At 46.3% G+C, this 71162-nt stretch overlaps 4 protein-coding genes, 2 long non-coding RNA genes and 1 pseudogene across 10 annotated transcripts; 3 read left to right on the forward strand and 4 right to left on the reverse strand.

Moving 5' to 3' along the window:
- The first annotated feature begins 501 nt into the window (after positions 1-501).
- LOC127298534 (uncharacterized) lies at positions 502-4999 on the forward strand (annotated as a pseudogene).
- Positions 5000-5369: 370 nt separating this feature from the next.
- LOC139831243 (uncharacterized) lies at positions 5370-6336 on the forward strand. The gene is made up of 2 exons (XR_011745917.1): positions 5370-5821; positions 5909-6336. It is a non-coding gene; the product is annotated as an uncharacterized lncRNA (long non-coding RNA).
- Positions 6337-6412: 76 nt separating this feature from the next.
- Positions 6413-7576, reverse strand: LOC127304474 (uncharacterized). Its single transcript, XM_051335148.2, has 2 exons — positions 7008-7576; positions 6413-6932 (listed from the first exon to the last, which is right to left on the reverse strand). The coding sequence occupies exons 1-2, from the start codon at positions 7224-7226 to the stop codon at positions 6552-6554; spliced, it is 600 nt and encodes a 199-aa protein (XP_051191108.1). The 5' UTR covers positions 7227-7576; the 3' UTR covers positions 6413-6551.
- A 10832-nt stretch (positions 7577-18408) lies between these two features.
- LOC139831466 (uncharacterized) lies at positions 18409-19975 on the reverse strand. The gene is made up of 3 exons (XM_071820745.1): positions 19328-19975; positions 18615-19201; positions 18409-18460 (listed from the first exon to the last, which is right to left on the reverse strand). The coding sequence occupies exons 1-3, from the start codon at positions 19973-19975 to the stop codon at positions 18409-18411; spliced, it is 1287 nt and encodes a 428-aa protein (XP_071676846.1).
- A 13409-nt stretch (positions 19976-33384) lies between these two features.
- On the reverse strand, positions 33385-34237 carry LOC127298533 (uncharacterized). The gene has a single exon (XM_051328382.2). It carries the CDS (start codon positions 34126-34128, stop codon positions 33580-33582), a length of 549 nt encoding a protein of 182 aa, XP_051184342.1. The 5' UTR covers positions 34129-34237; the 3' UTR covers positions 33385-33579.
- Positions 34238-34721: 484 nt separating this feature from the next.
- On the forward strand, positions 34722-40025 carry LOC127298532 (probable serine/threonine protein kinase IRE). 2 transcript variants are annotated; one of them, XM_051328381.2, is made up of 15 exons: positions 34722-36157; positions 36248-36370; positions 36513-36685; positions 36844-37084; positions 37435-37527; positions 37596-37736; positions 37878-37970; positions 38142-38346; positions 38460-38545; positions 38934-39022; positions 39186-39237; positions 39317-39373; positions 39460-39636; positions 39747-39824; positions 39912-40025. In XM_051328381.2, exons 1-15 carry the CDS (start codon positions 34784-34786, stop codon positions 39990-39992), a joined length of 3063 nt encoding a protein of 1020 aa, XP_051184341.1. In that variant the 5' UTR covers positions 34722-34783; the 3' UTR covers positions 39993-40025. The 2 variants fall into 2 exon arrangements, 1 of the variants encoding a protein (XP_051184341.1); XR_007849820.2 differs by lacking the exons at positions 39747-39824; positions 39912-40025 and having other exon boundaries at positions 39312-39373; positions 39460-39478.
- Positions 40026-49934: 9909 nt separating this feature from the next.
- LOC127298531 (uncharacterized) lies at positions 49935-53694 on the reverse strand. 4 transcript variants are annotated; one of them, XR_007849818.2, is made up of 7 exons: positions 53199-53692; positions 52885-53054; positions 52289-52588; positions 52103-52201; positions 51953-52008; positions 51767-51865; positions 49937-51403 (listed from the first exon to the last, which is right to left on the reverse strand). It is a non-coding gene; the product is annotated as an uncharacterized lncRNA (long non-coding RNA). The 4 variants fall into 4 exon arrangements; XR_007849819.1 differs by having other exon boundaries at positions 49938-50878; positions 53199-53694; XR_011744744.1 differs by having other exon boundaries at positions 49935-51865; positions 53143-53694.
- Between the last annotated feature and the right edge of the window lie 17468 nt (positions 53695-71162).

The following is a 71162-nucleotide window of genomic DNA, read 5'->3' on the forward strand; positions in this document are numbered from 1 at the left end:
CCCGAAGCGGGAATTTCGGGCACGGCGAGCCCGAGTCGGGCAGGACGACCCCGAATCGAGGCAATATTAAATGCGTCGCGCGCGCTGCTGCCTCGCCCGAGCGCTCTGGCCTTCTTCTTCCTCCTTCAGCCTCAGTTCATCTGCTTTCTCTCTCGTTTGCTCTTTGGCCAGCAGCGTTTTCTCTCATTGCTGAGCAATTTGTCCAGCCATTTGCTGTAGTTTGACCACCAAAAGCTGTAGAATCATCTGATCTATACATGGGTTAGATTTTGAAGCATTTTGGTGGAGGTGTTGTTGGTGGTGGTGGTGGTGGAGGAGCTGGTGGTGGTGGTGGTGGAGGAGCTGCTGGTGGTGGTGGAGGAGCTGCTGCTGGTGGACGAGCTGAGCTGCTGACGGAGGTGTTTGGCACGCTTCAAGGGTAAACCCTAATTCCTTATATTAGATGGTGTAATCATGCATGTTGCGTTCGTTAGCTTCGCAGATTAGTTACTGAAATATGTACCGGTAGAAAGTATATATTTTAGAGTGTAGGTGCTAGATTTTTTTGACGAGTCTGTAATTTGTATAGGTGAGCAGATATGTCAGATAGAGTAAAATTCGTTGTTTACTTCGGTCATGGCACGGTCCGAACAACTCCGATGGGAGCTGATCTGAGCGAGTTTCAGTGTGAGGATTTGCATCTGACAAACCCAAAAACATGGCGAGTTAGTCAGTTGAAGGAGTGGTTGACCGTGAATTTCGGGCTTAATCCCGAAGCATACACTGTTGGTGTGCATGCTTTGTGGAGCAGCTCCAGTACCCAGATTTTCTGGCGGTTGAAGCCGATTGAGCGGACCTCTCAGTGGGTGCACTGGTTGGAAGCGTGCGAGCGCAGGGGAACTCACCCCATCGCCTTAATGCTTCCCGAGGCGAAGGTGGTGAATTTCCAAGAAGGCGAGGGTGCGTTCCATCCAGGCCAGAGCAGTCAAAGTTCTGATGCTGGCGGCAGCAGTTTCCAATCCGGGCAGAGTAGCCATGCAGCAGGTGGTCATGACGATACTGTTGAGCTTGAAAGCGTGGACGAAGAAGAAGAACAGATGCAGAACATGATGGACGAGGAAGACGAGGATGGAGTGGACAATGAGGTTGACTCAGATGAATCCGGTGGATCCGATACTTCAGATGATAACGAAGAGGCGGATCCGATCCCCTCTTCTTGGAACCATGATTTGTCGGAGGCAATGATAGTCGATGATCGGCACGATTCTGCCTGGGAGTACAGCATGAACACCATCTCAGTTGGTGCTAGATATGCTGACAAGAGACATCTGCAGGAAGCAATCACTCAGTGGGCAATGAACACGCAAAGGGTATTCAGAACCACCGTTTCAAGTCAGAAATTCTTGACAGTGGTCTGCAGCGATGCTAGATGTCCATCAAGGGTGCATGGGTACTGTCCGAAGTATGACACAACATGGGTGGTGAGCGACTTCGTGCCGCACACATGTGTCCTTACGAGTATGTTGAAGGATCACCGAAACCTTACATCCACTCTTATTGCTCGCCTGTTCTACAAGGAGATTGTAGAGAATACAGCAATGGGGGTTAAAGCCATCCAGAATAGAGTTCACCTTCAATATAAGTATGTAATTGAATATGGCAAGGCATGGAGGGCTAAACAGACGGCACTGGAGAACAGATTCGGGACCTTCTATGATGCTTATGACGGTGTCGTCCGTCTCCTGCACACATTGAAGGACCGGAATCCGGGCACCCATGTGGACATACAAGACTTTGTGATACCAGAGTTCCCTAATGTCAGGGTTCTGCAGAGGGTGTTTTTCGCATTCAGCATATGCATCGAGGCTTTCATGCACTGTCGTCCGGTGATGTGTGTAGATGGAACTTTTCTAACTGGGAGGTACAAGGGACAGATTCTGACAGCAATTGGAGTGGATGGCAACAATCGATGTGTGCCTCTCGCATTTGCATTTGTTGAGAGCGAGAACACTGCTAGCTGGTTATGGTTCTTCAGGCAGTTAAAAAAATCGATAGTGAAAGATCGCGAAAATGTGTGCGTGCTACATGACAGGCATGCAGGTATACTTGCGGCTATCAAGACTCTGGTAGAAGCCGGACCTGATGAAGAGACGCCATGGCAGGATATGCAGAGTAGGTGGTGCATGCGCCACCTGGGGGCCAATTTCTTCTCGCAGTTTAGGAGCAAGGGTCTTATGAATCTGTTCAAGAAAGTTGTGCAAGCAGAAGCAAGCATGCAAGTACACTTTTCTCCGCGGCAAGCTGGATGTGTTGACGAAGGACCATGTGCGGCACTGGTTAGCCGCCGGAGCGGCAGTAGTAGCAGCTCATGCAGCAGCTGTGGCACAGGTACACAAAGGTTCCAAAGAGGGCCCCGAGCCCATCCTATTGGGCTATGTGACCTGCCTGGATTTGACCCACCCAATACTAGAAGGAGGCCTGGACGACGGATTAAAAATTTTGCAGAGTGGATAGAGCACGAGCCATTAGAAAGGTGGTCTTTGCTGCATGACACACATGGAGCAAGGTATGGTGTGATGACTACCAACCTAGCTGAGTCATACAACTTCGTGCTTAGGGGAAATAGGGCATTGCCGCTGACAGCCCTTGTGGAGGGTATTTTATATGGCACTATGAATTATTTCAAAGAGAGACGGGAGTTGGCTTTGAACCATATGCTTGAAAATCCAAACACTCCTTACTGTAAGGCCATTATGGAATATATGGATGTCAAGATGGAGAAGGGTATGTCACACACTGTTCTGGCCATCGGTAATCAGGAAAGGAGGTTTGAGGTGCGCTTACCAACCGACAAGTTTGGTTGTGTGAATGCGGTGAGAACACATGAGGTCAGAATTGGAAATGAAGAATGGCCATCGTGTGACTGCACATGCAACAAACCGAGGTTGCTTCACCTTCCATGCTCCCATGTGCTGGCAGCTACCAGACAACTAGGGCTGGACTCAATCTCTTTCGTCTCTCCATATTACGCGAAAGAGGCTGTGCTGCACACCTGGACCGGCGAGATGGTCGGATACAGAGTTGTGGGAAATTTTACTACGGTGATACCAAATGAAAGACGGTACATCCCTGACCCAAGATCATTGCGGACGAACAGAGGTCGACGGGAGACAAGGCGCATTAGAAATGATATGGATGAAGCAGAAGCGGGTGGTCCAACTAGGCAATGTTTTCTGTGCAACCAATTTGGACACAGGGACCCCCTATGTCCCACTTTCTACCCAGCAGCTGCAGCGGCGGCGGCTAACCGTGGGCGAGGCAACCGAGGAAGGCGTGGGAGGGGAAGAAATAGAGGGAGATAGTAATATTTGTAATACTTATGAAGTATGCTTTAATTTGTAATATTTATGAACTATGCTTTAATTTGTAATATTTATGAACTATGCTACAATTTGTAATATTTATGAACTATGCTATAATTTGTAATATTTGTGAACTATGTTATAATTTGTAATATTTATGAACTATGCAGCAATTTGTGATATCTTTATGCAGATATGGCGGCTCGATCGTTGCTCGATCCACTTATTGATCAGAAACATCGTGCATCGCACTTCGAGGCTGACCCGCAGAGCATGGAGCCACTGCAGACCCGTACTCCAAAGAAGAACTGGATGATACACCCTCAGTGGGAAGACAGGTAGGTGTTTTAGCTTTAATTTGAAATTTACCTTCGAATTGGACCTTGCTTTACCTTTTTCATCATTTGTTTTGCAGGTTGAAGTGGGCTGGACTACTACCTTTCGCTCGATTAGTGGAGGCCCGAGAGAACGTTTCGCGTCTGAACTACGATGCTGCTTTGATCACCTGCTTAGTGGATCGATGGAGGCCCGAGACTCACACCTTCCACTTTCGCTGGGGTGAGATGGCTCCTACTCTACAGGACGTGTCTATGTTGCTGGGCCTTCCGTTGGCTGGTGAGCCCATCGGCCCATTGGAGGAACCCGTGGGATGGATGCACAGCATGGATGCACGTTTCGTTGGTGTTCGCCAGGGCGTTGGGCCTATCTCTTTTGAGGCTCACGGCCCTCGTCAGGCGTGGCTACACGAGTTCCAGGTTCGTAACAGTTTCATTTATTTTATCAAGCCTTAATTACCGTGTAATATGTAGTCCTAACATTGAATATTTCTTGACAGATCGAGCAGTTCGGATACCCCGATGTACCGATGACTGCGGCCCAGATCACTCGCAGCTTGGAGGCGTACCTCATGTGGCTACTCGGGAAGACGATGTTCACGGACAATCACGGGAATACGATCAGTGCGCGGTACATCCCTATAGCTCAGGAGATAGCAGAGGCCACCGAAGCAGAGCACATCATTCAGAGGAGCTGGGGTTCTGCGGTCTTAGCCGCTACGTACCGAGGTATGTGTAAGGGTTGCCAGCTAACCTCGCATGGTTCTGGCATCGTTGGTTGTCCACTCCTGTTGCAGCTCTGGTCATGGGCGAGGTTTCCCATCGGCCGTCCTGAGATTAGAGATGGATCTTGGCCGCCAGACGAGTTGTACGACGCAGAGCGCATCGACATGCCGACGTTTGGTTCTCTATGGACATCGCGGAAGGTATTCGCAATATTTACTCCTTCTTTATATTTTTATATAAGATGTAACACTAACTTAGTTGTGTTATGTTATGCAGAGACATTTTGGGCATAATCAGCTAAGGAATTGCTACCCAGCATTCACAGAGCAGTTTGACCTACTACTAGAGAGCGATGTCACCTGGGAGCCATACAGTGAGGACCACCGCGACGAGGCATACCCAGGCGGTATATCGAACATGTGTACCAGAGATTGGGCCTACTGGATGACGAAGGCGAAGATCATCTTCGATATCTTCGTGGAGGAGATGTCGCAGCAGAGGGTCATGAGACAGTTTGGACAGCGTCAGCTGATCGAGCCACCACCTCCCACAGTTCCTCTACCACCACGCGTCTACGCGTGAGTACAATTTAAATTTATCCAAAGTTAGTACATCATGTTGGACAATCATACTTTTATCCTAAGACATGTTCGTCTTCATTTTTCAGGTACAACAGGAAAGGAGCGAATAAGACTGCTGCTGGATGGTTGCAACTCCTCGCTCCATACATCACCGGTTGGGCCAATGCGCCGGCAGTTTCATGGGCCACCATGGGGCCATTTGATCTTCAGGAATTTGAGCACTACTTGCGGGCATACATGCCTAGGACACGACTTCGGCTGAGCCAGGCGTGTGACCCAGTTCAGAGGGATCCCTCGACAATGTGGGACACCTACCCTCGTCACTCCACTTCAGGCACTCGGCATCACGCGATGAAGTCAAATATTTTTTCTACATTTGGCCAACACATAACTAATTTGAGCTCACAATTGTAGGCCGTGTTGACGGCGGAGCTGCAAGATGACGCCGCCCAGTATGCACGCTCGCTCTCCTCCGGCCCACTTCTTGGACGGTATGAGCACCACGCCTCCTTTGCACAGCGTCTTCAGGACAAACTACGTCGTATCTACGCGACTATCACATGCACGCGATCTTCGGATGTTGCCGAGTACCGAGCAGCACAGCGGCCACCTCGTCCCTCTTTGCAGGTGCATCAGCCGCGGCACGCCCCGCGCCCACGTATGGAGGTACCGCCGAGCCCGAGGCCACCATCTCCTAACCAGGCTGGAGGTTCTGGGTGGCAAAACCAGCAGCAGCAGGAGCCTACTTACGAGTATTGGCAGCGTGCCGGTTTCGGCATGGAGCAGCAATTTCCCATGCCTAACTTCGGGTGGCGTCCCCGTATGGATGAGCCAGAGGGTACGCAATTCATCACTATCCATATTAATTGTGCACCATGTGTGAATTTCCTCATGATCGACTAACGGTTTTTTTATCTAATCAAAGGTGAGGGACATATGTCGACGGGGTCCGGATCACGATCCTTCTGGTCCAGTGCTCACGATCAGGACGAAACACAGCAGAGCTATCAAGACTGGATTTCAAGTCAACAGCAAACTCCACCTCCAGATCCCACGCAGTACAGTCAGCACGAGCAGGGGTACATGCTTCCTCCCCGACATCGCCAGCCACCTGTTCGTATGTACTCGCCGTCACCTTTTCAGGCTCGACCGCCACCGAGGCGAGGTGGAGGGAGGGGCCGTGATCAGTGAGATGAGTACTATTTGTATGCACCATGTATGAGTACTATTTGTATGCACCATGTATGACTACTATTTGTATGCACCATGTATGACTACTATTTGTATGCGCCATGTATGACTACTATTTGTGTTCAACAAACATTTCAAATTCAACAAACATTTCAAATTCAACATGAACTGATAATTAAGATACAACTTACCACTACAAAAAACTGAGCGGGAAAAATTAGGCGGGAAACAATAATACTAAAACAGAAATGAAGATACATTGCAGCTGAAATAGAAATAGGATTTATCACTACAACGGAATTTAAGATACAACGACACTACAACGGAATTTAAGATACAACTGAAATTAAGATACATAGCCAATACGACACATCACACTACTTTCCCTGCGTCCACCGTGGCCATTTTCCAGACTTGTCGCCGCGTTCTTCTGCCGCTTGCGCTTCAGCAGCTCTTTCCCTTAGTCTCTTCCTTTCCGCTTCACGAGCCTCCCTGCGAACCTCTTCGTCTGCAAACCTACGTGCAGCCTCATCATCCATCCTCTTCTGATTCACCTCTCGGTTACGAGCTTGTTCCGCCCTTAGTTTCTGTATCTGCCTCTCTCGCTCTGCTTTCTCATTAGCACGAACCTTTTCCCAACGCTCCTCCTCAAAGAACGTTGCCCACGCACGGCGCTGTTTCTCCTCAACCTCCTCGCGCGCCCAATCCGGCTGCTCCGTGTCTATCCAGTGAAACCATTTGCATAGGGGCGGGGGAGACTACAACACAAACAGTTAGATTAAATCAAATTCACAAACAAATTTAAGCCAACATACAATTATGTCGAAACATACCGGCGGCCTGGTGGACGACGAAGCTGAACTACGGGGTGGATCATGCTCATAGCTCGCACACATGAAAAATTTCATGCCGAACCAGTCGGAGAAATCCTCCACCTGCTTAACCTTAGCAACACGGCCGCACCAACAACGCTCCGCAGTCACACCCGGGGGTAAACTTGCAGCCTTCGCCTTCACCGGCCTAAACTCCTGGTCAGAGCACGGCACACTCATGATGGCTAAGAGTGAGCAAACGGGATAAAATTGAGATACAACAACTTGTGCAATCCAGAGTAGCGATGCCTGCTTTTATAGGCAAAAATTCGACAGTGTGGCGGGAAAATTTAGCGGGAGATAGTGGCGGGAGATGATGGCGGGAAAGAGTGGCGGGAAGAAGTGGCGGGAAGGGTGGCGGCAAAGGCGGGAGGGAAACACGGCGGTGCGAACGCGAAAAGGCGGGAAAATTTCGTGCTGGGCAGAAAATCGGGTTCAATAAACCCGATTTATTGAAGTCGGGTTCAAATTGCCCGATTATTAGATATCGGGTTCATCTTGCCCGATTTTCAGAATTCGGGTTCAACTACCCCGATTTATGCTTTTTTTATTTTTTTTTTCCATCACGGCGCAGAAGGCGCAGAACAATCCTAATTTCGGGTTCCCCAACCCCGATTTGGTAATTTCGGGTTCCTCAAACCCGATTTTGCAAATTCGGGTTCCCCCACCCGGACGGTGTATTATTTCTGAAATTAGCTGAAAACGAATATTTTTTCTGGAATTAATATTAAAAAGTGTATTATTTAAAAAAAATTCGCAAGGAGTATGTATGGCAGGAGATGATAGAAACCTTGTCTAGATCTTTAAAGTTGCATTAGGAGGGTTTATATGATTGGGAACCTCAGAACTTAATTAAGGAAGTGGTTGGAAATTTATGTCCTAATGAATCCTTGGTTGGCACATGTAAATAGCTTTAGAAACCAATCATTAGAGTGTGGTTGCTCGTACTTATGGCTGCACCTATTTTAGACTCCATGATATAACAATAAAACTTGACAAAATATTTATCATGTTCTCCTAGATATCTTTATGCCATGAAGTCTATGTCATCTTTGGGAACGCTAATTATATCATATAATAACACACCAAAGCTTGTCCTCTTGCCGAAGAGAGGATTGAGATTTCTCAGAAAAGAGCATTTAATTTGCTTGCAACTTAATTTACTAGCACTTACTTTACTAGTCATTTACTTTCACGCAAATTATAAACTAGAAAGTACAAATCCTTGCATGTTTTACTGTTTTCTTTGTTGAATTTGATAACCGATACCTTCAGCTCCACGTGGGTTCGATAACCTTTTATATTTGGATGGCACTACAATTGATCCCCTATACTTGTGGGTTATCGGTATCCCTCAAAAAAGTTGCAAAACACGATGCCCGAATATGCTAGTAGGAGTCAGATGGTGCACTATATGCTTTACCAAGACAGAATCTCCTGAAAGAAGGAGTTGACTGGAATGCTTAGGACATGCATGATGCATCAGGAAGAAGGTGAAGAGGACGTGTTCCCCAGGACGATGATGGGTTCCATGTTCATCATTGGACACGCGCCAAGACACTATTGAGGAGTGAGGTAGTGGCCCTTCATTCTCCAAACCGGTTAGGACCGTAGGCGCCACTACTGACCCTTGACACTTTTTTCTCCATGAAGGAGAAGGAGAAGCATTGGAGGCAAAGAAGAAGAGGAAAGAGAGGAAGGTCGATGGACGAAGAAGAAGCTAGTTCCCAATCACTCGGAAGTTAGGCAATTAAATAAAAGGTGTTGTGGGCTTGTTGGAGTTTGAGAACCATCGCACCACGCCATGCCCCACGTGCATCTGCTTGATGGGATGTGGGCATTAAAACCACCCACTACACGCATAAGACCTGCTGTTTCTGAGGCATCTTCGTCATCACGGCTTTGGTAATCGCATCGATCAAGGTGATCACGCAAACATACGATTAAACTTATAGATGCGCCAGTTTAAGTGGGCAGAATCCTGACAGAACTATCATGCGATGGGACAGTGCCTCTCTAGATTCCTGGCAACGCTTCGCTAGCAAGTCATCCGAAGACTTGGCCATCCAAGTGGACAACCGTGAGACTAGTTTTTTCTACCTTTTTGGGTACCAAATGATGCCACGATGTCATGCCTCGCATTCCGCCCCCTACAGGCTAGGAGAAGCCGGTTAGGAAAGTGCAACACATCACCACGTCCCTAGCCACCGGCTAAGGAGTAGTAGGCACATGATGCACCAGACGAAGACCCTGTGACCACTTGAACTTTTCACGCGCGCCTCTGACGGGGTCATGGGTAACCGGATACCTAGAGATGGGTAAACAGTAGCCTGCCAGCGAAAGAAGAGCTTATACTTAGACACCAGAGTACCAAGCCAGTGCCCGCAAGACGCACCAGCAGATCAGTCCAGAATAGCCGGCTAGTTAAATCGCTAGGCTGAAGGGGCAAGATGTGATGTACCATATAGAAGTTAGCAATCGTGACGTGAGGCACAACTAGCTGATGGGACCAAACAACCCACCGCTCGGGCACGTCCCTAGTCAGCCTAGAGAGGCATGACTCCTCTCTAGCACACATCCTTGCCCTTCGGCCGACGTATGTTTCCTTGAGGGTCCGGAAGTCCACGATGACCTCAGCTACAATAGAGCGGTTTCCGACGGCCCGACGATAAGAAGACACAGTAGAGGCCAAGGACTTCAACACCTCCATGTCAGCTCAACTACGACGGTTATCTCTCGGCGAAGCCCCAATGGCCATGGCCGAGGGTATAAAAGGAGCATCCCACGGAGGAAGAAGCATGCCCATTTTGAATCCCGATACACAAACAAACACTCAAGACTTTCCACCAACCAAAAGTGAGAAGACTTCAACGGTAAGCTCACTGGAGTCGTACTAGTTGTTAGGTAGTTCATCCTTAGAATCTAGAGCATATCCAACAGTTTCATTTCACCCGTAGCTGTATCATAGTTGGAATAGACTCAACACACCAATTAGACTTCCAACCATCATCCACCGTATCTTCCCGCTAGATTGCCCGCCAACATCCCCTTTTGTAATATCTAAGCACCTCACATGCTCCATATAATATATCCGGCACATGATGCAGGGATATTACCAAATCATCAACCGGGGTCTGAACATGTATAAATCTTGCGTGCATTGATTTTGTTAGCATATTGGTTCGTGGTCACATGCCCTTACACCTAAAAAACATCTTTTTGGGAATCAAAACCCCAACACAATACTAAGCTTGTTTGATAGGATGAAGGACCAATTCATGACAAGGCACTACACCAAGAACAAAGTTGTTGCGATTTTAATGGTCCTAATTTCCCCAAGATACAAAATAAGCTTGACATGCATATTGAGTGGTCAAATAATTGCTTTGTAGATGGAACAGGGGATGATTCATTCAAACTAGGTGCACGGTTTTCTTCTACTCCTACTGATTACATTGTTGACCTGAAGGTATTAGCATGTACTTGCAAAAGGTGGGAACAAATTGGGAATCCATATCCACATGAAATCTTGCATGAGGCATGATAACCTAGATACCAAGAAGTATGTGGATAAATGCTACTATGTTGAAATGTACAAGCTAGCATGTCAAAAATATTGTCTATTAGTGCAAAGACAAGTAAGAATGGGAGAAAATTAATGGACCAACTATCTTGCCATCTCATTATGTGAAGCATGTTGGGAGGTCAACCAAATCCAGAACGAAAGCTCCACGTGAAGTACATGCAAGATAAGAAGGAAGGAGGATGTCTCGGCATGGGGTAATAATACACTGCATATACCATGGTGAACTAGATCATAACATATATGTAGGAGGTTGCAGATGGTTGAGGGCAGGCCTAATACCACCAAATGTATAGATATTCATACGCCATCTACAATATATGAAAGGGAAATTCTACCCCATCTACATAGGTAAACCAACACACACCCATTGATATGTTGCTCATATTTACATAGAATTTTAGAAGTTAACAAAGCTTGCTAATATTCACAAGAGCAACAGTCACATGGGAGGACAATCACGGGCCCAACAGAACACCTTGATATTTAAACAATGGTTGAATAGGTTTTTGTCTTAACTAAATATACTATAGTACTAACGTAATGTTTCTTAATTTAATGTTGTAAATTTTAGTCTTGCAAAGACATGTGCCTATAGTAAATTAAGCATGGCTAATCCCATAGTCAGACTTCATCATCGCTACCCAAATCAGGATGGGTGAACTAGGTCCAATCCAAAATACAACCAGGCAAGGAGAACTAGCTCAGAAGCTAGTGGCGTTGCAGAAGGAGAAGAAATAGGCAATTGAAGATCGGAAGATAGTTGTGTTGGAAGCTAAGTATGTTGCATAAGTGAACAGAGCTAAGGAGGTTGCAAAGAAAAAGCTTGAGCAGGAAAAGAGAAAGACAGAGATATCACAAGAAACGGAAAGGGAGGCTTCTGAAAAGATGCTGATATGATGTGGAAATGAGAAATCTTGCCAGCAGTGAGATTACAAAGATAATTGCAGAGACAAAGAAGAGAATTGCTGACAAAAGGGCGAAAGAACCCGAAGAAAATAAGAAGTACGAGTAAATGCTAGCAGCATAAGAGAGAGTTGCAAAATGAGAAAGATACTTAGAAGATCTAAGAATCACAAAGGAGATTGCACACTTGAATCAAGGTGAATTTCAAGTTAGAGTGCAACAAATACGTGTGGCAAGAAAATTTTAATATGTTTGATGGATTTATGTGAACATGTTGTAGCTAAGTAAATGGTACTTTGTAATATCACTGTCGCACCACTACTTTGGCACTATTTGATCTCTAAAATCCTTAAACTATGCTTTGGTTGAGTGCAAAACTATGCCAGCTGCTAGTGCTCGCAGGCAATGCATTTTACCTCATTTATTTGGTTCATCATAGATAAGTACTTTGGTTATGTGACAGTTATTTTTCATTTTATCTTATTTTATCCTAGATGTGTGCAAAACACTACAAAAAAGCCCCCTTACCAGGCGGATTTTTTTGACAACACAAGTTGTGGTTGCCTATAAAATTATTTTGGCCGGTGGATGAGCATTCCTGGCGGTCAACTAGGCCGGTCGACAATTTTACACCGTGGTCTGGTCGATATCTGCACAAATTTGTGCCGTGGTACGTGCCATAGAAGAGCCGCACTCTTTTATGCCGCACTAGGGGAAGGAGGCATTAATTATTGCGTTGTGCATTGTAACCGCCGTTACTTGTGGGTCCGATGCTTGAGAATGCTCAACAACACCCCGCTGAATGTGTATGTTGGTCTCACTCACTAATGTGGCCCACCTGAACTGGGATTGGTTTTATACTACACAACAACTACCAAATTGCAGAGGAGCCTCGAGGCACCCAACGGCGAGACAGAGGAGAGGCCGACGATGACACGAAGATGCAACGTTAGCGAACGGGAGGCGGATTTGTAAGTTACTCATTTTCATGTATATCCCATTTGGGTTTTTTTTTTCTATGAATCTATTTTGGTACTTCGATCTCATGAAGAAAATTTTATGATTTTCTAGATCAGCTCGACATGTACCGAGTGGATCTATGATCCACATTGAAACATATTGCTTCACATTATGGACACAAGAGAAATGTTTCTATGATTGATTCCCTTGTAGACTCATCACATTCCAAGGCAAGGACACATGTCATATATTCTAAGGCTTCAACTATGAACCCTTGCGGTGCCATTTAAGAATTTGGAGGGATAAAACGCACTCGAGGTAACTACAACATGCTTTCCTTGTATTGTGGCAGAGAGCCCTCGACGAAGAAGGGAGTGATTTGTCCAACAAGGAGGATATGGTGGAGGAAGAAAGAAGTGAAGCCAAACAAGAAATTGCCCCTTCCATGATAGGGATTCATGATGTTTGCCAGAGTGTGTCCCAATCTCAAGAGCCGGTTAGGGTCAAACCAGATGGTCTATTTGTTGGTATTATTGACTAGTAACGAGTTTGTTTAGCGAGTAATATAAGTAGTATGTTAGTCACAACCATGTGAGGAGAGTATGTCTACTTGTCATCGACAAAATTGACCACTCCTTATATGGCCCATAAAACAAACCGTTAGCCCCACTAATCACTCCCATTTCGGGCCCTTTGTGACAACATGGCCGACACTAGTTATGTAGCCCATAAAACAAACTCTAGCCCCCACATGACACTCTCGTTTTTTATACAACACTTACCACTCGCATGCCACTGTATTTCGATCATCTCTCAGATCCCCACTTTCTCCACCATGAACCGTAGATCCCCACTCCCCCTTCTAGCAGCACTGCGCACTTATCGTTTCACGCGAAGGAGATGGTGACAGAGTCGGGGACGTCCACTAGCGATCCAGAGAGGAAGGTTTTGTTTTTCATTCCATCAAAATATCGTTTTATGTCTTATCTCTCTCTAATTGACGTCTGTATGGTTTCAGATCCAGCCCGACTTTGTTAGGCTCGCGGAGGATGAGGTGAAGATTCATGCCGACGTCATCACATGCTTCTTGATTGTTGTGTAGATCCACGCTGGCAACATCAGCCACTCGTTGATTTCTATGAAGATCCACACCGACATTAGATTTAAGTGATTGAATTATGGAATAGGGAGGAGCTCAAGATATTAGATTTAGGTGTTTTTGTTTTTCTCGTCTTTTTAGATTAGATATAGGGCTCTAAACAGAGGGTGCTCAAGATCCATGATTAGATATACAAACGAAAAGAAATGGAGTAAAAGGATTAGATTCCTTGGATAAGTGGTTAGAGTATGTAATACATATAATTATCTATCTTAATGACATGGAAATTAACATTTAAAAGATATAGATGATATGATATTGTTAGCGTAAACTGCGATTAACTTTTCTTCCGTCGATATGTGCGTGAAACATGGCAAAACTAATGCACCACAACTTTACATGCCCGCTAAATAACCCATCGTATGTTAATGGACCGAGACGTTTCATATTCGGTGCCGCACACGAGAACTTGTGGCGTATCCCGATGTGGCGAGAGAAAAAGGCGTTGGGTCTACAATTCCCCTGACACAGTTATCCCTGGTGGCCTTTTTTTTTCGTGCTAGTGCGAGCGCGAGGATTACGGGTGGGCCTCCGCGTTTAAATCCACAGCGGCTCGTGTGCCACGTTGTAGTAAGAATGTTGAAAATGATCTATCCAGTCCTGATGAGTGCTTTGGTTATCTCATTTCTTTGGTACATCTTGGGGGTAACCACTTTGGTTCAGTGACATTTTCCAACACATTTGTTTGATGAATGTTGCGACTAGTCACTTCCATCAATGTAGTACATTTGATGTTCTAGGATCTATGTCCCTAGAATTTTTCATCTGATGCTTCCCATTTTTTTTAGAACATTTATGGGTGTTCACTAGCATTTTCAAAACCATTGTACCCCGGATCATAGATAAGCAAAGTAACCGCTACAACATCATAGATCAGTTGCAAGATCCTAGATAACCAAAGCATAATATCACTTGGAAGAACCTACAACCTAACATAGATCACTTGCAACATCCTAGATAACCAAAGCATTCTAGAAGTGCATCATACCTAACCCAAACATTCACTTGCAACATCATAGATAATAAACACATCATATAGATAACCACAAGTTGTAGCAGTAAAATATTACATAGATAATCTAGAACCAACATGTCATTCTTACAAAGATAACCTAACATTTGTTAGCACATAGATAACCTAGACCAACTATTGCTTATTGCTTATTTCTTAACGACTAGCAACACACATACCTAACATAGAACAACAACTACAAGCTTCACAAGAAGAACAGTTTCTTTCATCAGCAATTCACATTGCTCACCAATACTTCATCTTGTCTAGGAGTAGTGGCTTCGAGTTTCAACTTTAGTTGAAACCTCCTAACCTCTGCCATCAAATGGTTGTACTGCTTGTTCTCTTCTAAGATAGTTGTTCTCCAGTAGATAAATCACATATTTCAGCTCCGAGTGCCACAAATTGCAACCTTGTTGCATAATTCAAACAAAAAATTAGTTAAAATAGCCAACAAAGGTCAATGCGGCTTTCACATAATCTCACAAATTCCTCATGAAAACAAACACACTGGCAGGGAATCGAAGACGTACCACATGCCTGTCACACTTGAAGAACACATAGCCACTGTGCTGAAGAGTGCGGGAGGTGTAGCGCTTGACGACGAACACTGTAGTGAGGTGGCAACAGGGGAGATCTGGCGGCAACGGGCCAACTCCAATGACAGTGTGCAACTACCTAGGGTTTTAGAGGAGTGGGGGAGGGAAAATTTGGGCTATGGTTTCATGAGCATGGAGACGAGCTCTAGTAACTGCCAATGGAGTCCATTGACTAATGTATGCCACATCACCGAATACTGCGTGATATGTTTATCAGTGACCTTCAATGGGATAGTTGTGCGCTTGTTGGCCTTAAATCGCGTATAGAGATGCACAATGAGCATGTTGCGCAACATGCTAAAGTCGTCCTTTGACCATTGTTGTATTGCATTCTATACCTATTAGTAAGGTTTCTCTCCAAAATTTTCATCCATTTTTTATCATCCTTATTTTTGAATCGGAATTACAAGTATTGCCACCGCTGTAATGAATACACGATTGGCCAGCTTGCTCCGTCCCCTAGTGGGTCAAGCTCGTTGCCACCCGGCCCAGCCGATAGTTAGCGTGCGAAGCGAGGACTCATCTACGCACGAGATATCTTGCATAGGGAGAAGATACGGAGTACTACTATAAAGCTAGGGGTTGGCAAAACCTAGGCTGCCAAACCGATCTTGTGCCGTCTCCAAAGATCATGATCTAAAACACGCCTTCCGGCCGTGGCACGATTGCTCTTATGCTGAACCAAGGGCCGCTGGCCATCCACGAACAGCTGGAGGGGCGACGATTGGAGATCGCCAATCATGTTGTTCTCGCCCGCATTAATTAAGCTTCCTGATCACCGTCCCCGACTTCCTCGGTTCCTTCCCAAGGTCCCCACCTCCTTGGCATCCTCCTCGACGACCCACCGATGTTACCATAGTTTCAGGCGTCCCTCCATCTATCCGGCTTCGTACATTGCCCCTCCAGGTACCTCTTCGCTCGCCATCTTTTTTCTCTTTTTGTTTGTGTTGGTAAAGGAAACCAACCGATACGATCAGATTTTGGCCTTCATACGTCACCTCCCGTGTTCGTTCGTCCGCCAATCTGTTCGTGTTCCTAAAGGAAACCGATTGGTGCAGATCGTATCCATCTGGAAAGAAGTCCAAATGACCCCCCCTAAGTTTCAGAATCCGGACTCTAACCCCCCTAACTTTAAGGTGGAGCAAATTACCCCCCTAACTACACAAAATCGGGCAAATTACCCCCCCAGAAGCTAATTAGTTGTTTTCTCTCTAGTTTTGGACACGTGGACCGTGGTTTTGGTCCACGTCGGACCCTGGTCGAGCCGAACCAGGTCGAGGCGCACTCCACCTCGTCCTCGAGCCGGACCAGACGCTTCACCAAATCCCGTCGCCAGAGCCATCGTTGACCCGTGTCGTCCCCAAATCCCATCTCCATTCTCCACCTCGTCCACAAATCCCCCGCCAGCCTCCACCTCGTCCCCAAGCTAGTCCGGCCGCGAGCGTCCTCCCTCGTCCCCAAATCCGACCGCCAACCTCCTCCTCTTCCCCAAATCCGACCGCATGGAGGTTGAGGAGGGATCTCAGGTCCTGGGCAGGTGGTACATCATGCCGGCGAGGAAAGAAGCGGCGGAAATCGAGGAAGCGGCGGTGGCATTACTGGATCTTGCGGGGGTGGAGAAGCAGCAGCTATTTGCGCCTCGATCCCCGCTGGATATCCAGCGTCTAGGTGTGGAGTGCAGGCGCAGGGGAACCGAGCTAGTGACTAGGTGGGATTCCGATTTGAAGGTTCGTTGTCTGATGGAAATGCAGGCTTCTACCATGGCCTATTTGAGGGATGGTGCGGCAAAGGTGACGCATTGCTGTGAGTCTATGTGTTCCCCTGATCACCTATCTGATATGATTGAGATGACCAAGATGGCTGGAGTGGCTGGGGTGGGAGTGAAGTTCCTTTCAAAGGTGGAAGTGGCGCAGATGTTGCTGAAATCGTTGCAGTACCCAGCTGCAATGCTTGGGGTACCGAAGGCATGGTCTCCAGCAGTCCAAGATCAAGTGCCTGGATGCAAGGACAAGTAAATGGCAAGGAAAAGTAGTTTCCAGTGATAAGCTTTTGGTGATGGTTGGAGTCAGTAGGAGTAGTGCAGTTGGTAGCTATGTGTTAGGAAAGTACTATCCAATGATCAGCTTTTGGAGATGGTTGGAGTAGATTAGCAGATGAGCACCAGTAGTGTAGTTAGTAGCAATGCTCATCTCTCTTTTGTAAATGAACCAAATTTCTACTCTGTAATCAGACAAGCAATGTAATGTTGTCATCTTTTGGTGTGAATATATGTCACAGCTATGTCGAAATCGATGTGTGAAGGATAAATTTGGTCATACCTCATTTGATATATTATTACATCACAATTGATTCGACTTGCCTCAGGTTTCTATTCCAATGGTGATGGCGCTGATTGTTGAAGATAAAGACAACATAAGATCAGGTACTCTCTATTTTCCTTGGACTGTTTTGTTTAGCCGAGGGTTTGGTTGGTGGATTTTTTCTGAAACATGAGGGTTGCTGGATTTTGTCCGCCAATGTTTTTTTTAGCTGAATGTTGTTGGATTTTGACCAGTAATGTTTTTGCTTAGCTGAATACTGGGATGTGCACCGATGTGGCAAGAAGAATGATGTGGGCTCATGTGCTTGTCAATACCCTTCCCAACACAAAATATTATTTCCATATTCCTACAGTCCAAAAATGCGTCCAAGCTCGCAAACATGTGAGGGAGTCTACAGCAGCAGAGGTGCAGTCTACTGCGTCGCAGCCGCCAACTAAACATTGGCAAGCACCAAAGGAAGTTTCATCAAGGTAAATTTTGATGCTGCATACTGCTAGGAGGCAGACGCTTGAGGGAGCATGGGCTTTTATCGCATCAAAGGGAAGAAAGTTTTATTGCAGTTGATATATGCAGACTGCAGCAGCTGATATATAGTGCATGAAACCTGTACCGTTACGATGAAGTGCATATTACTTTCACTGGATGTTACCACACTACTGTTATCTATTCTCAGTTAAACAGATTTTTTTACTTTTGTGAACTCCTAGGGGAAAGCCATAATGCTTGGCGGAGACGATGCGAGCCGTTCTGCTACCCTGGAAGCACTACATGCATATCCTGGTGAGAATATGTTATCTCTTGTGCATATCCTAGGGTTTGGAGCTACTGACCAACTCTCTTTCCCCTCCACTGGTTGTAGTACTTGGCTATACACCTGGTCATACAAATCAATCTTGTAGCAAGGTGCAATAAAGTCATCCAATTCTTTGCCCACTGTGTAAATAGCACTAATAGCATGGCAACATGGCAAACTAGAGAGCTCCCAATATCTGCAGCTGCATGTAAATCTATCCAAGTTCACAGTGAACCTTCTGTGTTCCCCTTCTTGAACCTCGAACCCTTCATCTCCATTGTACAATACTGTGCAAATGTTGGATCGTTTCACATTTAACTTGAGTTTCTTGAAAATATTGGGGCATATTGTACCATGCCAACCCTGTGACTTTGCCTTATTCCCTGGTATTCTAGCCATCACCTTGCTCCTCATGATTTCCATTGATGAAATTACTGGAAATTTTTTTGCTCGCATAATAGCATTGTTAAATGACTCACACAGATTATTTTCAACCGAATCACAGTAGTAACCTAGCCTAAAATTGGCTCTACACCAATGTGCAGGAGCAGTCTTCATCATGTCCTTTGCACCATCCGGTCTTTTCTGTGCTAGTTTGGCCCTATTGTAGTTGAACTGAATTGTGTCACTTGATTTGGCACAAGCCCAAAACAGTTTCTGGAAAATCTTGTCTCTATGCTGCTTTCTCCAATTTGCATATATATGTCTTTCACACATTCTGTGTTCTGCATTTGGGATAATCTCACTGACTGCCTTGATAAGGCCCTTCTGCTGATCAGATATCACAACACAACCATCACCTTGGTTATTGATCTGTATGTCCTTTTGAAGAAGAGACAAAAACCAGTACCAACTGTCATGGTTTTCCCCTTCGACTGTAGCCCATGCAATTGGGTACATTTGGTTGTTAGGATCTCTTCCAATTGCACATAGGATCTAACCACTAACTGCACTTTTCAGAAAATATCCATCGAGGCCAACAACTCTTCTACACCCAGCAAGAAAACCTCGCTTGCAACCTTCCAAGCAAACATACATTCGTTCAAAGACCGGCCTATCAGTTACATCTGGATTTAAAGTTACAGCCACTGTGCTTCCAGGATTGGTTCTGACCAATTCCAAGTGGTAGTCATACACTCTAGCATATTCTCCATTTGTTCCATCTACAATCCTCTCCATAACTATCTTCTTTGCTCTTTTGCATTTTGATTCACTAACATCAACCAAAAAATCTTTTACTACTGCCTCCTGCATCTTCTCAATCCTCCAACCCGGATTATCCTTAATCTCCCTAAAATATTTCTCTGCTATCACCGTACTACTAACCAACTTATTGTTCCTCCTTGGGACACAATGGTGCACATTGTGGTACCTGAACCATTCTGACCTGCTAGGTACTAGGGAGCCGTATATGCTCCATGGGCAACCAATCCAACTGCATTTCGCCAACACTCTTGTCCTCTCATCCTTGGGAAATATTAAGTGCTTGAAATGTTTCAGTCCATAGTTGACTAATGCTTGTTTGAATTGTCTACTATCATGAAAAGCCTGACCAACCTCGAATTCTTTCACATCTGCACTGTCATCATACACCATGTGTTTTGTCTTTCTTGTTTTAACATTTCCATCACTATCTTATTCAAATGAAAGTTCATCCTCACTGTCAAAGCAATCACTTTCTTCCTCTTCTGCAATATTCTCGGGAATAATGAATTCTTCTGGTACTATGGTTGCTTTCAGATGTTCCTCCCCAAGCTTTTTTTTTCTCACTCTCTCCTTCAGTTCCTGTGCATGTTTTATGTAACACATGGCCTCTTCATCATACGCAATACTATCTCCACTGCCTGCTTCATGAACGTCATCATAGTCACTATTTGAGCTGTCTTGACCATATTCACCTTCAGTGGTAGTACTATCTTGAACTCATTTCCCTTTGTCATGCAATGCTGCCCTCACAACTGTCAATTTCCTTGCTACATTTGGCTGCACTTGGAGTTGCTGCCCATTTTGCTGCTCATGGTGGTAATTTTCTTGCTGATCACTTGCATCTTGATGTTCAATTAGCTGCCCTTCTTGCTGGTCATGCTCAAACTGCTGCTCCTGCTGAAATTCCTGTTCAATTACTTGTTCTTGTTGCTGGTCTTGCTGAAATTCCTGTGCTTCTTGCTCCTCAATTGCATCTTCTTCTTCTGAGCTATCAAACATGGATTTCTCAGGCATTTTTGCAAATATTTCTGTTGCGGTCAGAAACCCACCGGCGAGCAACGACGGGCAACACAGGAGAGCCGGGAGCAACTTAGGGCTGCGGCTGGCCCTGGTCCCTCCGAGCGGCGGCCCGCAAAGACTCCGGCACGCACGTCCGATGCTGGTGCAAGGGCGTGCCACCTGACCTATACCTGGTCAGGAAGGTGATGGAGATGCCTCGCTTAGTTTCCTGCATGGCATACACGTAAACATTAAATACGAGCCTCGATCGGCTCTCAGGTTGTCCTATGAATCGGCTCAAGGAGCCGATCCACCCATGATTCGCACGAGGTGTACGAATATATGGTGGTCCTGCTTGATCAAGATAAAGCTAAAACGATCTACGACGATTTAGGGTTTTCACCGCATAACCGGAACGTCCTACTCACGATTGGGCCTCGCGGCCGCGCACGGTGATCGTAAGCCGATCCTAGACAGGGCCTAAAAACCAACACGAGGTTGATCCTCCAACCCTTTGTAAGGCCTAACTATGCAGATATTAAACTAATCCTTGAAGAACAAGGAGCAACCATAACGGATCGGATCTACTAAATAATGATCAAGCGGGGTGCCGCCCCTACACCTAAGATAGGTGTAATGGCGGCTAGATGTCTAAGGGTTGCACTACGACAGCATATGATACGAAGAACAATGCTAACCCTAACACATCTAAGATAACTACGTTGCTCGCCATCAAAAAGGCTTCAGTACGAGCAACGCATGAACAACGAATAAACTTGTATTGCCTAGATCGCAAGATGCGATCTAGGCAGCATGATGCTTACCCGGAAGAAACCCTCGAGACAAGGGAGTTGGCGATGCGCCTAGATTGATTTGTGGTGAACGTGATTGTTGTTTCTTTCATAAACCCTAGATACATATTTATAGTCCGTAGACTTTCTAACATGGGAATAATCCCCACCGTGCACGAGACAAACTCTAACCGACACGTATCCTACTATATTACAGATACAAGGGCAAACTAGCCCAAACTTTGCATAACAGGCCGATTCACGTATTTCTTCCATGTATATTCTTCAAGTCCATCTTGATCGCGGCCCACCTCTGACTCGGTCAAATTCTGGTGATAACACATGCCCCCCTGGTTTTGGAATTGATAATTCCAAAATCACTCTGCTTTTCTTCGTCGGGTCATGTCGTGGCAGAGCAGAACCGTCGCAGTATCCTTCATCATGATGCCTTGCCTTCTCAACTTCTCCGCGTGACCTGGCAGTTTTTTTTTTAGGCACCACTTCCTCGGAAACTGCTGTGGCATTGAATTTCCACTATATCCCCTTTTATTTAACCGCTCCAAACAGTTTACTTCCGCATCCCCTTCGCATTAGCACTCCAAAAGCCCTCCTGCGCCACCATGTCTTCTTCCTCCTCTGCTTCATCGGATCTTTCCACCCAGTCCTCCTCTTCCCGCGAGCCGACGCCGGAGCCGAACCCGGAGGAGGTCCACGCGGCCAACATCCGCCGCGCCATCGAAGCCGGGGAGGAGTCTAGCCACGACTTCTCCGTCTGGTCTGAGGACGACAAGTCCTCGACCGACGGGGAAAGTGACCTCCGCTTCCTCGCCGACGGGGAAATGGAGGAGGAGAGCCATGACGATCACTTCTCCTATGATGACTTCACCTCCCCCGAGGAGGAGGAGGAGGAGAAGGAGGAGGAGGAGGATGACACCTCCTCCGACGAGCCGCCGGCCAAGCGCTTCTGCCCCTGGCCGGGGAACCTCAGCGACTTCGACAGCGATGACGACGACGCTGACGAGGAGGACGAGGACAATGAAGGCCCGGTCGGCGGCCACTGGAGCAGCGACGACGAGCCCGCCGGGAGTAGCGCCGACAGCGGCGACGACGGCGACGACGAGGGTAGCGACGGCCCATAGATAGGACCATTAGCATAGGATCAGTAGTAGTAGACGGGGCAATGTATCCCCTAGTACTTCCTTTTGAGAGCAATCAGCTCTTTATGTAAGAAATCTTGCTTATCAATGAAGAATTTCCCCAATTTGATTTTGCCGATTTCCCTTGAGCCAATTTAGCCGATTTCCCCTCATACTGATTTTGCCGATTTGTCCCCTTAGCCAATGCTTAATGAGCCGATAGCAACGCATCGGTCCTTTGCAATCCATCCTCCAATTCTTCAACTGATGACCTTGAGATCTGGTGGATAATGTGGAGTCTTCAAGAGAGCCTTTAAATTCTTCCAACCAGGCCCAATGATCTTCTTCTGCAAGAACTCACCATTTTTGAAGGAGGTTGCAATGAAGGATCAGCCGATGACGCCTCAATTGGCTTCTAAAAAACAGAGCATCTACCAGGCCAGCTGCCCCCCGAGCCTCAGTCATGGCGAGAATATTGGTGAGGATGCACAGATCAGACTAAGGGCCTTGAACCCAGGTAACTCTGAGACAGCCACCATGCCGAACCAGTCGCTCTTGACCCCATCGATTGCTTCTTCCTCCGTTGAAAGCCGATATTGTAGACGAAACACTAACGGCTTAACGAGCAAATGGCCGCCTTGCACGCCAAAACTGACTTCTGACAGTACTGTTGCAATCGGCTCATTGCAGCTGAGGAAGCTCTCATTGTTTGCCTCCTCGAGGAAGCAGAGGGCCTCACAGATGAACTGGACTTGGTCGAAATCCGTGTCTTGAACCCGCAGCCGGTAGATCTTGTGTAATTGTACTAGAGTCGATGGCTGCGCATCGGCTTCGTTCCTTAGTTCTAAAGTCGATGTCCTTGCATCGGCTGTATATCATGAATTTTTTTTTTTACTGGCCGATTTTTCTATCGGCCCCCAACATTTCACTGCACACATGCTCACCTGCACATGTTCATCTGATTAGGTGCCCCCCGAGCCGAATCTGTCAGGGAACTGCAGATATCGGCTCTGTAATTAACCAAGGCACATGTATTTGCACGTCGGCTCCGGTAGGACCAATGTTGATTTTTCCTAACTCATCAGCCGACGCAAAACCTCTGCCCAATAGAGCGATGTTGAACACAAGCAGAACATGTGGTGAGGATAATTTTGACCGATTGCTGGAATCGGCCTCCATATTGATCGAAGCGCTCAATGAAGGTTTTGTAATGTTCCTTCATAGATCTTTGGGGCCGATCCCAAGGACCGGCCTCGCCACATTTGCTCATCGGTTTGTTCTTGCTACAGGGTCAGGCCAGTGGATAAGACCAGCCTAACCCTGCCCTTCGTCACGTCGATGCGCTCGCAGTCGTCCAAATTGATACCTGAGAGTGGCTCTTGGCCTGCTGTTTCCCAAGCGTTCATGCCAGCCGTTGAAATCTCAGCTGAGTCATCGGCCTGGACGACCTCTACCTCATCTCCATCCCACTGTATTACGCATTGGTGCATCGTGGAGGGAATGCAACAGTTGGCGTGGATCCAATCTCTTCCTAGCAGAACAGCATAGGTGCTCTTGCTATCGACGATGAAGAACGTCGTAGGGATAGTTTTCCTTCCTACGGTCAGATCCACATTCAGAACACCTTGTGCGTCAGACGCTTGGCCGTTGAAATCGCTCAATGTCACGTTGGTCTTGATCAGATCTGAGCTAGAGCGTCCCAACCGACGTAGCATAGAGTATGGCATAATGTTGACTGCCGCTCCGGTGTCCACCAGCATCTTATTGACAGGCCTCCCATCGATATAACCTCGCAAGTACAGGGCCTTCAGATGTCTGTAGCTTCTTTCTCGTGGCTTCTCAAAGATAACCGGCCGTGGGCCGCAGTCAAGTTGTGCCACAGGTGCCTCGTCTAATCCTGGAGCACTGAACTCCGAAGGAAGGATGAACACCATGTTTGTGCCAGCCGATGTTTCATCATCGGCTTTCCTTTGCTTGGGGCGCCACTCCATTTTTCGTGGTCGACCCTCTTCATCCAGGGTTCGCTGGACCTTCGCGGCCAGATCAGGCCACGCTTTCCTTAGCGTGTGCAGGTATAACCTTTCGGCTTCCTCCAAGCCGCGCAGTCGCTGAACCCTACGCTTTTGGGAACGGCTGAGTCCATCAGGGCACCACCTTGGCCGGTGGTACCTGTCTTCTTCTTCTTCATCGTCTTCCAAATCCTCAAGATCTTCCACCCGAGGGGACTCAGCGTGCTTGTTCCGAAGTGGGAGAGGCCCTAGACGTTTGAAAACGGACACGTTACCTGCATCCTTCCTCTTTTGCTTACATTCTGGGCAGTTGCCGATTGTAGGCAATCGGCTCATTCCTGAATCCCAGCAGTGTCTGAAGAAGGGGCAGTCCCAGTGCCTATCCTCGTCGTCTTGCTCCCTCGATTTTTCCTTGGCACGGCGCTCGTACTCCTCCTCATCGCAATCATGCCGACGATGTCTCCTGGCGTCCCTAGCCAGACGGTCTCTATCATCATCGTCGCTGGATCATCGGCGTTGGCTATATTGACTCACGTACTTGTTGAGGAGGTGATCAGAGAGAGGTCGCTGATATCTTACATTCCTCACTTCTCCCTCTGTGATGTAGCGCTTGCCGTCGTGCCGGAGCCGATCACGTGGAGCGGCCTCCACTGTGTCCTTGCTACGAGAGCAGTTGCCCTCGTCTCCAACCTTGCCAGAGTGGTGTCCAGGTCCTACCATGTTGATGTTGAACGAGAATCCTGGCTGGCAACCTTCAGGGTAAGTGCACTCCACCATGTTAACGGCGGGGAAGGGGTGGGTGTCGACCTTCATGGCGTACTGGTTGAAAATCAGACGTCCTTGTTCTATCGCCATTTGGATCTGCTGACGCCACACCCTGCAGTCGTTGGTGGCATGGGAGAACGAGTTATGCCATTTGCAGTATGGCTTTCCGTTCAGCTCCTGTACCGTGGGGATTTTGAGGCCTTCGGGTAACTTCAACTGCTTCTCCTTGAGTAGGAGGTCGAAAATTTGCTCAGTTTTAGTCACGTCAAAATCAAACCCTCTGGGCGGACCTGGTGGCTTGACCCATTTGCAGGACACGGGGGTTGCCCCCCGAGTCCATTTAGCCACTGGTACTTCTTAATCTCCCGCAGAGCCTTCGTCTTCATCTGCCTCAAACAGGACTACCGCACGCTTGAATTTGTCCTGGTATAAGTCCGGGTGGCGCTGTTCATATGCTGACAGTTTCTGAACCATGTGCGCCAGTGAAGGGTAGTCTGCTTGGGAGGCCATGTCCTTGATTGGTGATGCAAGGCCCACCACTGCCAACTCGACTGCTTCCTTTTCAGTCACACGAGCCGAATAACATCGGTTCCTTAGATTTCTGAAGCGCTGGACGTATTCTATCACGGTTTCCCCACGCTTCTGACGTATTTGAGCTAGATCGGCAAGGCCAGACTCGGAAGCCTCTGAGTGATACTGCATGTGGAACTGTTCTTCCAACTGCTTCCAAGTCCGGATCGAGTCTGGTGGCAACGAAGTGTACCACCCGAAAGCCGATCCTGTGAGGGACTGTGCGAAGAACCTCACACGTAGCTCATCTGCTGCTGAGATCGTGCCCAGCTGTGCCAAATATCGGCTCACATGCTCGATGGAGCTGGAACCATCTGATCCATTGAACTTGGAGAAATCAGGGAGCCGATATTTGGGTGGTAGCGGGATCAACTCGTACTCATTGGGGTACGGCTTGGAATAGCCGATTGTCCTCCTTTTCGGTACCATGCCGAACTGGTCTCTCAGTATGGTACTGATTTGATCCGCGGTGCTGGCTGCAGGAGTCGAACTCTGAAGATTCGCCGGAGTGGCATACTTAGCCAGCCATGCTTGCTTTTCCAGCTCTGAGCCAACTGCAGGAGCTGAGCTCTGGAGGTTTGTCGGAGTGGCATATTTAGCTAGCCACGTCTGCTTCTCAAGATCTGTTGCTGAAGTTCCTCCTGCTTTTCCAGAAGTCCCTGCTGTTGCAGTCTGGTTTGTGAGTGCCCAGTTACTGCAGTCGGGCACGTATGTGCACGTGTATCCGTGAGGGATCTCCTTAGGCGCCTCGTACAAGAACTGGTGGTCGCTAGGGTCACCACCGATCTTGTAGACGACGAATGCCGGTGAATTCGGCACTTCTGGTGCTGCCAACGCGAATGGCAGCGGTGGACGGGACTGGAGTGGCATCTCTCCTTGGTACGTCACGAGAGCTGGTCCTGACGGAGAGTACTGGTGCCTCATGATCTCCTGGATCACCCGAAGAGCGACACGCTCTAGAGTGTTCACCAGGTTCTCAGAGTGGCGGTGCAGCGAGTGAGCCACCATGTAGTTAATCTCCTGACGTAGGGACCTGGTGCGTTCTTCTGACGGGGCGGACAGGTCTATTCCATCGAGCGCACCTTCAGGCGAGAACCCTTTCCACCTGATGCCATGTGAACGGGTTCTGTGAAAAGAGCCGATGAGGTCGGCTTCGAGGATCGCTTTGACCTCGTTATACTTCTTCTTGAGCTCCTCGGTCAGATCCTCGTACGTGACTGGAGTGCCATCCGCCATCTCAGATGTAGATGGCGATGTGGTTGATGTCGAAGATGGTCCCACCGGGCGTGCCAGAATGTGTTGCGGTCAGAAACCCACCGGCGAGCAACGACGGGCAACACAGGAGAGCCGGGAGCAACTTAGGGCTGCGGCTGGCCCTGGTCCCTCCGAGCGGCGGCCCGCAAAGACTCCGGCACGCACGTCCGATGCTGGTGCAAGGGCGTGCCACCTGACCTATACCTGGTCAGGAAGGTGATGGAGATGCCTCGCTTAGTTTCCTGCATGGCATACACGTAAACATTAAATACGAGCCTCGATCGGCTCTCAGGTTGTCCTGTGAATCGGCTCAAGGAGCCGATCCACCCATGATTCGCACGAGGTGTACGAATATATGGTGGTCCTGCTTGATCAAGATAAAGCTAAAACGATCTACGACGATTTAGGGTTTTCACCGCATAACCGGAACGTCCTACTCACGATTGGGCCTCGCGGCCGCGCACGGTGATCGTAAGCCGATCCTAGACAGGGCCTAAAAACCAACACGAGGTTGATCCCCGGAACATCCTGTCTAGGGCTAGCAACCGCACACCCTACGCGCCGCTGGATCCTCCAACCCTTTGTAAGGCCTAACTATGCAGATATTAAACTAATCCTTGAAGAACAAGGAGCAACCATAACGGATCGGATCTACTAAATAATGATCAAGCGGGGTGCCGCCCCTACACCTAAGATAGGTGTAAGGGCGGCTAGATGTCTAAGAGTTGCACTACGACAGCATATGATACGAAGAACAATGCTAACCCTAACACATCTAAGATAACTACATTGCTCGTCATCAAAAAGGCTTCAGTACGAGCAACGCATGAACAACGAATAAACTTGTACTGCCTAGATCGCAAGATGCGATCTAGGCAGCATGATGCTTACCCGGAAGAAACCCTCGAGACAAGGGAGTTGGCGATGCGCCTAGATTGATTTGTGGTGAACGTGATTGTTGTTTCTTTCATAAACCCTAGATACATATTTATAGTCCGTAGACTTTCTAACGTGGGAATAATCCCCACCGTGCACGAGACAAACTCTAACCGACACGTATCCTACTATATTACAGATACAAGGGCAAACTAGCCCAAACTTTGCATAACAGGCCGATTCACGTATTTCTTCCATGTATATTCTTCAAGTCCATCTTGATCGCGGCCCACCTCTGACTCGGTCAAATTCTGGTGATAACAATTTCAACAAAACCATCAGCTTCTCTTATCACATATCGAGCCATACTGTTGACAGATGTGTTGTCATCAATACTGCACATGAATCTCAAATTTTTCTTCTTCTCAATTAGCCTCCAAGATAGATTGACCTCCAACTCTTCAACTGTAATTATCATATGATCGCTCAAATGCCTCTTCAACTCTCTTAGTGACAGGCTTGAAACGGATACAGTTGAACAGCCTGTCCTTCCCCCTAAGTATTGCCACTCCTTGCCATCATGTTCCATTCTCTCACGATAATGGAATCGAACAGAAAGCGTCTCCATCCTACAAAAAGATCAAATTTTGACACTTTTACTGTCAAAATATCATATTTTATCATATTTTACTGTCAAAATATCATATTTTATATCATATTTTATCACTGCAAATGAATTTGCACATCTGCTAACAGTATTACTACTATGCAGCATCATAATCTGCCCTGAAAACGGAAAACTTGTCACTGATCCATAAACCTGAAATCAGAAAAGTTGGCATACTTGAAAGCCACGGGTAGAAAGAGGTGCACATGCAGAGAAGGGTTTGGGGATCACACCTGCTTGTCCTTGGCGCTGCACTGCAATCAGACGATCGTCCCCGTCGCCTCCGATCGTCCCCGTCGCCGCCGTCGAGAAGTAACCGTCGCCGGCGTCCAAGAGGTGCAGTCCACGCAGCTGCTGTCCAAAGCAGCCAGAGTGAGGGATGCAGCCGACAGAGGATAGGGTGGAGGAACAAGGTTGGGCGCTGACTTCACCTCCTTGCCGTCGACCTCGTGCTGGGCGGCGGCGGCGCAGACTCCGCAATCTTTGCGCGGGGCGTCGCTGCGTGAAGGTGCCGACCAGGTGCGTGAAGGCTCATCTATTTGCATCGATCGATCAGGTGCGGCTCAAGCTGGTGCGCCTCAACCTGGTTCGGCTCGACCAGGGTCCGATGTGGACCAAAACCACGGTCCACGTGTCCAAAACCAGAGACAAAACTGCTTATTAGCTTCTAGGGGGTAATTTCAGCGCCGGTCCTAAGATTTTGGGGGCCCTGGGCAAGACTAAAATTTGGGGCCTTAGTATAGACACCACGACAATAATAATGCATATATATGTAAAAGAAACATGTTGTCAATAACATCTAAATGCATCCAAACACAATAGCGTATGTAATAATTTATACATATTACCTTAAAATTTCTTAAAATTTTCTTGTAATATTTCTTGATGCGAAGTCACTAACGATGGGATCGATGTCGATATCATGCAGTAATTTCTTCTCGATGCATAATGTTGTCAAACTATTCAACCTCTGTTGAGTCATTGTTGACCTCAAATAGTTCTTCAACAATTTTAATTTTGAAAAACTCCTTTCAGCCGATGCGGTAGTCACCGACATAGTAAATAAGATGCGATAAGCAATAAAGATATTAGGGTAACAATCCACTTCTCCAATATGCTCAAAAAAATATCCATGGCCACTAGTAGAAATCTAGCCAAAGAATTTGACCTTTCGTACCGGTATCCTTAAGAACCGGTACTAAAGGTTGCATTATTACCGGTTTAACTGCACAGGTCGCCGGCAAACTTTAGTACCGGTTCGTTTAGGATCTATAGTACCGGTTCGTGTTACGAACCGGTATAAAAGGGTTTTGCGCCAAATTTGAGGTGGAGGTGGGGCCAGCGCTGCACCTTTAGTACCGATTCATATAAAGAACCGGTACTAAAGTCATCTCCAGACCTATTTCTTCACCCGAGCCACCCAAGCCAGCTGCATTTTTGCTTCTCCTCTCACATTTCCAAATATTTCCATCTGGCAAGGTAAATCTCATCATCTTTAATTCAGATATAAGATCATATACCTCAACATCACATGAACCACCTTCGAGAGAGAAAGTTTGTGCAAATCTCCCGCAACCCTCTTCAAGTTGACTATGAGTTAAAGATATATGTAAGCACAAAAAAAAAGATATATGTGTGTACCACTGCACTTCTATAGTCGGGAAATAAAATCGACGAGTCAACGAACTGACCACCAAAAATTCAGAATTAGAGAAAAAATACTTAAAAATAAAAGAGTAATTTTAGTGGGCAGTCACGAACTGTTAGTCTGTTACCAGTGGCGGGCCGTCCGCCGCCCGGCGATGGGTATCGGACGATCGCTGATCGGTGCGGATAGCAGGAAGAGCCGAAGAGGACAAGATTGATCACGAATTCAGGATCAGGGGCTGTACATGATCGATCAATCCCGGCCGAGACGAGAAGGAAAAACGGCTGCTCTAGTCGAGTCCTCTTGAAACCAGGATCTGCGTAGAATACGAAGGAAAGAGCGAATTACTTCCTAGATCCACCGATCGGTTTTTAGTCAGTTATTCATTAGTTCACGTCAAAGACTCAAATTCCAAGGGCCTTTCCTTTCAGCTGGCCTAGCAAGCGTGTATATATACATGTACATATACCTAGGGTGGGGCCCCCATATTTTTGGGGCCCTGGGCGGCCGCACACCCTACCCACCCACTAGGGCCGGCCCTGGGTAATTTGCCCGGTTTTGTGTAGTTAGGGGGTAATTTGCTCCACTTTAAAGTTAGGGGGTTTAGAGTCCGGATTCTGAAACTTAGGGGGTCATTTGGACTTCTTTCTATCCATATGTCCTGCAACAATAGGGGGGCAGCCCTGACGAGGCCTACGGCGGCAGCAGACAAGCTCACCCGGCCGACGACAATGGCCATTGGTAGCTTGGCCGAGATCGCCTGAGTCGGTGTGTCATCCGCACAGCTCCGAATTTCCGGCGCATCGCTCGCTCTGAACTTCCGGCTGGAGGCCTCGTACGGGCGGAGGCCAGAGTTCAGCTAGCGCATGCAGATGGTGTCACCTGCTACCGGCGGCGCTAGCTCCAGGCGATTTTCCAGCGGAAGCATGCTCCTTCCCATCCCAATATCCTTCCAGTGAAACGACAATATATGTTCAGGCAGGTCCTGCTTCACACATGCCAGCGTTAGAGCATGTCTAACAGGCCCCGTATTCTTATACCCCGTATAACGCTCGCATTTCGCCCCGTATCGAAAAATTGCTAACGGAAGAGCCATTCCGTCTAGCAGACCCCGTATTTCGCCCCGTATTTTCAAAAATTAAAACCCCGGAAAGTTCATCTTCATTGATCATACTACGGATCATACATACATTGCGATCATACCTACATCTACCCTACATCTATTCGTCAAGGATGACGAAGGGGATGAACGCGATGGAGGCCGCCTCCTCCTGCGCCTCCCGCGCCTCGAACTCCCGGACGGCGGCGATGGCCGCCGCCTCCTCCTCTGCCTCCGCCCGAGCCTTCTCGGCGGCATCCTTCTCGGATTCGGCCACCGCACGCCGGAAGGCCGCCTCCTCCTCTGCCGCCTCCGCTTCCTCCTCGCCGGCTCGCGGATCTCCTCCGCTTCCTCCGCCGCTGGTGCTGCCGATGCTCGCCGCCCATGCCGCCTTCGAGGCGCGGTCCCGCTCCCAGTCGGCGAGCCACTTCTCGAAGGCTCCGCCGCTCATCGGCTTGAGCGGCGGGTCTTGTCGGTACCACCGCCCACCCGCGGCGAACTCCCGGAGCGAATCCGGCACGTACAGCGCGCCGGCGTACCGGCACGCTGCACGGCGGCTCCCGGCGGCGGATATCTTGCACTGGCGGCGCCAGGCCTCCTCAACGGTGTCCGGCGAGCGGGATCGCTTCGATCCGCTCGCCGGCGAGGCGGTACTGCGGCGGCGGGCGTCCATGCCGGAGCTGGGGTGGAATGCGGCGCAGGGGAGTGAGGAATTGCTCGCCGGAGCTAACTAAGGATGCGGCGGCGCACGGCGGAGCTAGGGTTGCGAGTGAGGGGTTAACCCCTCACTCGGACCTGCGCCCAGTATAAGTAGGGGGCGACGGGGCCGATTTCCTGGGCCCCGTATTCCGCCGAGACGGGCAGGCCTGAATACGGGGTCTGCTAGACGACCCATATCGCGCCTGCCCCGTATCCCGCCGGAATTTACGCGGTGGGCGGATTATACGGGCCTGTTAGACATGCTCTTAGAGTCGATTAATTGACCTTTTGCATTGCGTTCTCTAGATTGGTGTTGACGGGTTCTAGCTAGCATAGCCATGAATGTTCACGATTGAAATATCTAAATTGGGAGTGATTGGCCTCACAGATGTTGCTTCCACTGAATCCAGGCGAGGGATCTAAACTTCTATTGACACCACTACGTACGGGCACAGGCGTGCATCTCCTTGGACCTTTTCCATTATATATGTTGCAGATAGTGTATTTCTTCTTCCTCCTACGAAAAATAATCATTTATTTTTCCTTCCTCCAACTATGTATCCACTCTTTCTTTTGAATTCTATGTACTCCTCATAATATGACAATAAGATCGTGGGGTTCAGAGGTGGGCCATGCGAAAAAAACTGGTAAAACTTCGGAAGGAAACATTAGCGGGAAATTAAATTAAATTTCAGTGCACAATCCACTAATAATTTCACAAAAAACAACAAAATTCCAAGTAGTACAAAATCAATTTAAAGAAGGTATAAACAGCAGGCTAGAGGGAAGTGAAAATGGGCAAATCTGAGTTCGGAATTTTGTACTAATTAGAATTTCATTGATTTCTTGTGAAATAATTAGACTGATTTTGTGCACTGAAATTACTAGAGTGATTCTATAAAATAATGAAAATGTGAAAAACTAACAAAAAAAACTAGCCAATGACAATTAGCAAAAGCATATTCTAAAAGATGCAATTTAGGGGACTGCAATTTATGAACAATGTTAGACATCTAAAAATTAACAAAAACATACTCTGGGAAGTTCTAATGGTAGTTGCGTTTCAGTAAAAATATATTCAATATAAGTTAATCCGCCGCAACGCGCGGGCATATTTCCTAGTCTTAGTTAATTTTCTTTGAAATTAGATTTGGACCAAATGAATAAAGAAAGCAATGGAGTGAGTCGATCAAAGTCAAACTGGATAAAGATGGATCGCGTGCAAGTATATATCTTGAGAGGCCATAATCTGAAGAAACGAATGCAATTGTGAAGGAGACATGGTGTTACTTTCCTAAGCAAGCATGGTTTCTTCTCATTCCACCCAATTTGACAAAATTTGGGAAAAGGGAAACACAAAGAGTTGCAATTAACGTTGCAAAATGAAAAGATTTGGTTCCTCTTGGCCCAAGAAAGGGAGGGAAGGAAGCTAAAGAAACCGATAACGACGAGAGCGGGCGGAGAGTGCGAGCGGCGAGCGATCACCACGCTTCCTCGCGCTGCGATGGGCTCCTCCAGAAGCCGGTGGCGTTGAAGCGCGCCCACACCTCCTTCTCCTCCTCGGCGAGCTCCACCTCCTTCTCCGCCGCCGCGGCCGCGGGCTTGGACGGCCAGTGGCACCACCCCTGCTCCTCCTCGGCCACCAGCGCCGCGTGCTTGGCGCGGACCGCGGCCACCGTCCTGGGCGACGCGTCCGCGGCGAGGATGAGGTCCTCCATCTCCTTCATCCGCCTGGCCCGGGCGGCGCGGCGCCGGCTGCGCTGGCTGCGGATGGTGCGTTGGCAGAGCGCGGCGGGCGCGCGCACGGCGGCGAGCACGACGAGCTCGACGACGGCGAACGGGATGCAGCAGCAGACGGCCGCGCACCCCGCCGCCGTCCCCGCCGCCGCCTCCCCGCACCGCGGCTGCCGCTCCCGCCGCCGCCGCGCGTCCACCATTGCGGGCGACCGCCTCAGCCGCCTCTCCTGGCCCGTCCTCGCGGGCGACGCCGCCAATGCCGCCACGCGGTTGCTGTGCACCCTGGCCGCCATGTGTACGTAAGTGTCGCGCGCGGCAGTCCGACCTCTTACGCTCACGCGGCCGCTGCCGGTACCTGCTCCGTCGGTATTGGCAGCAGGAGCCGAGCGGCCGCGGTGGGCGGTGGCGGGTTGGGAGATGGAGGCTGGAAGTTCGAGGAGGAGGTGGCCGTTGCTTCATGCGGCGAGCACGACGTATATAACCGGGTCTCGGGTCTCCATGGCGTCCGGGTTTCGCGGCGTGGGACCCGCTAAGCCGCTCGTGGCGAGGCTGGCCCACGCATAAACTCCCCGAAAAAACTCGTGTCCTAGTTTTCGCCACCACGAAACGGAAATGAGAGAGTCAGCTAGTCCGCACGCGCACGCGAGAGACGGGTTCGCCATTGCCGACCACGCCGCGATAGTTTAATGCGGGGAGGAGCACGTCGTGCGCGCGACCACGACGACGAGTTCTCCCGGATCGCAGAGGCCATTTGACCCATGGAGGTAAGGCTCCATTGGTTGATCGATCGATCGTGGGATTCAATCGATCGGCGTCTGCGGTGAGGGCGAGGTGATTGACGTAATGCGCGCCTGACGGTGGTGCTCGATCGCGTGCGTGCAGAAAGACAGCGGCGGCGGAGGCGGGGCGAGGAGGGTGACGTCGCTGAGCGCGGCGGGCGGGAGGGAGATGGACTCGCCGCGGTTCCGGGCGATCCTGCGGGCGACCAGCGGGCGGCGGAAGCCCCGACCGCCGGAGGTCAAGAGCTTCTCGCACGAGCTCAACCCGGGGAGCGGCGGGGCGGCGGGGCACCAGCCGCACCACCTCGCGGCGCGGAACAGGCCCCGCGGGGGCGACGAGTTCATCGGCGTCATCAAGACCAAGTTCATCCGGCTCAAGGAGGAGGTGGACGCCGAGCTGGGCGTCTTCGCGGGGGACCTCGTCGGCGTGCTCAACAGGAGTACGCCCGACGACAACGACGGCGGCCACGAGGAGGAGGACCAGCAGCACAAGGAGTGGCGCGTTACGCTCGAGGACCTGCTCGTCGTCGCGCAGAAGTGCGCGGAGATGAGCCCCGAGGAGTTCTGGGTCAAGTGCGAGGGCATCGTGCAGGCGCTCGACGACCGCCGCCAGGAGCTCGGCACCGCGGGCGGCGTCCTCAAGCAGGCACACACGCGCATCCTCTTCATCCTCACCAGATGCACGCGCCTCCTGCAGTTCCGGAAGGAGCTCAATGGCTACGCCGACTACGACAAGCACCAGCACATCCTCGGTCTGCACCAGCTTAGCGACCTGGGGCTCTACCCGTTACAGGCCGGCGACGGCGGCTCCACGGACCTAGGACGTAGAAGCACCTCCAGCCTCACCGAGCTCAAGGAGAGGCTCATAAGGAGGAGGATGCTGGAGCACAAGCACCTGACGCTCGACTTCGCCGGACGTCACTTCTTGGCAGAGCCCGTTGAGTCTCCGGGCAGTGGCAGCGGTGGCAAGATATCGTCTTGGAAGAAGCTGCCGTCGCCTGCCGAGAAGAACCGGCACAAGAACGCGGAGGACAAGGAGGACAAGGTCACGCCAACGAAGAAGGCGATAACCAGGAACAAGATCGACGTGGATGAGATTGTCGAGAGGATCGACGCCGCTAGCATTCACCCGGACGGCCTGGCTTCCCTTGGGGACTCGGCCGTCAAGGTCGAGATTTCACCCGAGTACCCAGGGGCCCAGCAAATAATCGTCGATGGGAAACCGAGGATGATATGCAGGATCTGCGATTTTGAGATCCCCATGGCGTGTGCCGAAGGCCATTTCATAGTATGCACGCTAGCTGATCGCTGTGATTCCAAGGGCTTGAGTACCGACAAGAGGCTGCAGAGGGTCGCCGAGGTCCTTGAGAGGGTCCTCTCTTGCTTTGAAGCAAAGACCCCGAATGACCCAGAAATTAATCATCCCGACAACGCAAGAGCTAGCACATCGAGTTTAACTGAAGAAGAATCTGATGGATCCATGGATCATGACAATGACTTGTCTCATCTGCTCACAGTGCCATCATCGGAATTGTTTTCACAAGTACTAGTTGCCTCTCTTATTTCAGACAACTTGAACTCTTCTGATTTGTTCGTAGTGGATTGTTAACATTTGCATCGATTTAAATGGCAGGGAGCACTGACAACGGCATCAGGAAGCTTGTCACAGTCACCATTATTGACACCAAGAACTAGCCACGCAGAATCACAGCTGACTAAAAACAAGGCGTTCGTCGAACTGGAGAATTTTCAGCAGGTTTGTTAATCCATTTTATATTTTTGTTCCAATTTTATTTGTTTGGTTAATCCATTCTTTCCATAGACATGATTTTCTTAGAGGCTACTATAAACTATGCTTCTTTGGTGGCCCAAAATTTTAATATACTACCTTTTGGCAGGTTGAAAGTTTACTGACTATCGCTAGAGGCATTGAGAGCATAAAAAGTTCAGAGTACAACTCACTGGAGGACTTGAGCTCTTACCTTGAAGACCTGAATGCTGTCATTGACACGAGAAAAGTGGATGCACTTGTTGTGGAGACGTTTGGAAGAAGGATAGCAAAGTTACTACAGTAAGTGCACTGCCTGTTTTCTGAACATCTTTGTGCTACGTAGCACTTCTATTTCATTTGCCATTAGCAGCAATGTACAAATTGCAGTTCTGTGACTCTAATTTAACATACCTGAAAAACATTGCTCTTACTGTCCTTTTGACATTGTGAGCTCTCAGGGAGAAATTTATGCAACTGTGTGGACAAATAGATGATATGAGCACTGATTCATTAGGTCCAATAGATGAAGATGGTCCTTTGGAGAATAGTGTAAACTCGAGAACAAGCCAGCTGAACGGAAAATTTAAGGATCGTACCTCAATTGAGGACTTCGAAATTATAAAGCCAATCAGCCGTGGTGCATTTGGGCGTGTATTTCTTGCAAAGAAAAGGGTAACAGGAGACCTCTTTGCCATCAAGGTAATGAGCAGTACACCAGCCTCCATATCATGATTCATTCACAATATCGTAGCTCCTTTACATTGAACACAAGAGAGATACAAAGTTTTTTCTTGGAAGAAGGGCTTCTATTTGTATTTCATTTCATAAAAAATCCAAACTCTTTGCAGCATCATTTATGTCGCTAATTAATTGTGAACCAATGATGAGATTAAGTGGATGGCTTGCTCAAAACAATTAGAGAACTCTTCAAAAGAAACCATGGACCATGTGTGTTGCTAGTTTTGTTTGCCTCAAAATGTACCCTGCTAGCCCCTGTAGTGATTTTGAACTATTACTCCTCGAGCTTGATGGTATCATCACGAATGCAGGTGCTGAAGAAAGCTGATATGATCCGCAAGAATGCAGTTGAAAGCATCTTGGCGGAGCGGGACATCTTAATATCAGTCCGTAACCCGTTTGTGGTACGCACGATGAATGTTTAGCATAGCGTAATACTGGACTTCACTTAACTTCCATCTGTAATGGACAGGTTCGATTTTTCTACTCCTTCACATGTAGGGAAAACCTTTATCTTGTTATGGAGTACTTGAACGGAGGAGACCTCTATTCCCTCTTGAGAGGCTTAGGTTGTTTGGATGAAGATATGGCAAGGGCATATATAGCAGAACTGGTAAGTTACAGAGGCCTTTTCTTTGTCCTGGGGCTGTCTACAGTATCATACAAACAAGGAAGCCAAAATCATGGATGATCTCTCATTAGATTTTATTATAATTTCAGATAATGACCAATAGCAATTTCATTCTACCTGCAGGTTCTTGCATTGGAGTATCTGCATTCTTTAAATGTGATTCACCGTGATTTGAAGCCCGACAACTTATTAATCTCTCGTGATGGCCATTTAAAGGTTAAATTTCACTACATTTATCATTTTTGTCCTTATGATTTATGTTGCCGTTTGTGTTTCGATTGTTTATAGTAGAACCATTAAATTATCCCTGTATAACAACAGCTCTACTTTCTAGGTTTAAGTTATGTGCTCATGCATTTGAATGATTTTTTTTCCTTTTTCACGCAGTTGACTGATTTTGGACTATCAAAGGTTGGTCTTATAAACAGCACAGATGATTTATCTGGTCCAGATGTCAGCAGTGCTCTAGCTGGTGATCATCAACCAACAGATGCAGAACAACGTGCACACAAGCGAGTGCAGAGACAAAAGCAGACAGCTGTGGGAACTCCCGACTATTTGGCCCCTGAGATACTGCTAGGGATGACCCATGGTATGCACGCTTTTTACGTGAAACTTGTTTTGACTTGAAAGAGTTGAATTGGTCACTTCTAAGAACCTTTTTGGAACAGTGCAAATATCTTGACGTTCTCGTTCTTCATGCAGGTCCAACTGCAGATTGGTGGTCAGTTGGTGTCATTCTCTTTGAGATTCTTGTAGGAATTCCTCCATTCAATGCTGAGCATCCGCAGGTAGTATTAATTCACAGGCTTTTCTCCTGTCTAATGTACTGGTCCTCATAACTTACCGTCTTTTCCTCCTAGTGCCACAAATTGTAGGTTATAAACATTTTTTTGTTCAGAACAGTTATGGAACTACATAATGATGATTAATTAATTAACTGAAAAGAGGGAACTAGTTGAAATGACTTGCTATTTATGCACTCTCGTGCATAACGAGGATCCTTTGCAGTCTTCATAGTCTTGCTATTTGTATATTGGGTAAACATAAAGCAAAGAAACAATGTTAAGACCATCAACAATATGGATACAGAGAATGTTTCTGAATGGACCTTCATGTTTTGATTATGTTTCTGAATGATTTTTAAGTGGCTATATTAACAATATTTGTTGCTTACAGATAATATTTGACAATATAATGAACCGGGAAATACCTTGGCCGCAAGTACCAGAAGAACTGAGCTTCGAAGCATACGATTTGATCAACAAGTATGTCACAAGAAATATTGTTTTGTGAAATCTCGCTGTCTATTGAATGTAGTTTTTTGTTTCATGCAACAATATTTTCTGTCTAATATGCAGTTATATGTGCAGAATACAATAGATCTCCTTGCTACAAATGTTAATTCAAATAATTTTATATTCATGCTAGGTTGCTAATTGAGAACCCGGTACAAAGATTAGGTGCAACGGGTGCTGGAGAGGTACCCTTTTCCTTATTTCCTTTTCGGAAACTACACCTCTTATGTATAGAAGACTAACTGAACTATGTTATTAGAGCAGGTAAAGGCCCATCCGTTCTTTAAAGGCATCAACTGGGATATGATTTCTAGACAACAGGTTAGGAGCTAAGCTATGCAGAGTCTGAAACATCAGGCAGCTAAAAGACTCCAGAAAATGTCACATAATCATGTTAATTTTTGTAGGCTGTGTTTATTCCTTGTACGGACGATGATTATGATACGAGTTATTTCGCCTGCCGTCATGCGTGGGGTGCTGCTGATGAGCAAGTCCATGCAGCCCCCAACGAGTATGATGACAGAAGTGAGACTAGTAGCATGAGTTGTGGCAGCAGTCCACGCAGTTGTGATTATGAAGAAGATGTATACCAGATAAATCCCTCTTTTATTTACTCTATTGAAATTAGAAGCAGTCCAAGTCATTTTGTAGCAGTCATCTCATATCTTAAGTTTCCTGCTGAAACTATTAACAGGGCGATGAATGCGGTAGCATGGAAGAATTTGGACCTCCACTATCGGTGAAATATTCTTTCAGCAACTTCTCATTCAAGGTAACCAACCATATATGAATTATCTGAATTTCCAACAATCTTTGAATCTTAACCCGATTAGTTAATATTTCATTCTGCTGCAACCAGAATATTTCCCAGCTAGCATCGATGAACTACGATCTAATAACGAAGCATAATGAGGATCCTTTGCAGTCTTCGAAATCTTGATAGTCACCATGACAGATCAGTTACTTCAACCAGTGACTAGTGCCTCACCGGTAAGCTGACATCTAAGTCTTTCTTGATCCGGAACGCACAAAAGTAAGGCTGCGTCGAGTAAAAAATGATGCATTTTCTTTGGTTTTATTCGGCATGAAGGAATCTAGCTGCATCAGTGACCAACTGTAGTAGCGAGTGAAGTAAGTTTAGGTGTAGCGAAGACATGAACCCGGGCGGTTCGCTCTGGACGATGATGATCAACCAACCAAGTGAGCAAAAAGCAGCTTGGTTTTGTACAGGAAAGCACTTGACCTGGAGATGCGCCGCAGAAGGGCCGGGGTGTCGATAAGTTAATGCCATAGGTATTGGAATCCACTGCAGGGTGCCATCTCGACACTCCACAGTTGCTGGTTTTGTACAGGAGTCTCATAGAACATTTGAATTAGACAGGAAAAGTTTAGATCTCTCTCTCCCTTCTCTGAAAACCTGCAGATGCCATGACAAACTGAACTGTTTTGTGCTGAACAGTGTTTTGTGTCGACAGTGAAAACATTCTTCACTGGCCGAGTTGTGCAGGTTCAATCTGTGCACATTGATCACATATTCTTGTGTGGAAAATTAAAGTCTCTTACATGGTAAAAGTTGAAGAGATACTGGCATCCATTTGATCCTCCCTGAACACTCTCCTGCGCCTAATTCGGCTAGAGCGAAATTGGGGAGTGTTCAAGGCCAAGTCATCTATTCCTCCTTGTTGGTGGCGGGTAAGATCAAAGATACATGCAAGGCATGGAAGCTATGCGGCGGTGGTAGGGTTAACCAGAGTAATTCCTTACCGTCTGGGGTGCGTGGTGGATCCCAGAGTAACCATTTGCGACGAAGATAAAATGTAACCTAAACTCTTTCTATATTACTTATATATATAGACACACAGACCTCCTGCGAGTTCAAGAAAAACAAAAAACGATCTCGCCGTCCATCTTTGATGCTGCCGAATCTGAAATCTATCTGAATCTAGAAAAAAAAAAACTGACACTTAGTCTTTGAGACGTCAACACAACCTCGCTGGATCCATTTTAAGGATGTGCAAGTGTGACAAATGGGATAAGTGGGATATCTTTCCACATCTCAATATCCCACGTATATCACTTTTAATCTGTATTTTATTATTCCACTTATTTCATGAAAAGGAATCCCACTTACACATACTACATTTGACTCTGAAGCCAAAATTCAACTTATTTGAGAAGGTGATCAGCTCGACTCAACTAAAATTGAAGACAACAAAGTTCTCGCTGATAACGATTCATTACACAAGCTAGATATACTAGAGTAGCATGCATGCTCAACAAGCAAGGCGAGTCGAGGAGTAGGCCGCCTTGCGCAGCGCCGGGCGAACCAGCTTGCCACTGGCCACCGCTGTGTGTTAGACTATGTATAGCTTCTGTATATTGTACCTATGTACTCTTGTATGACACACCCATATATATATGTGATAGGCCACCCCTTGGAGGGTTGAGCCGGTTCCCCACAATTGCATTGTATCACATGGTATCAGACTTGGTACGTTCCACGCTTCCGCCCAAACCCTAGCCGCCGCCCGCGCCGCCCAAACCCTAGCCGCCGTCACCCGCGGAGCCGCCGTCGCCGCCATGTCGAGCGCCTCCCTCTCCGGGTCTTCCACCGCCGGCCACCTTCCCGCGTCGCTTGCGGCTCCCCTCTCTCGTCCGATCGACCATGCGGCTATTGCCCCCCCGGTCGGCACGATGAGCATCGGCTCCTTCTTCTCCAACCAACCCTCGGCCTCTTCGTCGCCGGGGCTTGCGCTGACGACCTCCACGTCGCCCGCGCCCTCCAACCAGCTCTCGGCCTCCTCGTCGCCGGGGCTTGCGCTGACGACCTCCACGTCGCCCGCGCCCTCGCCCGCTGCCCCGCCTCAGCCCCTCACGACCGAGGAGATGGCGGCAGCCTGGCTGGCGGGCCACTCCGCGTCGGCCCTCGCGTCGTACGCCCCGACGGTGGCCTCCGCGCCCTCCTCCGGGACTACTCCCGTGATGGCGATGGTCCTTCCACCTGCATCGGCTGCCCCCATGGCGTATACGCCTCCGGCAGTTTTTCACACGGGGTCGCTGCCTGCGCCGTTTCACTTTGGCAGCCATATCACCGTGAAGCTCACCCCGGATAACTACATCTTCTGGCGTGCGCAAGTTCTGCCGCTTCTCGGCAGCCACCACCTCCTCGGCTATGTCGACGGCTCTCTTCCATGTCCTCCGGCGCTTGTGGACAGCGTCAATGGGCCGGTCTATAACCCGGCGCATCGCGTATGGATGGGCCAAGACCAAGCGATCCTCTCCTCCATCCAGGGGTCGCTCTCGCCGTCTGTCACCGGCCTCATTGTCTTTGCCAAGACGGCCAAGGAGGCTTGGATGATTCTCGAGCGCTCGTTTGCCTCTCAGTCCCAGGCTCGCGCCAGCTCCCTTCGCCGTGAGCTGGGCGAGTGCGAGAAGCTCGACTCTACGGCTACGGAGTTCTACAACAAGGTTAAGGGGCTTGCCGACACACTGGCATCCATCGGCCTCCCGCTTACCGACTCCGAGTTCAACTCCTTCATCGTCAATGGTCTTGATGAGGAGTATGATGGCTTGGTTGAGATCATCAACGAGCGGGCGCAGACTTCTCCACTTATGGCGCATGAGGTCTACTCCCGTCTTCTTCTCACCGAACAGCGCGTCGAAGCGCGCCGTGCCAACCGCAGCCGTGGTTCCTCCGCCTCTGCCCACGCTGCCTACAAGGGCCCTTCGTCGCCCGCGCCAGCCAAGGGCGGTGCCACGCCCCCGTCGCCGCAGCCCTCGTCCATCCCGACGAACCTGCCTGGGAGTGGGGGCCGCCGCGTGTGCCAGTTATGTGGCCTTGACGGTCACTGGGCCTCCAAATGCCATCGTCGCTTTCAGAAGAGTTTTCTTGGCCTTGGTAATGATGGCAAGGACACACGCAATGCTGCACGTCAAGTCGCCATGGCTGACAAGCCTGCCCCGCCGCCCAAGTCCCAGGGCGCCACTCAGTCCTACTCTGTTGATCCATACTGGTATATGGACTCTGGCGCTACGGAGCACCTGACTAGCGAGATGGGGAAGCTTCACTCTCGCGAGCCCTATCAAGGTTCCGACAAGGTCCACACCGCCAATGGAGCAGGTATGCACATCTCCCATATTGGTCAAGCATCTCTTCTCACTAGTCATGCCAATAGGAGTCTCCAACTTCGCAACATTCTTCGAGTACCATCTGTGACGCGTAATCTTCTTTCCGTTCCTAAACTCACTTATGATAATAATGTGTTCTGTGAATTTCACCCTTTTGATCTTTTCATTAAGGATCGGGACACGCGGGACGTTCTACTTAGTGGTCGCCTATGCCAGGGCCTCTACCGTTTGGAGCATCCTGGAGTTTCTCGAGTCTTCAGTGGAGTTCGCGTCTCGTCGTCACAGTGGCATGCTCGCCTTGGCCATCCTGCCACTCCTATAGTTCGTCATGTGTTGCGTCGTCATGAGCTTCCTAGCATTCCTAGTAATAAAGATGTAGTCGTGTGTGATGCTTGTCAGCAAGGGAAGAGTCATCAACTTCCTTTTTCAGAGTCTAGTCGTGAGGTGACACATCCTCTAGAACTTGTTTTTTCAGATGTATGGGGCCCTGCCCAAACCTCTATCAGTGGTCATAATTATTATGTCAGTTTCGTTGATGCTTACAGTCGTTTCACTTGGCTTTATCTTATTAAGCGTAAATCTGATGTTTTCGATATATTTGTTCAGTTCCAGAAACATGTTGAACGCCTTCTCAAGCACAAGATTGTTCATGTCCAGTCGGATTGGGGTGGCGAGTACCGCAACCTTAACTCCTTCTTTCAGTCGCTTGGGATCGCGCATCGTTTAGCATGTCCACATACACATCAGCAAAATGGTTCTGTTGAACGTAAGCATCGTCACATAGTCGAAACTGGTCTTACTCTTTTGGCCCATGCATCGGTTCCCTTTCGGTTTTGGAGTGATGCCTTCACCACTGCATGTTTTCTCATCAATCGTACTCCCACTCGTGTTCTTAATATGAAGACTCCTCTAGAACTTTTGCTTAATGAACAGCCTGACTATACATTCTTCAAAGTGTTTGGGTGTGCCTGCTGGCCTCATTTGCGCCCTTACAACAAACGCAAGCTGGAATTTAGGTCCAAAAAGTGTGTCTTCCTTGGCTATAGTTCCCTTCACAAAGGGTACAAATGCCTTCATGTTCCCACTAACCGTGTTTACATATCCCGGGATGTCGTCTTTGATGAGCATGTCTTTCCGTTTTCCACGCTCCCTGTGTCCACCACCGACCCACCATCACTGCATTCATCCTCTATTGCCTCTGACCAATTTGATGATGTTGCATACTCTCCAGTATTGTTGCCTAACCATGGTGCAGGAACCGGACGTGGGGCTCGCTTGGAAATTTTGGAGGCGACGGAACCTCCTTTGGACACGCCCCCTGCCTCCCACGTCGATCGGCCCGTGCATGGCATGGGGCCGCGTGCCCATGCACACCGGGACTCAGCTCCCTCTCCACCGCCAGCTGCCCACGTCGACCCGCCCATGCATGGCGTGGGATCGCGTGCCCATGCAGATGACGCCCCTTCGACGCCGCGCGCGTCCTCGCCTGGCGCTGGGCCTTCGCCCCAGCCCTTCACGCCTGCTGCGTCGCCTCGGCCACTGTCGCCGCGTGCGTCGTTCCCTGGCACTGGCTCGTCCTCGCCACCCGCGGTCTCTCCGCGGTCTCCGACGCCAGCCGCGTCTCCTGAGCTGTCCTCTTCGCCGGACAGCTCCCCTGGTGCTTCACCAACACCATCCCCTGATGCATCGCCCAGCCCCTTGTCTGCTGGGTCCTCTTCGGATGCACCATCGACATCGACGGCTCCTGTCCTCCGTCCTCACACACGCAGTCGCAGTGGCATTTATCGTCCTCTGGAGCGTACTGATGGCACAGTTGCGTGGTATGCTGCATGCATGGCTGCTGCCATTGCGGATCCGTCTTCTGAACCTCGGACCTATCAGGCTGCTATGGGTATTCCACATTGGCGACAGGCTATGGAACAAGAATATAATGCTCTTCTTCGCAACGAGACGTGGACTCTTGTTCCGCCACCGCCGCGGGTCAACATTATTGACTCCAAATGGGTTTTTAAAGTGAAGAAACACTCTGATGGATCGATTGAGCGCTACAAAGCGCGCCTTGTTGCCAGGGGTTTTCGTCAGCGTTATGGTCTTGACTATGAAGATATCTTCAGTCCAGTGGTCAAGCCTACCACCATCAGGTTGCTTCTGTCTATTGCTGTGACTCGTGGTTGGTCTCTTCGTCAGTTGGATGTGCAGAATGCCTTTCTTCATGGAGTTCTGGAGGAAGAGGTTTATATGCGCCAACCGCCTGGTTTTGCTGACCCTGATCATCCTGATTATATATGTCGTCTCACCAAAGCACTATATGGTTTGAAGCAAGCTCCTCGTGCCTGGCATGCTCGTCTTGCGACCGCCCTTCGTGCTCATGGTTTTGCGCCGTCTACAGCTGACTCCTCTTTATTTCTCCTTCAGAGGCCAGAGGTCACTATGTACCTATTGGTCTATGTGGATGATATTATTCTAGTCAGTTCGTCTCCGGTTGCTGCTGATGCCCTTGTTCGTTCCCTTGGTGCTGATTTTGCTGTCAAAGATCTTGGTAAACTTTATTACTTTCTTGGTGTTGAGGTTTCTCCTAGTGCTCATGGCTTGCTTATGACACAAAAGAAGTACTCCTTGGAATTGCTCCAGCGGGCTGGGATGCTTAAGTGCAAAACGGCGACTACACCCATGTCTACCACTGATAGAATTACGGCTGTTGATGGTGAGCTGTTATCCTCTGCGGATGCTACGGACTATAGGAGCATTGTTGGTGGTCTCCAGTACTTGACGATTACGAGACCAGATATTTCTTTTGCTGTCAACCGAGTTTGTCAGTATTTACAGGCGCCTCGTGACACCCATTGGTCTGCTGTTAAGCGAATTTTGCGCTACATCCGACTCACGGTGTCTTATGGCCTTCACATACGGCCTCATCCCTCTGGGGTTCTTTCGGCCTTCTCTGATGCGGACTGGGCTGGCAGTCCGGATGACAGGCGATCCACGGGGGGCTATGCGGTATTCTATGGCTCTACTTTGATCGCCTGAGTGCTCGCAAAGCGGCGACTGTTTCTCGCAGCAGATCTGAAGCTGAGTATAAGGCGGTTGGTGACGCTACTGCAGAAGTTATATGGGTGCAGTCTTTGCTTCAGGAATTGGGTATACCCCAATCACAGCCTGCTATACTTTGGTGTGATAACATCGGTGCTACATACCTTTCTGCTAATCCGGTATTCCATGCACGAATGAAACACATTGAAGTTGATTATCACTTTGTACGGGAACGTGTGTCACAGAAGCAACTCCAGATCAGGTTCATCTCTTCAAAAGATCAACTTGCTGACATCTTCACTAAACCGTTGCCTTTGCCACAGTTTGAGGCATGTAGGCGCAATCTTACCCTTCTCGATTCTCTAGGAAGTGGCTAAGATTGAGGGAGGGTGTTAGACTATGTATAGCTTCTGTATATTGTACCTATGTACTCTTGTATGACACACCCATATATATATGTGATAGGCCACCCCTTGGAGGGTTGAGCCGGTTCCCCACAATTGCATTGTATCACACTGTGGCGCGGAGCCGCCTGCGGTGCTCGTCGCCTTCCGACGAGGTATCCACCAGCGCTGCCACGTCGTCCGCAAACCGCACCTTCTTCTTCGTCCTGCTCTGCCGCCGTTGCTCTGCTCGAGCTGTGTTGCGTGGGCATGTGCAGCGTTAAATTAATGGATATCTACAAACGTAAGAGAATGAAAAATATTGAACTAAGAAAATTAAGGAGCTTTTACCGAGGGTGGTGTCGAGCTTCAGGTTTGACTCGAGGCGGCGGTGGATCAGGTGGTATGAGGCCAGGATGACGCCCGTTGACACCACGGCCACGGCCGCCATCCCCAGGCCGCTGAAGCTGCTCTTATCCACCATGGCTATATGCAATGCAAAGGATCAAAGCTAGCCAGCCATGGGCACCTTCTGTCCTATATAACCATGGGCCGAAGGAGCAACGTGGAGGCAGGAGCTCCACGCAATGCAAGGCCTCATACCACGAGGGAAGGCGGAGAAGGAAAACGAGGGAGAAGAAGACGAAGGATGTGACCATGTGTGACTGGTGAAACACGAGGCATGCACCTGGCCGGCTGGCCGGCTGGCCGGCTGGCCGGTACTCTACGTAGATGCGGCGCCGCGGGTTCGTTCTTGTGGTTTTATTAGTAAAATGTAGTACGTCGACAAATCTTTATGCCAATACTTTTCCTTCTGCGTGCCCTGAAAGAAATTTTCGAAAAATAAAATGGTACTCCGTACATAGCATTTGAGTTTTACAAGTTATGACAGATCGTCATCGTCTTCACTAACAGCTAATAACCAATGCTTTCTCCTATCTACAAACCTTCCTTTGCGTATACCAACAAATTCATTCTTGGTTTGTTCATGGCGTGTAGTTAGCCGTGTGTTATAGACAACCGTGTGCAAGCTACGAAATGTGTATATCATGTAGAATACAATGTGGCACGAGAGGATACATGCCTTCTAGAGGTTGGATTTACATGAAACAGGTAGACTAATTAGTATATCCTAGTTTTTCTTTTTTTTTTGCGAGAAATCCACCGATCTGTTAATAATCATCAACAGTAGTACAAATAATCCAAAAAGTAAATAAAATTACAAATCAGTTTGAAAGCTCTGAAATACACCACTTACTTCCGCTTTACAGGTTGCTAGTTGCAGTTGCCTTGTTAGCTTTTTTTTTTTGAAAGCTGTTGCCTTGTTAGCTGTTAATGATTGTTGTCACTACATGCTCTGAACCATGTCCAGGCCGTGGTCAGAGGCTAGAGGCTTCTTGCAAAACATGCGGAGTGGTTTGAGACTACACTCCTCGTTTGTCTGATAATGAGAATATAATTGTGATACTGTACCTAGGTCTGTACTCTGGAGTTAAACCGTAGCTCTGTTGGACATACATTGTTGGACAGCGGCCGCTGCTCCGAGTTAAATGGTTATTAGTTTGCTCAATTCACTATGCATAATTCTCCGTCTACGTACTCATTATATTTTGTGAATTCCGTTTGAATGCCAGCTGACCAAACTGACACAGCATGTTGCTTGATAATGAATCCTGGAGTTACAGACCGTACTATGGCTTGCGGGAACTTGTTCGGACTGACGTGCAGCGAATTGATTGGCTTTGTTTTAATCCTATCATTGAGTTGGCCTGAGTGTTTGCCAAGAAGTGATTTAAGTTGACAGTACCGGAGGCACCACTGATGAAGTCTACCGCTGACATGTGTACCGTCTCCTTCCTCTCCTCCATCCCCAAATCGAACAATTTGCCCCGTCCTCCCCACACCGGCACCGCCCTGCTTCCCCACACTGGCGCTGCCCCACCTCATGAAGCTCGCCAAAGTCTCCTCCCTTCCTTCCATCTCCCCATGTGGCACCTAGCTCGTCCGTCACCAGCTGCAGAAGCACCACCGGCTTGTTCGTGCTGTCCCCTTCACCACGGATCAGTCGGTGGATGCCCAGGTCGGCGACCAGCGGTTGCATCTCCGTGTCGAGGAGGACCAGCCGTGCGCTCCACCGGACCGAGGAGGTCGGGGCCCTCCTTTGCGCAGGAGGAATTGACCAGCCTGCAGCTCCCAGCAGGCGCCGACACCTGCATTGAGGTCGGACGTCGCGCTGTAGCTGGTCATCGCTGTCACGAACGGTGACCTCGCCATCGCAGTCCTCTCCTGATCCTGAGGCGTAGCTGGTGCACGGACGGGGCGGCGAGGCGGGCTGCATTGGCCATCTATGGATAGAGCATTTCCATTGCATGGAGATGGGGAGTGTACGCTCGTGGTGGTTCACGGGGGCAGCGGGAATCGAGGGGGAGCCGGATCGGGTCGGGATGGAGCGGGATGCCCTGGCTGAGGTGGTCGCCACGGCGCCTGGAAGCTGCACGCGAATGTGGGATGGCTGGATCCGGCTGCGATACTGGAGCAATTGCGGAACGGATTTCACAATTAACTGCCAACTGGTATGTTATTCTGCTTATTACTTATGCCTACATAATGCTGCAAGTGTTTTGTCCATGTTAAGCGTAATGCACAGATTAAAATTGGCACCATTGCATTAAGGAAACTGAAACTCAATTTCAATTTGCTAACTCTGGCAATTGGAGTTCAGCCATGTTGAGACCACTATCCCTCATACTATCCGTAAATTTGAATGCTATGCTTATGTGAGCTATGTACTAATATTTCTACTATGCCTAAATTTTATTATGATAGTGTTGGATTACCAAATATGGTCATGTGTGCCTTAATTTTTTTTTTTTTTGAAAGGGTGTACCTTCAGTTTTAACATTGTGATTCATCTAGTAAGGATGCTTTAGCAAAAATAGATGAGATTCCTATTGATGTATATATACATCTTAATTTCATGATTGCGGACACGCTGTGCATTGTTCTTCGTTCTACTATCACCGGCAGACTCTTCTTAAGAAACGTAAGTGCAATTGTTAGTATGTCGGGTGCGAATAGTAAATTTCAATTCCCCCAAAATAAAGCAATAGAATATTTCCTAGGAAATAAGCAATGTTTCTTGAACCATGTGAATTAGCTTTGTTGACCAGAAGAACACGCCAGCGAAGTTGTCTTTACTATTTTTAGGGAATGCAGGGAAAATTAAATACACATGGTCTGCTGTCTTGCAGCTTGACCTATGAGAGAACACATGTGTACTATGAACCATAGTTTCTAATACTGTATCGACTATGAAGGGGGCCTTCTCAGGGGATAAAAAGTAATACAAAGAAGATGAAGCAAAAGAGACAGTCTCTTATAAATTCATTGACTGCAATTATATACAACACATATATACAGTAGAACACTATGCAGTGGTAGTTTTTAGCACACTGACTGTACAAAGAAAAGAGTACTGACTACATAGTTCCTTCATCTAACCGAAGCCTACTATTTCTGCGGTCGAATGATCTACATATAGTAGAGTTCTTGTAATGAGGTAAAATCGGTAGGTTGCATACCAATCAACTAAGGAAAAAGGTCAGCAACAGGAGGACAACGAACAACATGGAACCCAGCATGAACAAAACTTAGATCATGTTAAGACTAAGATCATCAAATATTTTCCATTGGACTCACCACAGCCACTTCCTTCCAATCAATGGAACAAAACTTAGAAGCTTATAAATATAGTACCCAAGAAGTGGTAGAAAAGTAGTATCATGTTAAGACTAAGATCATCAAATATTTTCCCCGATTGATCTGATTCATCTCATATCTGACCTGGTCCGGAACACTGATATTGAAGCAAGCTCAATAGCAAGTTTCCTTAAAATATAATCAAACAAATGCATTTTGAGAAAGGTAAATGGAAAAGTGCATTCATGCAGTTGTTTTAGTGAATATGGTTGGGGACACATTTTAAGTTAAAACGAAGAGCAGTGCAATATGTACAATAACCATTTTTTTAGGACTATAATATGTATGAAGCAGCACTACATACCCTCTCTTACTACTGCTAACGCACAAAGAGACTGGATATGTCAACATCTTCTGTTTAGTAGTGAGGAGCAGGAGCGAAATATTTATAGGTCAAACATGCATTCACCTTTTTAGTTTAAACTTGTAAATTACTCCTTTTACCGACCGAAGGAGACGCATCCCAATCAGCTCAGGAAACCCAGCACAAACTTCTCTTCGATCGAACCCACTCAGTGTCCACTTCCTTCCAAACAACAAACAAAATTTACAAACTTGTAAATTTAATACCCAAGAAGCGGTAATGTGGTATGACATTACGAATAATATCATCTAATTTTCCCGTATTGATCCCATTCATTGCATAGGGAACACTGATATTGAAGGAAGATTAGTAGGAGGTTTTGCAGTATAATAGAAGAAAAATATTTTTGGGAAAGGTAAATGGAAAATATAGTTCTTTCAGCGAATATGGTCCTGCCACAGTTTAACTTAAAAAGAACAGTGGTGCAGTATGTACAATAAACAGGTGTGTCATTAGAACTATATATATAAAGCATCATGCAACAAAACATTTATCCTTGATTTCCGCTTTAAGTTATCATGAAAAATCAGTGAAGACATGCTCTGTGGCTGTGCAGCAATGGACGCAGAACATCACCAATACATTTGTGACACCTTGTTCTATAAATTATTAGATGCAAGATCCCTGGAGGCATGGTGTGCACTGGGCAACAATGGACTTCGAACACCAACAACACATTTCCACCACCTAGTATGAAAATAGTTGCAACATTATGCTCTTTAAAAGTTGAGAAACTGAAGTGAGAAATTACAGAAATCCATAAATTGAGAAACTGAAGTGAGAATTATATGCCGACATAACATGGTCTTTTTTCTTGCTTCTAAGGTCCTGATATGTGGAGAACATGTTATTATAGTAGATGCAAAATTGCAGTTGAGATAGTGATTTGTAACAACCATCCAAGCCATACTCTCTAGCCCTCGATGTAGAACATCATTAACACCTTGCAATACCTAGATAGAACATGCTTGCGTTTATCGCCTAACAAAGGTACGCATGTAGTTTCATAACGGCCCGCTGAAGTACTGCTACCTATACCAAAAGCCATACCTAGCATATTTTAAGAGAATATGCCTCATTGGCTCTTGATTCGTATTCGACCGAGTGGTATTCATTAACAATGGTCCATGGTCACCAGTACAGCAACATCTGAAATTGGTACGAAAAAGGAGAATCAATTGCACATAAAAAACAGACAATTTAATATGAAATGTACATGCTGCATCCAGTGGAAACCTGATAGAAAGGTTGTCCCCTGCGCATGACTACAGAATAGCGAACGATTCGCCTGACTACAGAACAGCAAATGATTCGCATTATACGGGAACAAAGGAAAAATTTCAGAATCCGGAATTTCTTCGCTGCTACCTATACCAAAAGCCATACCTAGCATCTTTTAAGACGATATGCCTCCTTGGCTCTTGATTCGTATTCGACCGAGTGATATTCATTAAGAATAGTCCATGGTCACCAGTACAGCAACATCTGAAATTGGTACGAAAAAGGAGAATCAAGTGCACATAAAAAGCAGATAATTTAATATGAAATGTACAGGCTGCATCCAGTGGAAACCTGATAGAAAGGTGTTGTCCCCTGCACGTGACTACAGAATAGCAAACGATTAGGGTGACTACAGAACAGCAAATGATTCGCATTATACGGGAACAAAGGAAACATTTCAGAATCCGGAATTGCTTCGATGACTTTTGTGCGTTGAGTAATCTTGATCCTATACGGATGATTGGCTGTCTTGTATTTGTTCCATGCTGCAGCAACAATAAAAGACTCAAACCTGTAGATAGAACCTTCCTTTAGTTGTTCTCTGAACTTGTATACTCGATTGGGTGGTACACAGCCTTCCATTGTGTTGCCCTGAAACATCAGTTAAGTGTATATATAAAAAAAGTTTGTTAGCAAGTATCTGTACTACAGATTGGAATTCTTGGTTATATTGCAGAAAATCAGCCAGTTGAAATATAAGTGCAGCAAGCCAATATGCAGGCGTGTTTGTCGGCAAAAAAACATAAGTGCTCACTTATTTCTCTTTGATAATGGAATGGGCATTGACGGACGGTAAGATTGAATTCCCCTAGCGACCTAGCTAATTGTATGTGTCATTTTTATGAGTGATAATAGCTAAACGAAGTGTCTGAATATTTAGAAGGTACCTCTCGGTAATAATAATGAAGTCCAACTCAACACTTTTTGCCAGGTAGATTGATCCCTATAGGCATGTACTCCTAGATCCGGGGACACACATTATGATTTTCTGTTGAAACCCTCTAGGCGGCAAATCTCTTTTACCAGGTATGGTTGCATAGTTGTCCTGTTGGTTTCCCTGCAAGGTACTATTTTTCAGTATTGGTTGGGGAAACAAAAAGATACAAAAAAAAATGAATCACAAATATGAAAGGGAAAAGAATAACCTAAGATCATGAACAGATCAAAAAAGTGAATTAGTAAGAGGGAAGGGGCAGAAGACCTGCATGAGGCGGAGAAGGCCCGCACAACAACATCCTGGTAGACATGACGTCCCTCAACGGGTCGGCATCGCCTCCGTCTAGCCTCGAATCCTGTAGTTTAAGTCCCCCCACTAGCGCCCACACGCCGCCATCTGCGTCGGGAAGGAGTGGGCTGACCCGAACTCCTCCTCCACGCCGTCAGCCGTCCTTCACGCCGTCAGCCGCGTCGGTAGATGGCATGGCAGCAAGAGAGAGGAAAGAGGAGGCCGGGCTAGAGAATAGTGTGGGAGGCGGCAATAGGGAGGAAGAGAGATGGGGGCACCGCTTTGACCAGCTGCTCTGACCGAATCAAGCAGAAGGTAATGGATACGATACCACGGGAAGAGGATCCACAAAAGTAGGAAGGAGAGAGGGGCGGAGAGAGGCCAACAGCCGGTTGCCGGTTACCCGCCCGGCCAAAAAATTTTTAATGGAAAACAACTAACCGGGGGAACCATGGAGGTCAAACAGAAAAACTGTACGTGTCAGCCAATGACCCGACGAAAGAGCGGATAAATAGCAATCTACAGTTACCAAAACGTTTAGAGCGCATGAATCTGTTTAGCTTTTATATAGTGTATAATATATGGTCGTATACATAGTGTTCACAAAACAGCTTACTTAAAGGCAAAACAAGTAGCATAATAAGAAAACGAAAGAAGCACGGCTTGAAAACGCTGAGGCCACCATCCACCACAGCTAGCACCCACTGAGCAAAAAAGATACGATGCGCGTGGGAAGGGCCGGAGGGGGCGGGGCACCACCGCGCTACATAGGAGCATGCCCTAGTCCATTATAGGTGGGCCAAATGTGGGGACACCACCATTTGTTTCCATAGCCGAGGAGGACCCCGCCATCCTACCCTGCATCAAAGGACGCCGCACCATTGGCACATAAAGAAATTCACCTAGAACCAAAGAAATGGTAACTATGCAGCCAAGGGAGTGGACAAACTACCATTGTATGTGGGCCAAACTACCATTGTTGTTCTTCAACACCTATGTACTGGTTGTAAAGGGCTTTATTAATTTGAAGTTGTGCACCTGTGTGCCTCTCCTATTTCAAAAAGGGAGCGCACAGGAGTGCCCATTACCCGAGATTTCCTCCTAACGAGCACCATTTTCACACACGATGCAAACCTCACAAATGATAGAACCTACATAATAAATTCGCAACCCAACCAAGATGCTGCGAAAAATAGGACTACCACGGCTAACTAGGCTGAACAAAGCTCCAGGATTGTGCCAAACCTGATGTGTTGTTGCAACCATAAAGGGGAACCATATCCCTTCTCGCCTAGGCTCGAGGGCGACAAGACAATGGCAATGACGATAAAACTCCCATGCCACTCCAATAAACCTTAGTGTCAGGGTCGGCATCTCCACATGCGGTCGTTGTATCATCGTCCGGAGCCATCCAATAGAGTCAGGGAAACAAAATCCCTGCATGAAGCCTTCATGCCGTAACGCGGACTTACTAGGCGACCACCTGTACAAAAAGTAGTCAAAAGAGCTAGGTCTGGGTGTGCTCGGGGGGGGTTTGGAGGGCAGCATACAAGGTTTTGCCATCGAGGGTCCAATAGGCACATGGTAATAAGAGAGTTCATTCAATAATTGTCATGAAGCTACCGAGATATAGTGAATGTAGGGGTTGCAACTACTCTGGATCAGTCTTATTTCTATGCTGTAGGTTTGTGCGAAAGGCACTGATTTTTTGTTACAATGGTTATTTTTGTGAGGGAACTTCACCAATATAAATTGCGCCAATGTCAATCATGTAATAATCTCACAAATAAAGGTTGGTAATGTTGTTTATGATACACCTTTTGGTCAGTGGAATGTATAGTTAATTATGTTTTATGTTTCTGAAACAGAAAAGACTAATACAAGCAAGTTCATTGCTATTTTACAAAAATAATGGATAAACATGTATCATGTGGTGTATGCGTGTTTGGTATATAGTGGAAGAAGTTACTATAATATTCCTTCCGTATTAAATTAGTTGACGCTACTTTGGTTAGGTTTAGTTTAGATATACAGTAACGCATATGTCTAAGACACATTTCACTATGTAAGTTTGTTTATTTTAGAAAAAAATACGTCAAAGAACCGGTACGGGAGTCTAGGAAAAAGGGGCGATCGGAACATTAGAATTCTATAAGAGAGCGAAATAAAATAGCAGGGAAGAATTAAGGTCTATGAATGGCTGGTAGTTGTGTTGTTCAGCAGAGAGAGAGCATGCACACGAACGCCTACGGGTTAAACAGTTCAGTTTCTTATCATGGGCTCGACTAGTTCAGGTTGTTACGGGTCGAAACTATAAGGCTCAGTTTTGTTAGAAATAGTATGCAGTCTTGTCTCCTATATCTGTATTTGTATCTATCTCCTTGTATGAGCTGGCACCGCAACGTGCGTATATAAATAGAACGAATCTGGACTGCTCAGGTATCCGAGTGGATCGTCACATTTTGACATGGTCCTGCCGGCCATTAGAGGCGTCCAACTCGTCAGCCTCCTGGACGAGACGGATGCAGCTCCGGCGAAGTCGCTGCTCGTCGCCCCGGCCGACACCGACAAATACGGGACACCCATGTAACATCCCAAAAATTTGAAAACAAACAAAATGAATTTCCCTAGTTCCAAATTTTGGAACCAACAAAAACTTTTATTAAATTAAGTTGATACTTAGAGATTTTGTTTAATTCTTGTGCTATTGCCATGATTGCTTGTTTAATTAGTATTGAAATAATCTTAAACCCTAAAACCTCACACCCCTTTTTACCCTCCAAGTTAAAATTAAAATAACAAGAATTTAAATAAGAAAAAGGCATATGTGCCTATGACTATTTTTATAAAACTTTACCATAGGCCTTTCCACTTTATTTAGAGGATTGGAAAACCTTCATAAACCTTATCTAGTACTTCTCAAACCCAATCCAAGTTGAAACAAAAGAAAATAAAAAGAAACTAAAAATGCCATAAAGGCATATGAGAGCAAATAGCAAAATTGTGAAATTGAGGATCTTGACCCTAAGAATTGTGGTGAATGGTTGGATCACTCCTATATACCATTTCAACACTCAACAACATCAATTGGGTCAAGCCAAGTCAAATTAAAAATCAAATGCAACATATGCATAGAGGCATACGTGACACATAGCCATAATACCCAATTCTTGTCCTATGCACTTCTACCTTGACCAAATGGTGTGAAACCATATCTAAACCTAATCTAATACTAAATTGAACCTCAACCTTGCCCAAGTAAAGCAAGGGGAGCAAATTACAAGAATAAGAAAATTTGACATGCCACCTCTTATGTGTTATGGCCAATTTTGCAAATCTTTGAGCTAGACCTTTTGGAATGGTTTCAATGGTTTGGAAATGTTCCTAAACTAATAAGAATCACTTTAGAGTCAAGAAAAATCAAATCAAAAAGAGAGAAATAAAATAGGGAGAAAATCCCATTTTCACTCACATACACATTTAGCCATTTTTGCAAATCTTCACCCAAGGCCACTTTGGCTTGTGCCATTGTTTGTAAAACACTTATATATGAATAACAAACACAAATGCACCAAAGAAACCCAATTCAAATCAAAGGAAAAAATCAAACTCAACATACATGTGATAATGGTCATTTGGCCACATTATAAAATCTTACCCACTTTGCACCCCTGGTTTTGACTTTTCCTAAACAAACCTTGACCAACTCTTGCCATGTCATCCAAGACCTCATCAAGATGAACAAGTTTGATGTTGACCATCAGGTTTGACTCTGCCTAGGTTGACCAGAATAGAAGAGACAAGAGGAGACTTTGAACTAAAGAGAAGATTCGCCCCCTTTTTGAAACTTTGCAAACTTTCACCAAATTGACCACCACCACCACCATTCTACCTCTCTGATTATATGAATGAGATCCACCAAAGGAATTTCCAAAATTTGACAAATTTTTTCTTTCGGCCATTTCTACATACACCTTGTGGGCAGCAACCAACATGGTGCCCATGCTGGACTTTTGGTTGGACCAAGTCCAACCCCTGCCCTCTCTCACTGACCAAGCCTCCTCTCACCCCTCAGCATCCATCCAAGCCACTTGCCAGCCTTGCCTTGGACCACCTTGACAAGAACACAACCATGCTGAGCTCTATGTCACTCACCATGCCCTTCCACTCTCCTCTCACATCCAACTCACCTCACCATGTCAGCCGTCTCCCTCTCACTTCCCTGCACACGATGGACCCAGCCCTCGACCGAGTAGACCCGTGCAACGCTCAGCAAGGGACGTGCCCATGCCTGCCCGGACATGCCAGAGCATGCACATGCATGACGCGGAGCACGCCAGAGCGCGTCGTCGCCTCGTCGCCTCCAACCATCCCCTGACCTCAGCTTCTGCACGGAGCCTCGCCACGGTACCAGTAAGCTCCCAGACAACCCCATCTCCCAGCTCGAGCACTGTCGCCGTCGTCAACTTCGACGACTGTCCGCCACGGTACAGCACGCGCGCGTCACGCTCCTGCTCGCTACAGACCACCGTTTCGGTGCCTTCAAGCGTGTCGTGATCCCCGTGACGTAGGGAAGAGAGCAAAGATCACCGCCCACTCCTCTCCGCCATCGCGCCGTCATCGCCATGATCGGCCAACCCATGCCGCGCCGCCCTCCTCGCCCGCTATAAAAGAAGGCACCCCCGGACGATTTCTTCACTCCACCGCTTCTCCTCTCATCCCCGAACCTCCCCGACTCCTTCCCCTCTCCAATTAAGCCCGAGGCCACCGAATTTCACCGAGTCCGCCGCTACGGCCAGGGCACGAAGGCGACAACTCCGACCCCCTCAGCACCTCTCCCGACCATCATCGGCCTCGCCGTCGTCTACCAGTTCGTTTGCCCGCCTCGCTGGACTCCCTAGGCGCCGGTAAGCCTCCTATCGCGACCCACCTTGCCGCTGGTAGGGTTAGTTCGCCGGACCTCTTCGTCGAGGACGGGGACGACCCAGAACCGTCCGATTGTCTTTTAATCCGACGGCGCCAGTTGCGTACCGTTTCGGGGCGTGTTAAGGCCACTGACGGGTGGCTCCCACTGTCACCGGCTCGTTGCGGTGATGGGCCGCCCAAGCCTCGCTCTCACCTGCGCCCGGGTAGTTTCCCGCCAAGCCCACGAAGTTTGAATTCAAAATTTTAGTTTAGGTTTTAATTCAAATTACAAACTGGTGTCAACTTCAAAAATAAATAGGGACAAATCTACCTGGCCAAATCTTACAAATTTTATATATTTGGAAAGCTTATCAAAAGCTCTATCCAATGCCACTGGATTCAAACCCATATCTGTTGTAGAATTAAAGTAGAAAAATAAACAAAACAGAGACTTTTCTGCCTTAGAATAATTATTAAAAATCAACCACAAATTCTTTTAAGTTAATTCCAACTCCTATAAATCACATTTCACTTGTACTAATTGTTTCTGCAAAAATATGCCATGCTTACTTTGAATGATCATGGCCTAGTTTAATTAAAGGACTATATGGCTATTTCTAGTCAAAGATATTGTCCAAAACTATAAAATAAATCACATGGGAATGTTTCTCTCATTTAAATCTTGTCATGAACAATTCAAAATGAGGTAGAGACTCTGGTCATATGGGTCTCATATGAATTGTTGATGATATTAAATCTATACAATGTTAGGATTAAAAGGTATGAGGTGCCCACCTCATTCAAATCATTCTCTTAAATGATGAGTATGAAGAGGTTGACTTTGGTCAACCTAGGTCATATATTATTCATGAGAGAGATTAAATCTTAATAAGATAATGAGAGGAAATTATTTCTCTAAGTACTTAAAAGTAACACCTAAGTTAGTATGAGAGGAAATTATTTTTTTAAATAAGAAAAACACATCCACCAACTTAATAAGTAGTGTGTGATGCTAGCTTAAGTTGTGTGATTCATGTGTGTGCTTAGTCTAGTACTTAAGTGTGGTATGATGATAGAATACCCCGTATTCGTATTTTAGACGCTAGTACCAAGGAGTATCCAGAGGAGGAGGAAGTCTACTTCCAAGGAGAAGAAGACCACGTTGACCAATTCCCCAACCAAGGCAAGATAATACTCTTGCAAAGTGCAAAGCTCACCATGAGCAAGGCATCCCCCATTTACTTTATGTTCATGATCCTATTTCCCAGTTTTACTTTACAAGCTTTAATTACTTTTGTTTTATCAAAGTACTTTTTGATTTATGATTCACTTAATTAGTCTTGGATTAGTACAAGAGTATCAATGTTAGCCTAGAAGCAAACAAATTACTTAGCACCCCTCATACTTAGATGCTAGTGCTAAATTAAAGATGACTACTCTAGTTGGGAACTTGTGAAATGAAATGACTTTGCAAACCTTGGAATGATGAGTCAATCTATTAAAATATTTTGAAGGTGAATATGACTGGTGAATGACTTGGTGAATTTTACCAAAACTGATGGTTGGGTTCGGATGCGATACCATTCCAATTTTACAAGTACCCCCACAATACCTGAATTTGGGTAAGATTTAGCTGGAAAGTTATGTATTTTAGTATGGGTTCCCTCTGAACAAGCGTCATCGGGGTTATGCCGAGGCTGCCTCCATCGAAAGTGAATTGACGTGAAATGAGGTGAATGTCCTACCCAAGCCCTGTGCAGTTCCCGGGTTGACGGTTTGTTTTCACCGGGAGGCCAAGCTCATGGGGAGAGGTGCCTATACTAGAGTATGTAAATGAAAGGTTATGATTGGTAGTTCGCGTACTACGTACGATAAATCAGGGCCAGTTACCCCTGACGAGCTATTGCAATTGTTGTGGCACAAGTGTACAACCTCTGCAGAGTTTAACCTATTCGAATAGCTGCATCCGCGGTCATGGACAGTTGGAAAGGCCATACTGTTCCGTCATCGGAACTTTTCTAAAAATATGAATGGTGACTTGTGATTTGAATTGAAAGGTGACTTTGACTTTGAATCACAACTGAGTTGTGGGAATGACACTAATGTTCCCACTTAAGTTAGTTAGTACATGAGGAGTTGTTTACAAAAATGTTTATGAACTAAAATTGGCATTATGCAAAATAAACTAGAGCTTAGCACCCCTTACTAGAATTGTTAGCACTTACATTAGTATTAGTTTGCGAGTACTTTAAAGTACTCACGGCTGTGTCCCTGGCTATTCAAATGGCCAGACTATGAAGCAGTAACAAAGAAGATGAAGAGGACGACCAGCAGGACGCCTACGACAACTAGGGAATCTTCTGACATCAGACGTTGGCCTGTGGACTAGAGAGTCCCTTCTATTTACGCTTCCGCTATGAAACTATGAACTTTGTGTCCGTTGATCAATAGATCAACTATTTGTGTAATATTGGATCATGTGATCTCGATCTGTAAGACGACTATGGTATGTAATGAATGATGACTTATGATATTCAACTATTATGTCTCGCAACAACAATATTCCTGGGATTGCGATGTATGGCATAATAGGCATCTGGACTTAAAAATCCGGGTGTTGACAAGTTGGTATCAGAGCCATTGTTTGACCTTAGGAGACCCTAGTTAGAATGGACGTCTGCAAAACTTAGTTTCAAAACCAAAGAAGTGAATATTTGCGAAAAAACTTATTCTCACTCCTATCCTTGAGATCTTTTTCAAAATGAGAAATTAATGCCCTACTTTTCCTTGCCATTCCTACATAAAATTTTGCACACTGGAATACTTCTCTAATTTACTCCTCCTCTTTGTTCATAGATGGAATACAAATGGGAGTGCTATCAGATTGGTCACGGAGGAGAACTGATGTTCGAAAGGGATTTGAAGCAACTAGTGGAGTATCTAGGACGTCCGTATCCCGAGTTCTTCGGAACACCCCTCAAAATTCAGCTGGGAGGACCACCTCGGTGGGAAGTTTCGGCAGATCTACGAAGAAATCGTGGAGCCCCAATATGGGAAACCATATGGTTTTCAGAACGGGAAACACCTGGAAAGAAGGACTAGTCGAGCCATTCAAGAAGGAATTGCCCGTCGTGTGGAAAGAATATGAACAAGCTCAGGAATACCCGCTTCACTTACTACCCAAGACATGATCCCATGGGAAGACCAATAACTATGCCCCCGCACCCGGAGATGAACCATTATGTAGCACACCTGGACTACATGTTGTACAAGACCCGCAAGGAGTTGGACAACGCCCTCGCCTTTCGCCAAGCACATTACCCGTGAAGATGAAGAATCCCCCCCCCCCCTGAAGAGTAGTATCATTTAAGCACTTTCGTAGGTGTGAGTTGTATCAGGATTTCTCCTTGTATCGTAGAGCGAATGAATGGTTCTTCAAACCAACGATGTGTTAGATTTGTAATGTGTGATGCTTGGTATGAATGAAAAAGTGTTGTTGGTTTTTACCCCCGCAACACTACTCAAAATTTTCAAGTTATGAACTTTTTAAAACTTTAACAAAACAAACCCTAGAAATTTCCCTCTTATCTTATCATCTACCTCACTGTTCAGATGGCCCCTCCCACTCGTAGCGCAAGTCAAGAGGCCATGATGTAGATGATGCAAACCATGCTGGAAGACAGGGAAGCTGAACGAGCTGAACGCCAAGCCAACCTTGCAAGACTTCAACAGCTTGCCAACAACAATCGTGGCCATCATGATCACCCGGGATCGAAGCTCAAGAACTTCCGAACACTAACCCTCCAGTTTTTAACAAGATCAAGAACCCCTAGATGTCGATGGATCGGCTCCGGACAATGGAGAACAACCTCGAAGTTGCGGGAGTTGAAGCCGCAGAGAAAGTCTTTGTTTGCTACGCATTACTTAGCAGACCGGCCAAGAGCTTGGTGGACCAAAGACACCGTGCCATGAATGCAGATGATGATGACCTAGGAAGACTTCAAGCTGAAGTTTAACAAGTACCATGTGCCCCAAGGACTGATCAAGAAGATGAGAGACGAGTTCCGCGAACTCAAACAAGGAAGAATGTCCGTGGTGGAATACCGCGACAGGTTTCTTACTCTGTCAAGGTATGCCCCGGATGAGACCGACACCAACGAGAAAAGGAAGGAGAGATTTCTGAACGGACTGCACGACGAGATGCAAACTGTGTTAGTGAACATTCCGTTCGCTGACCTCGAAGCCCTGGTGGACTCAGCCATCCAGGATGGAAGGAAAGTCGCACCAAGCCAACGAGAATCGCAAGAGAAGAATGATGAACCAGAATGGACCCAACAACGCCGTAAGTACCGCAACAACTCAATCGGAGGATTTGCCTCAAAATACAACAAGCCCCCAAATTTCGAATTTCCGCCCAAGCAACAACAACAACAACAACCGCAACACCAACAACAATAACAACCACCCCAATGGCAACAACAACCACCCCAATACTGCCCCCGTGACTGGGAGTAACGATGTTCCCGTCAACCCCAAAGACAAGTCTACCGTCAACTGCTATGAATGTGGAGTCGTGGGTCACTACTCCAATGAGTGCCCCAAGAAGCTTGCCAAGAATGCCGCCAATACCGCAAAGACTGCTCAAGAACAGCCGCTTTGCCGGAAAAAGGAACCAGAACAACAACAACGGCCGTTTCTACCACATGGCCACCAATGAAGCCCAGGAAGCCCCTCAGGCCATGCCAAGTATGTTCCCCAGTTAATCTCACTACTCAATCTTTCTTAGGAACCTAACTTTTCTTAAAATCTCGGGATGAGATTTGTTTAAGGGGGAAGGGTTTGTAACATCCCAAAAATTTCAAAACAAACAAAATGAATTTCCCTAGTTCCAAATTTTGGAACCAACAAAAACTTTTATTAAATTAAGTTGATACTTAGAGATCTTGTTTAATTCTTGTGCTATTGCCATGATTGCTTGTTTAATTAGTATTGAAATAATCTTAAACCCTAAAACCTCACACCCCTTTTTACCCTCCAAGTTAAAATTAAAATAACAAGAATTTAAATAAGAAAAAGGCATATGTGCCTATGACTATTTTTATAAAACTTTACCATAGGCCTTTCCACTTTATTTAGAGGATTGGAAAACCTTCATAAACCTTATCTAGTACTTCTCAAACCCAATCCAAGTTGAAACAAAAGAAAATAAAAAGAAACTAAAAATGCCATAAAGGCATATGAGAGCAAATAGCAAAATTGTGAAATTGAGGATCTTGACCCTAAGAATTGTGGTGAATGGTTGGATCACTCCTATATACCATTTCAACACTCAACAACATCAATTGGGTCAAGCCAAGTCAAATTAAAAATCAAATGCAACATATGCATAGAGGCATACGTGACACATAGCCATAATACCCAATTCTTGTCCTATGCACTTCTACCTTGACCAAATGGTGTGAAACCATATCTAAACCTAATCTAATACTAAATTGAACCTCAACCTTGCCCAAGTAAAGCAAGGGGAGCAAATTACAAGAATAAGAAAATTTGACATGCCACCTCTTATGTGTTATGGCCAATTTTGCAAATCTTTGAGCTAGACCTTTTGGAATGGTTTCAATGGTTTGGAAATGTTCCTAAACTAATAAGAATCACTTTAGAGTCAAGAAAAATCAAATCAAAAAGAGAGAAATCAAATAGGGAGAAAATCCCATTTTCACTCACATACACATTTAGCCATTTTTGCAAATCTTCACCCAAGGCCACTTTGGCTTGTGCCATTGTTTGTAAAACACTTATATATGAATAACAAACACAAATGCACCAAAGAAACCCAATTCAAATCAAAGGAAAAAATCAAACTCAACATACATGTGATAATGGTCATTTGGCCACATTATAAAATCTTACCCACTTTGCACCCCTGGTTTTGACTTTTCCTAAACAAACCTTGACCAACTCTTGCCATGTCATCCAAGACCTCATCAAGATGAACAAGTTTGATGTTGACCATCAGGTTTGACTCTGCCTAGGTTGACCAGAATAGAAGAGACAAGAGGAGACTTTGAACTAAAGAGAAGATTCGCCCCCTTTTTGAAACTTTGCAAACTTTCACCAAATTGACCACCACCACCACCATTCTACCTCTCTGATTATATGAATGAGATCCACCAAAGGAATTTCCAAAATTTGACAAATTTTTTCTTTCGGCCATTTCTACATACACCTTGTGGGCAGCAACCAACATGGTGCCCATGCTGGACTTTTGGTTGGACCAAGTCCAACCCTGGCCCCTCTCTGCTGACCTGAAGCCTCCTCTCACCCCTCAGCATCCATCCAAGCCACTTGCCAGCCTTGCCTTGGACCACCTTGACAAGAACACAACCATGCTGAGCTCTATGTCACTCACCATGCCCTTCCACTCTCCTCTCACATCCAACTCACCTCACCATGTCAGCCGTCTCCCTCTCACTTCCCTGCACACGATGGACCCAGCCCTCGACCGAGTAGACCCGTGCAACGCTCAGCAAGGGACGTGCCCATGCCAGCCCGGACATGCCAGAGCATGCACAGGCATGATGCGGAGCACGCCAGAGCGCGTCGTCGCCTCGTCGCCTCCAACCTTCCCCTGACCTCAGCTTCTGCATGGAGCCTCGCCACGGTACCAGTAAGCTCCCAGACAACCCCATCTCCCAGCTCGAGCACTGTCGCCGTCGTCAACTTCGACGACTGTCCACCACGGTACAGCACGCGCGCGTCACGCTCCTGCTCGCTACAGACCACCGTTTTCAGTGCCTTCAAGCGTGTCGTGATCCCCGTGACGTAGGGAAGAGAGCAGCATCACCGCCCACTCCTCTCCGCCACTACGCCGTCATCGCCATGATCGGCCAACCCATGCCGCGCTGCCCTCCCTCGCCCGCTATAAAAGAAGGCACCCCCCGGACGATTTCTTCACTCCACCTGCTTCTCCTCTCATCCCTGAACCTCCCTGACTCCTTCCCCTCTCCAATTAAGCCCGAGGCCACCGGAATTTCACCGGAGTCCGCCGCTACAGCAGCCAGACGAAGGCGACAACTCCGACCCCCTCAGCACCTCTCCCGACCATCATCGGCCTCGCCGTCGTCTACCAGTTCGTTTGCCCGCCTCGCTGGACTCCCTAGGCGCCGGTAAGCCTCCTATCGCGACCCACCTTGCCGCTGGTAGGGTTAGTTCGCCGGACCTCTTCGTCGAGGACGGGGACGACCCAGAACCGTCCGATTGTCTTTTAATCCGATGGCGCCAGTTGCGTACCGTTTCGGGGCGTGTTAAGGCCACTGACGGGTGGCTCCCACTGTCAGCTGGCCTGTTGCGGTGATGGGCCGGCCCAAGCCTCGCTCTCACTGCGCAGCCCGGGTAGTTTCCCGCCAAGCCCACGAAGTTTGAATTCAAAATTTCAGTTTAGGTTTTAATTCAAATTACAAACTGGTGTCAACTTCAAAAATAAATAGGGACAAATCTACCTGGCCAAATCTTACAAATTTTATATATTTGGAAAGCTTATCAAAAGCTCTATCCAATGCCACTGGATTCAAACCCATATCTGTTGTAGAATTAAAGTAGAAAAATAAACAAAACAGAGACTTTTCTGCCTTAGAATAATTATTAAAAATCAACCACAAATTCTTTTAAGTTAATTCCAACTCCTATAAATCACATTTCACTTGTACTAATTGTTTCTGCAAAAATATGCCATGCTTACTTTGAATGATCATGGCCTAGTTTAATTAAAGGACTATATGGCTATTTCTAGTCAAAGATATTGTCCAAAACTATAAAATAAATCACATGGGAATGTTTCTCTCATTTAAATCTTGTCATGAACAATTCAAAATGAGGTAGAGACTCTGGTCATATGGGTCTCATATGAATTGTTGATGATATTAAATCTATACAATGTTAGGATTAAAAGGTATGAGGTGCCCACCTCATTCAAATCATTCTCTTAAATGATGAGTATGAAGAGGTTGACTTTGGTCAACCTAGGTCATATATTATTCATGAGAGAGATTAAATCTTAATAAGATAATGAGAGGAAATTATTTCTCTAAGTACTTAAAAGTAACACCTAAGTTAGTATGAGAGGAAATTATTTTTTTAAATAAGAAAAACACATCCACCAACTTAATAAGTAGTGTGTGATGCTAGCTTAAGTTGTGTGATTCATGTGTGTGCTTAGTCTAGTACTTAAGTGTGGTATGATGATAGAATACCCCGTATTCGTATTTTAGACGCTAGTACCAAGGAGTATCCAGAGGAGGAGGAAGTCTACTTCCAAGGAGAAGAAGACCACGTTGACCAATTCCCCAACCAAGGCAAGATAATACTCTTGCAAAGTGCAAAGCTCACCATGAGCAAGGCATCCCCCATTTACTTTATGTTCATGATCCTATTTCCCAGTTTTACTTTACAAGCTTTAATTACTTTTGTTTTATCAAAGTACTTTTTGATTTATGATTCACTTAATTAGTCTTGGATTAGTACAAGAGTATCAATGTTAGCCTAGAAGCAAACAAATTACTTAGCACCCCTCATACTTAGATGCTAGTGCTAAATTAAAGATGACTACTCTAGTTGGGAACTTGTGAAATGAAATGACTTTGAAAACCTTGGAATGATGAGTCAATCTATTAAAATATTTTGAAGGTGAATATGACTGGTGAATGACTTGGTGAATTTTACCAAAACTGATGGTTGGGTTCGGATGCGATACCATTCCAATTTTACAAGTACCCTGTAATATCCCAGGTTTAGAGGCAACAAAATGAGAGAACACCAAAGTGTGCATTGCATTCATGCATAGAAAATCTGGGGAATTTTCGCGCTTTCAAATAAAACTTACCACAGTAACTGAAGTTTCACTTGACTTGCTGGAATTGAAGTAGATCATCAAGTCAAGCGCTATAAACTTCACTGTGATCTTTGCTAAAACCTTATTTTGGGTAGAGATGATTTGATCTATGGATTAGACCAAATGGAATTATATTTACAACAACACATTCTTTAAGAATCAAACCCTAACTTATTAAACACTTAAAAGTTAGCAACTACCTTTGTGTGTAAATTAATTCACTTCTAAACTTATTACCAAATAAGGTAAACCACAGGGTCTAAAGTGCATAAAAGCCACACATTCTTATTTAAATCATAACTTATTAAATACATGGAATATCATAAAACTAAATCCATTTACATTACAAATTATAGCCCACACTATTTGAATAAAACTAACTATGAGTATTTTGAAACTCATATGATCATGCCTTGGTGAAATCAAAACCAACTATCCAAATTTGAGGAATAACCTTCAACCTTGATCTTTTGACCAATATTATAATATAATCCAATCAAATATGATATAGTGACCCATCAACAATAATAAAACCATCCACAAGATATTTAGTAACAAATGCCACTTGGCTATCTAAAAATAAATCATATGAGAGGATAATCTCTATGCCACATGGGATGAAAATATCTACATGACTTGCTTTCCAAGTCTTGCCACCTCATGCTCAAAGGATTGCTATGGATGAGGGCATGACAACCAAGCACCTTACTCATCTAACCAACACAAGAGTCACCACCTATGTGTCATCATACTAGAGCTTGCCCAAGCCTATAAATAGAGCCACACCCTCCATCCCTTTAGTCATCTTGTAGCATGATACAAGGAAACACACACATAGAGCCACTCCATATATTAGCTAGGATCAAGATGAAGAAGCTAGGAGGTGGAGGCATACCACAAGATGCATGTTTATCAGATTTCCTGAAGAACAAGCTACAGAATATACCAAGGTAGAATCCCTAGGAAAACTATATAATTAGAGGATCATATCATCATATCTTGAGTAGGACCTTAGGCTATTACAAGACATTTAGAAATGAGAGAGATTATAGATGCTAACCATAGCCATGTCTATCCTAGAGAATTTTAAAGTAGTATTACATCTTACTTGTTTAAACCAACCTTTAATCTTGTAGATGAGATCCATGTTCCATTAGTGAGACATTATGCTCATATTCTAATCCTAGTTGTGTATCACATTGGTGATCACTACTTAAACCCTAAACTACATTTGAATTCCAACCCATGGATTAACTTGGATTATAATTAGAACCCTGCCATACCTCATGCCTATTTATACTTCAATTAGTGAAGCATTATCAAAACCCTAAACCTCTTCACATAGGATCCAATCCACCTAAAATATTGTTCCCTAACTTGTGTATCATAGATCACAAGTACACATCCAAGATAGAAGTGCTGAGCAAGAGTAATGAATATAGAGTTGATCCAACCATTTTGTTAAACCCTTAGAAGCAATTCTCCACATAAAATCATGATCACATTTCCATCCTCAATTTCACCATCTACTTTAAACTCTAGCCATAATAAGAATTATATGAGAACAATCCATATTGTTAAGTACACTAGTTAGACCTAATAATGTTTTCACCATTCACATGTTCTAAATTTCAAACCATTGAAATAAATCTGGTTCATAAATTAAAAAGGAATTGAGATGGATATCAAAATCCATTTCTATTTCAATTAAAACCTCACACAATATCAACCTAATAATAAAATGAATATGTATTTAAAAGGTAACACTAGGCAGTAAATAATAGTATTAAGTTATTTTGATACTCAAATAATTTAGAGCCTGCAAAAAACAACTGAATTCAAATTTGAATTCAAATAACAAATTCAAAACAGAAAATGAAAACAGAAAATGAAAAAGGAAAATAGTAAAGGAGAAAGGCTCACCTGGCTTACCTGTTGGGCCAACCAGACCACATGACCCAAAGAACCATCTCCACACCAAGCCCACCAGTAACCAGCCCACGAACGAAACCAACCCAACCCACCACTTACCGTTTCGTCGCTGGCGTCAAACAAAAAGGAGACCGTCGTCTTCCTTCTCTTCTCCACGCTCGACAGCGAGCCGACGAAGCTCCGCCACGTCCTCGCTGTGGATAAGGACACCGCCGGACGCCAAAACTCACCCAGAGTCGAGGGGAATTCCATCTGCATCCACTGCCAGTCGGAGCATCACGATTCCCGCTCGGAAACCCTAACCTAGAACATCGCCGCATCCTGGACGCTCACCGCCAAGCCTCGCCGTCGAACGAGACCGTGTGTGGAGCTATAAGAGGGTCGGAGAGATCGCCACGGCTCGAGAAACCCTAGACTCCCATCCTTATCCTCTCTCGTTTCCTAGTTCTTCCTCTTTCTACAAGACTACGTCGCGGCGACCTCCATGGCGCCGTCGATGGAGGGCACCCGTGTCCGTGCAAGAGCTCAATCGACGCGCCTGATAGAGTAGAGTCGTCTGGAGGAGTAGAGCATCGGGGGAAGCCAAGTCGAGGAAGAATTTCGGCGTTCCCTTTCCGTCGGGTTCGCCGGGAGTTCGTCAATCGCCATCATCTCCGTCGACAATCGCCGGAGTCGACCACGCCTGAAGCTTCAGCGTAAGATTGCGCATCCATAGACCCCTAATTGGCCTCTTCTCGCCGTCTGTAGCTTATTTTCGCATATTGGCCGGAGTTCACCGCCGCAGTTCCTCTCGCCGTCGACGCTCCGGTGACTCCCCGTGAAAACCATCACCACTATCTTGCTCGGATGTTGCGGTGAATCGAATGCCGCCAGTAGCTTTGTCCCGGGAGGCCTTAAAACGGCGTCTCGTCGTGCTCGCCTCGCCGGCGTTAAGCCGCCGGTAGGGTGACGTGGCCGTGGGGACCCAGGGTCATTTTGACTTGGTCGTTGCCCGCGTGGCAATGGACCCAGTCATCGACCCCACGAGTCAGTGAGTGGGGGTAGGGTTAAATCGGTATCTTTAGCATTTTCACTTTATTTCAAATTCCAGGAAAATACTGAAACTTTGCAAAATTCTATAAAATTCATTTCAATTCAGAAAAATATAAATAATATATCAAAATGTTCACAAAAATAAACTCTATTCAAATAAAATATAAAACAAAAATGTGTGTCAAAATAAAAATTCACTTATTTTTAACCTTATTAAATATGCCATTTCATTTATTTAAAATGCAAATTGAATTCAATAAATAATTAAGTTCCAAAATTAAATTTTAACTATCCAGTAACTAAGTAAAATGTTAAGATTAATTTTATTTACCATATTTGCATTAACTTAATTATTAGTGGTAATTCATAAACCCTAATTGCAAATTACTATTTTCTCTTTTCTTTAAATAAGTAATAACTCAAGAAAATATTATAAGCCAATATTATTTGGTAAATCCAAAACTTATTTACTTAAACATCTTTAGTTAACAAGTTCATTATTTTAAACCCTAATAACAATTATTAAACCCTGATTCTTAATTAAACCAAAATAGGAGTTACCCTAATTATTAAATCTTGTAAAAATTAATAAAATGTTAAACCATTACTAATTTTTAATTCAAGTAATTAGTAACCACAACTCTATTATTATTAATCAGCATTCTAGGAGTTGTACCATAATTTAGAAACCCTAGTTTTAATTTAAGTAAGACATTGATCTCATTATTTTATGTGTTCATCCATAATAGTTGCAAACCTAAAACCCTAGGGATTTAATCCATGTGATCATTACACTTTAGTAGTAACTCTAAAACCCTAGTGCTTATCACATGTGATCATGTGAATATCACCTTACCTAGAGAGCCTTATTATATGACCAACAAATACAAATCATGATCGACCAACCTAGAACCAATTTACATGAGATTATCATTTCATGTTCCTATTCTTAATTAAAACCTATATGATTCACTAGTATCACCTAGGTATAAACCCTAGATTGCTACCACATATTAGCACCATTGATCACCAATCCTATATACCACACCATTAGGATTAACCTCAACCATCAAACCCTAGTTAAACCATGATGATAAACCCTAGTATCAACCTTGTGTAATAATTCACATTACATGCTCCTAATCAACTAAACCCTACTTAGGAAATGATAAGTCACTTAG

This window comes from Lolium perenne, chromosome 5 (assembly GCF_019359855.2).
Source record: "Lolium perenne isolate Kyuss_39 chromosome 5, Kyuss_2.0, whole genome shotgun sequence".
NCBI classification, from domain to species: Eukaryota; Viridiplantae; Streptophyta; class Magnoliopsida; order Poales; family Poaceae; genus Lolium; species Lolium perenne.

Bases quoted from the DNA above. Each gene is read 5' to 3' on its own strand.
- LOC127298533 (XM_051328382.2), bottom strand. From the start codon at position 34,128: ATGGCGGCCAGGGTGCACAGCAACCGCGTGGCGGCATTGGCGGCGTCG.
- LOC127298532 (XM_051328381.2), top strand. From the start codon at position 34,784: ATGGACTCGCCGCGGTTCCGGGCGATCCTGCGGGCGACCAGCGGGCGG. The intron at 36,686-36,843 runs GTAAGTGCACTG...GTGAGCTCTCAG, and splicing joins AGGATAGCAAAGTTACTACA to GGAGAAATTTATGCAACTGT. The intron at 39,825-39,911 runs GTAACCAACCAT...TGCTGCAACCAG, and splicing joins TCAGCAACTTCTCATTCAAG to AATATTTCCCAGCTAGCATC.
- LOC127304474 (XM_051335148.2), bottom strand. From the start codon at position 7,226: ATGAGTGTGCCGTGCTCTGACCAGGAGTTTAGGCCGGTGAAGGCGAAG. The intron at 6,933-7,007 runs GTATGTTTCGAC...TTTGTGTTGTAG, and splicing joins CGTCGTCCACCAGGCCGCCG to TCTCCCCCGCCCCTATGCAA.
- LOC139831466 (XM_071820745.1), bottom strand. From the start codon at position 19,975: ATGGTGTATGATGACAGTGCAGATGTGAAAGAATTCGAGGTTGGTCAG. The intron at 19,202-19,327 runs GTTAGTGGTTAG...CTTCTTCAAAAG, and splicing joins GATATTTTCTGAAAAGTGCA to GACATACAGATCAATAACCA. The intron at 18,461-18,614 runs GTTCACTGTGAA...TTGTATGACCAG, and splicing joins CAAGAAGGGGAACACAGAAG to GTGTATAGCCAAGTACTACA.